Consider the following 72,089-nt stretch of genomic DNA (forward strand, 5'->3'; position numbering starts at 1 on the left):
TTATAAGTAAATTCCATATAACTGCTTTGCCACAGAATGAAGTTAGAAGCCCTTGGCACAGCAGCTTTGCCTGAGGGAGCCTGACAGTGTGGGGGGAGCTGAGAGCCGTGGCCAAAACAGCAGCTCGAGGTCACTCTTGCCTTTAAAACAGATGCAGTTCATTGTGGCCCGTGATGTCTGAACAGCACCTCTGTAGTAAAGGTGAAGTGGAACACTGCCTCATTGCCATTTGCCTCCAGATTTAAGTAACGCAAAGCCTCTTCCCCAGGCTTTTGGTTCAAATATGCAGGAGATGCAGCACCAAACCTGGCATCTCCGTTCCGTGGGCTTGCAGTCAGGTCTAAACTGAAACACAGCCATGTGGGCGGGGCAGGAGCGTTCTCGTCGCTCAACTTTGCAAATCGTGTGCACTTTTAATACTGACAGAAGTTAAGCAATGGTTTTATTGTTTATTTGCTCAGTATTCTGAGTACTGTAAATACAGTCTTTGTATAATGCAGTGTGTGTACAGTACAGAAATGCTTTGCATGCACGTGGTGCTGGGCTCTGCTCATCCACCAGGACCAAGGAGAACAAACAGGATTGATGCCCAGACTAAATAATGGATAAAATCAGCCACACAGACTTAAGCAGCCAGAAGTCCCCAACCCTAGTGTTGTGGGCCAGCTCTGACAGCTTTGTTTAAAATTCTATCCCAGTGATCTAGATTAGGTTTATGCTCTTCCCTGGGAAGGAGCAATTGCTTCTGTGTCTTTTCCAAGCCCATTGCTCTGAGCCTGCTAGTTCCTTCTGCAGCTGCACTGTTCCAGGCTTAGCACAGTGAGCTGGGAAGCAGTTTTTCAAATCTGCACAGAGCTCTTGTTTTGTTTTGGAATCCATCTGGAGTTTCACTCTCATTCAATTTTAAGACATAAAACACTGTTATGAACTTTTCATAATGCCTTGAAGTTGCCTCTTGTGGGGCTGAAAGACTTTTGTTCTCCTTGGAAGGCCTTGTTCTTCCTCATTGATTCTTGTGACTGACATTTTTGTATGGAAAACGTTGAATGAAACACTGAGCATCTCAATGCTGTTTACATGTGTTTCTGCCATTTGGACACACTGTGTTGTTAAAGCCAATGCCTCTCAGACATGGGCAGATCTTGAAGGACAGTCTGAAATATTATATACGGAAGGTATTTGGAGTTAATTCATCATAACTTTACTACTGCTATTGTATCAAATGCCCCCCAAATTTGTTTGTACATCTATTTTGCTATTGCTAACATTTTTGTTTTCATCTTGCAGTTTCTTAGACAAATTCTAAAGCTCTTTGTCCCTAAAACCTGTGGTAGATTTTCCAATAAAGAAGACTTGGCTTTCTCAGATCAGTTTGCATTAGAGTGGCTTGTCTCCCCAAGCAAGAATTAAAGTAACTCAGATGTCCCACCCTTGGTCTAGAGTTCATTTACTCATTAACTGAGGATCTCTGTTCAAGTATAACCAAAGCTAATTCTATAAAGTTTAAAATATCAGAATAGGTAATGTGACTTTCTAGTAAGAACTGCTGGCAAAATCAGCATTTTTTAACCCACAGAAATGTACAATAAAGATATTTGTACTTGAAACCCATATTTCAAAGAAAGATAGTAGTTGGCTGTCACTGGGGCTTAAAGAAATGGTAATAGGGAATAAAGTAAGTCCCATTGATTTTTGCTTGCTAAGAATTCAAATTCTTGGTAGTCTTACTACCCTTCTCATTTTTCAGAGTCTGAGCTTCTTAGTGTCTTCTATAAATTTACATTCTCTTAGCAAAGATTGCTTTAGGATTTCAATAAACAACATGATAGCTATTACAGAAATCTGTTTAAAGCTGAAGTGACTTTTCAAGTTTCTTCTTTGACCATTTTCATGCAAAACATTTATCCCATATGAAAGGAGTGAATTTCTCTTTTCCCATTCCCCTCCCTATTCCTAATTTCAAGACACAATTGGTTGCAGTCACTTTTGTCCGCAAAGAAAACAGTTGATCATTTTGAAGCTGACTGCCATCTTGTTTAAATCCATTGTTCAAAAGAAACAGGATCATTAATTAATGTTAAATGATAATTAATATTTTTTGTTGTGAAAAGTGTGAGTTCTTGAGAACCTTTTCGACATGCTGTTTTCATTCAAATTCAATTTAAATGTCATTTTTAATCTGATCCATATTTTGACAAAGATGATGTGTGAGAGCTGTTTTTAGCAGTTGGATTGTTACTTTGTAAAGTATTAAAGCACTAAACTAATTTTTGCAATAGGTAGAAAAACTTGCTTTTGTTTTGAAAAACTTCCAGTATAACTGTCGCACTTTTTATAGCAGAACTGTATTTAATTTCTTTCTTTTATGAAAGATTACTCAAAGTAACTGATAGCTCTGTAATCTGTGTGAATTGGCTTCTCCATTATTTGAAACTGAGAGAAGCTATGATGCCTATTCAATAAAGTTAACTTATTTCTAAAGTACCCGTTTGCTGGAATTCTTGTCCGTGCTGCCTGGGTGCTCTCCTCACTGTGATGCTGCAGCCAAGGCTGAGGGGCATCCTGCAAACCTGGGGCTCTGCTGGCTCATCACCAGCTTGTGCTCTGCTGCCAGAGTTCACTGTTAGATTTCAAATTGAGTTACATAAATTAGATAACTGAGAATCTGAGGCAGAAGGCAGAAATCAGGCACTGTCTGCTCAGCTTCTGTTTTCAGAGTATTCCCAGTTCCTGGGCTCCAAAGGGACAGGACCCTGTGCAGGAGGGGCAGTGCTGCCAGGCCACTGTGGAGGGGCAGGACAGACTGGGCTGTGACTGCTCGTGTCACCCTCCTCAGGAAATCTCTGCCTGTGCCATCAGGGGAAAGACAGGATATTTGTCACACAACCACCTTTAGAGAACTCCCACGTGCTGAATAATAACCATAATAACATGGCAACTTGTTCCAATGTTAATTAGCCATTTTTAAAACAAACTTCTGAGTTGAATTTGTCTGACTCCAGTTTTAGCTTTAGGATCTCCTTTCACTCCTGTCTGATTGAGGAGTTGTCTGTTGCCCTCGAAGTCCCTGTACCCTCTGAAAGGGTCATCCCTCACCCTCCTGTGTCCGGCTGAGCAGATCCTGCCTTCCAAGGCTGTTGCAAAGGTATACTTCCAGTCCCTGAAATATAATATTTCTCATGCCTGTGCTTAAAGTCTCCTTGAGCCTTTTAACATCTCCCTCGATCTGTAAAGACTCGAGTTAGACTGAAAGCTTTTTCTGAAATACACTTCAGCTCTGGTAAGAATCGCTCCAGGCAGGCTCTGCTGCAGGTGGATCAGACAGCCCCTCTGCTGAAACAGTCTCTAATTCTGTTTAGAATTGATAGTGCCTGCATTTCAGTACAAGCTTATTTCTGAACTGAAATTATTGTATAGTTTATCACTAAGATGTCTTTAGTTTTTTTATGATTAGTTTTCCATCCATAAGTTGTAGAAGGAACAGCTGTTCTTTGAGCTCATATTTTTTGGAGTCTGCGATTCCTGAGCCAGAGTCCTCCATGTGGTGATGGAGGTGAATATGTACATCTGGTGAGTAAAGCCAAGTCATTTATTTTCTAAATGTCTGAGTCAATTTTGATTTTATCCAACACACTTGGGTTGTTTGTACCCAGTTTTCTGAGCAATCCAGATTACCCTGTGTTAGCATCCAATCATTTAATCTCCTAATGGCATTAATAATTCTTTGAAACACTTTCCCCTGGTGATTGACAAAATTATTAGTTAGTTTAGGTCTGGCCCTCTCTTGAGACAGTGGACTGGTGATTATTTATCAGTTAAACTAATATTTTCAAGTGATCTAAAAAGATTTGAAAGGGCCTGTTTTTATAACATAATCCTGGATTTTTTAATTTTGTCCTTTCATTCTTGATTCAAGTTCCATATGAACCAATTTATTGTTGTGCCTTTTCACGGAACACGTTTCCCTTCAATCATTGCTGTTTGACATCATCTTGAATTTGAATTGGGGATAAATCAGATAGTAGAATAGTGTGGGGAGGAGAGATATAAAAATCTTTGAACGTTTACCTGTTCTGCAGATCTCAAAGGTTTCAATATACTAATAAGCCAAACTGCTATTAAGATTCTCCTTTTTCCTGGTGCAAACATACTATATCTGCAGACAGAGGAGAAGCTAAGGGTCAGCAGAGGTTGTGGACTTGCTGAACTCTGTGCATTTGCTGGGGTTTTCTGACATGACTAGTTTCTAGCAGTCTGGTCCTTAAATGTAAGCACAGTAAGCTTACCTGCCTGGCTGATTGATATTGGAGTTATTTTACATTTATGGAAGTATTAGTCCTTTTGTATTGATTTAAAAACCACAATCATGCAATTTATTCAACATGATCAGATTCCTGAATCCTTCTAGAGCTCTAACAAATCCAAGAGGGTTTCAGGGAAACACAGAGCAGACTTGCTTGCAGAATTTACCTTCAAGAGACACTTCAAGACTTCCCCTGGGGAAAGGACATTAAAGCAACATAAGACATTGCTTGTTGAAATCTGGCTTTGGTTGGCCTCCCTGATTGGCTTCCTGGCCAAAAATTTGGTTCCCTCAGCTTGTTTTGGAGGTTTGTTCTCTTTTCACTGTGCACTCCGAACTGCCATGGGTGAGTTTTCAGTCCATACAGAAGTCTGGAAAAGAGCATTTCAGTTGATGCTGCCTGTGGCTCATCTCCTCATCTCTGAACAGATTTGCAAGAGGACAGCAGTGTTAGTAAAGGATGACTTCCCAGATGACTCTGGGAGCATCTCCTTCTCTGATGCCCTGTTCGCTGCCCCAACCTGCCCCAACCTGCCCTGCACAACTGGGACCAGTTGCCCCCTCCTGCTCTGGGGCTGCCAGGGTTGGTGTCACAGAGCACTGCACAGAAAACTGCTGTCAGGAGCTCATTTGTAATAGCATACAGTGAAAATCTGATTTAGTAATGGAAAGAAAGGAAATACAGCCCACATTTGCAGAGTGCTCATAAAAAAGAATTCTCCTCCAGCCTGTCAGCTTTGTAGTAAGTGATTCCAGTTTTCTTCTGTGGCATAGTAACTAGAACTGTTGAAAAATGTATCATATATGGATTATCTGACTGGATTTTAGCTTGAAAACAAAATGAACCATGTTTAAGTACAAATATGGTTTTACTTTATAAAGTTGTGCTCTACTCGCCACGGTCTCCTTAAATAAATCTTTGTATCTCTCTGAGTCGTCACCACATTTGAAAGACTCACTGCTTACAACACAAGTGCAATGCTTTTCTTTGTGTAACCGTATTTCCAAGAAAAAAAAAGCATTTTAAAGAACAAATTGAGTACCTTTCCCAAAACTCCACCCAACTTGGATACCTTGCTGAAATCAAGCTGTTAATATTGTTAACTCAGAGGAAGCAAAATGAAAGTAGTTCAAGCCACCTAACATTGCTATAAGACCCCAACTGAGAGCAAGTAAGAGTGGGAAAAATTTCATTTCTCTTCCCTGTTGTAGGGGCTGACTGTCCCTTGTCCAACTTCAGAAATGTGATGATGGAATTGCACCACTGAAAAGCATCTGTATCATAGTCACCCAGACCAGGGACATACAGTAAGTGGGGAGGGACGATGAAGACTTTAAGGAGAAAACAGAGTGAGGGGGCTACACTGGGACCTGATAATAATGGTTTACAGGACTGCTAAACAGCTAACCTGAACTCACACAGTGCTGTGATCTAAGACAAAAATGAACAAAACTACTCTTTTTATTCCTGTAACCATAGCATTTGCTCAAATGTTTAGCTATGTGCATCATAAGAACTAAGAGAAATCTGAGCGATGAAGCAAAGGCTAAGGCACCAGAGCTCCTTGGGCTGGGGAGATTCCTAAAGGATTCCTGCCCTCCCTCTATTGTGCCCCCGTTTTATGGGCACAAAACACTGTCTTTCTGCACAGAAAAACATTAAGTCACTGTGCTCATTCAAGAAGGCCACAAAACCATCCAAATAGAAAAGCTGGATGTCTCAGTGCTGTGCAGAATGATGCTGAATTTACTTTTTTCCATCTACAGCAAATCATCTTCAGGATGCCTGCAAAAGCTGAACACCCTTGGAGTGATTGGAATGAAGAGATGGCAGACTCAAGGACCCACACCTCTTGCACAAGATTAAACAGCATGGTATGGTCAGGTTTCTTTGAAATGTAGTGTACCTCGCATTGGACTTCCTCTGCCAATTATAATAAAGACTTTGATCGTTTGAGTAGGAAGGAGGGGGAGCAAATGGCAGTGGCTAGTGTAGGAGCCAGCAATAATACATTCTAATTAGTAAGTGTGGGAGTAAATTTACCACTGTTGGCCAGAAAAAGTTGCCTATCCTACATAAGATGGGTGGCAACAGCAAGGTGGCTCTTTGGCTCAGTTACAGAGAGCAGGCATCCAGTCCAGCCCCATCAAATCTGTTGTTAAACTGCCACAAATCAGTGCCCGTGCCCTTTGAGAATGCCTCAGATCAGACCTGCTCCTCAGGCAGGTGCTGCTCTCACAGTGTATGCACTGTGGGCTCTGCCCCAGCTTGCTCGGGGGGTGAGCTCTCCCAGAAGGTCCCCTGGTGCTCCTGCCCCTGGGAATGCTGACAGCACAAGCACACAGACCTTCACTGCTCCCGCTTCATGTGCACTTTCTGTTGCTTGGATGAGTCCCCAGCAGAGCAGTTTTGACACTGATAAATGGAATACAAGAGTCATAACGTAATATGAGGTTTAAAGCCCAAATGTCCTGCCTAGACAATCAAGAGCAGTTTCAATTTCTCTCCTCTAGAACTGAACTTGATTTGAGGTACAAAACATTGGAACTAGTGAGTTATGGGCAATGCATCTTTCTCCTTTTGCAGTGCTTACGGGTAATGTTCTCCATAATGTTCACATAATTTGTGTGAACAGAGAAGAGTCATGAATTTAATTGGGTATCATAGTCTGTTGTAAAATCTGTTACTGACTTCTTGCTTCTGCACAGTACTCCAGAATACCACAAAACTGGCAAATGTACAATCTAGGTGCTTTTAAATGCTGGCAGAAAGGTTATGTAAAAAATATTGCTTTTCTTCTTTAAAGAAAGGTTTTTAACTTTACAAAGCAAAATGGAAGTTGTTTCCAGGCATGAACTCAAATTATGGATGTGTGACTACATAAAACAATCAACTACTTTGTGATTGTTCAAACAACAAAGTTTGGACAGCTCCATGACCCTTTCTTTTCGAAAAGCTGACATATTACTGGTGCTGATAATTTTCCAGAATTTCTGGGTTCTAGCTGGGTTTGAATATAGCAATGAACGCTTTCCAGAAGGCAGGCTGATGTGTTACCAATCATGTTATAAATTTGCCATCAGAACTAAAGCATTTGTAAGGCTGAGAGAGTGGGACACATCCATGAAGGAAGGCAGCTCTAAGGCACAAATGTGCTTACAGGCAGTGCTAATCCTGCTCCAGCAGCCAGATTTTTACCTGGAGCAGAATGTGGCTGGGGAGGGAAGCCCCCTGTTCGTGTCAGCTCCGTGTCCCTGTGCAGGACCCACAGCCCTCGATGGCACCGGCTGCTCTTTGGTCACTGTCCCCTGAGAGCTGGATGGACTCACCGGGCTCCTCTCCTATGTGGCAGCTGAATCTCTTGCTGTCTGACGGCCTGTGAGGCATCTGCTGTGCCTGTGCTTAGGTTTGGACAGTCCAGACAGCCTGTGCATCTTTACAACTGATAAAACCTGTACTGCAGCCAGTCTGCTTTGCCTTTGGCTTCTGTTCTTCAAACCATGACTCCTGTTTTTTGAGGAAATTATCAGACAAGCAAGGAGCTCAGCTGTAGCATAAATATCTCATGCATCTGGGTTTCTAAGATTTGTGGACAATACTGCTGTCTTATTGTCAAAAATAACTGAAAGCAAATACAAAATATAAATGCTTCAGCATCACTTTTACTATGTAGGGCTTCATATTATTAAAATGTGGCTAGCACCAAGTAGCTGAAATGCTCATTACCCTGTCACATGTGAAAACCTTTTCAAAATTAGAAATACTGTTCATTAGAAAAGACACTCTGTAGCATGTCCTCATTTTCCAACTGTTATAGCTGTTCATGGGAGATGACATCTACCTCCCTGAACTTAAAAATAAACAGATCTTCATCCAGCACGTTTGCAAAGGTTTTGTGCAGAGACATGGGGCAAGTATTTCTCAGGCAGTAAAGGTATAATTAGGAATTAAACTGAATAATTCCTAGTGATTTTTCCTAGCCCTTCCCAGACCACAGTCATGCTTACAGAAAACAGTAGTTCTAAGTTAAAAAGATAATTTTTGTGTGATACTCCCCAAATGTTCCCCGTGCCAGGGATTTCCAGGCTGGGCTCAGTGTAGGCTGAGGGGACCCTGCAGTGCAGAGCCTGGGGTGTGCAGTGGTGAGTGCAGACTGCAGGGGAAAGGAGGGAGCAGGCGTTTGTCCTTGCAGGACAGCAAAGCTGCCATTCGTGCCTGTGTTGAGTGCAAGGTGCTGCGTGTAAGATGCTGGGCAAGGAGGCCCTGCTCTGAAGCACTCACTGTTTGGAATGAGGTGGGATCTGAACACACGAACGGAAAATGACCAAGGAAAGGATTTTTTCTTCTAGGGGCAATGGTAACAAGAATACTGATTGAAGACTTTGTCATGAGGCTGAGGGATGTGAATCTAAACCACTGCTATCAGAAAAAAAACCAGAATTTTGAAAGCATTGCACACGTTGTCCATCATATTTCAGCTCCTATATCCAAGAGGCCGGGTTTATTTCTAAGAAACTTCCATCTTAGTTCATAAAACCCATGTTCTATCCTTGTAATAGCCCTGTACTTGAGGCAGATTATTTTAAGGACCTGTTGAGGGTGCTACATAACTTGGCTGTGATTTTTCTCTTGCTGAGTAACTTCATGCACAGGCCTGGGCATGTTCTCGAGCTCCCAGCCAGCCCCTCCCAAAGCCAGATCACACCACCACCCAGAGAAGCTGGGAGCCTGAGCACAAAAACACAGCCCGTGTACAGCTGGGGTTTAAAGCTGACCACTCAGCTGTGCCCCTACTCCTATTTAACAGCAGTTAAGTGGTGAAGCCCTGTCTTCTTGAAATGCTTCCCCTCTCTCAGCAAACACTATGTAATATGCAATTTTTACAGTGAATTGAAGCATATTTTTACTTCTGAAATACAACCCTTCTGTTTTAGTCCTCCTTAATCATAGTGATTTTGTGGAGAATAACAAATTTTCTACTCATGGACTTAAAACTTGATTTTTTTCCTTATTTCCTTCAGCATTAATTATCCCTCCTAAAAATAGACAGGTGGAGTCCAAAAATATCCAGTGAAGCCTTACTGGAAGGTTTCTTGCAGGGATGCCAAGAGCCAGACCTGATTTATTGACCCAGCCTCGTTGTTTGTGCAGACCCACCCTGCTCCAGGTTCCTGTTTCCAGGCTTGCCTCTTGTTTGCTCAGTTAATCAGCACAGCTGCCTGCGAGGGCTCGTTCAGGGGAAACTCTCCCTTCCCCAGTCCTCAGGGAAGGTTGCAAAAGCTGGGGAGTGTGTGGCTGGTTGCACACCCTCAGCTCCTGAGGCTGACGGCTCTGCTGCAGGGAGGGAGATGGATGTATGTAGGTCATGTCTTGGAGGGCTCTGCCAACCTGCCGTGCCCGGCAGCGCAGGCGTCTCCCTGGGCTGGCCCTGGCACAGGGGAGACTGGCACTCCTGAGCAAAACTTTCTTTCTTCTTTCTCCACCATGTTGTCCTGTTTCTCCCGGCAGGCTGCAAAAGCAGTCTGTATGACAGCCCCAGAGTGGGAAAGATTGGGATTTGTTTTATGACTTCCAAAGTTAACAAAAAGCTTGGATGTTAAACCAAACCTTGCAAGTCCTCGCAACTTCATGGAGCTGTCTGTCTGTAATTTCAAAGGGTTTGAGATGGTTCTCAACCAAAGCTCTGATCACTGGTGACTCTGCATTTTGGTGTAGAAGTCTTGATACAGCCCGGGTTTGGGGCCAGCCACTGTGGGTGTGCCCTGCTCGTTACTCCCCTCTGGGCAGATCCGAGCTGTGATTTTGATCTTTAGATGTATGTGAGCTTCCAAGTGTGGCATTTTGAGAGTCCCAAACTGACATCTTTTCTGCAGAGGGTGGGGCATGAGGCTTGAGAAAAAAAGCTGTAGGGTCTTTGAAGTGCAAAGCTTTGAAGTTTAAAAAAAGCTAACAAATTCCTCTTGCAGTTAGCTGTCTGTGGAAACTCTGGAAGGTAAGACTTTTAACTAAAGAGACTGGATAACATTTAAAAGTGACAGACTGGGGAAGTGTGGCTTTCACGTTTTAACTGTTTGTGCAGTGGTGGAGAAGGTGAGCTTGATTCAAAGAGCGTGCACCAAACAACACTGTCAGTCTCCACCTTCCTTCTGCATTCAGATCACGGGCATAAAACGTGTCGTTGAAGGAGGAGGGAGGAATTTCTCTCTTCCCGTTGCTATTGTGTTTTGTTATGTTTTGTGTCTGTTCAGTTTGTCTCCAGGATCAGAGAAATGACTCAGAAAGTTATTTCCACAATAGGAGGGCATGGGAAAACACAAACATTGGTCTCTTAAAGACACACAGCCCTGTTTGTTACACATTGACATGCCTTACCTTCTAGTCTGTTGGAATTGCTACCACATGAGCTACCTTACTCCGTCCTCTAGAACCCTGACTGGATTTTGCACGTTAGGCTTTGTTTTCATCTCTAGAAAATGACACAAAATTACCTTACCCTATACTTCTTTCTTATTTTTCTATACTTAAACAGGGAAGGCCCTGTTTACCTTCCCTTCCCCATTTATTGCACCTCTCCTCTACTCCTCACATTTTTTCACCTTATTCCTCTTTCTGTGCTGCCATAAACCCGAAACTCTCTCTGTGACAGCAGCACCATCTCTCCTGTCCTTCAGATGGGCTTTTTTTCTCACTGGCGTTCTCCCATCCACCAACCTGGCACTCTGCACCTTCCCTCTGGGACATGTCCCAGCCATACCTGGCAGCTTTGGGAAGAGCACTGGGGCTGGCTCTGAACAAGCCAGTCTGGAAGCCTTTGTGATGCAGTCGTGGTGCCGCAGGCCCAGCCCTGCTGGGCAGTGCCCAGGCAGGATAAGGACCCAGTAATGCAGAGAAGAAACTTCAGCTCAGCAGAAACCAGTGGCACCAGCGTCCTGGAGCCTCCCTCAGCCCAGCCCCTGGTGCCAACCCCTCTTTTTCCACTGAACATTTGCTGCAGCCAGTAGGAGCCAAAGATTAAATCTATTTCCTGCCTGTGCCAACCAGGTAGGACAGGTTGAGGCTTTCTTTACAATTATGATGAGGCAGCAATTACACTCTAAAGCTGTATTCTCTTGGTGAGGTAGAGCTATTACTAAGCTCAGTGTTTTGGTTTTGTTAGCAGACTTTTGGGCCTGTTCTTGCCTAAAACCCCCCTCAGGTTTTCTCAGGTCTCTTTTCTTCACTCTTGTTTTTTTCGATGACTTGTTCAATGTAATCTTCTTCTTCGAGTTGCCTAAAGCACAAATCTGGCTCCCAAAGCCAGTGTTCAGTCCTGCTTCCCTCTTCCCTTCTTGCTGTTCAGATATCTGAGCATCCAGACTCCCTCCCTTTCCTGGTGCATGGATTGAGAAATATTAAAATAATCTCTCCCCTTATCCTCTTAGTTGTGCCAGCAGCACATTGTAGCTGCCTAAACATATGTCTTGCCTGCTTGAGTGACTGTTTGACTTAGCTCCCCTCTGCTGCTCTTGGAAAAGATGCTGCAGCCTCTGGTCATCTTTGGAGGTGCTGCCTAACTTGCTCTGAAATTCTTTAGGACAGCCCACATGTATTCTGGTGCCGTGTAAGCCTTCCTAGTCAGGTGCTAGAAACACTTGTCTCACTGTCCTCACCTCATTTTTATTTCAGTCTCCATTTCTCTCCCTTTTCTCTGTTTCTATTGACTGTATTTATATTTGTGTCACTTTACTGTCTTGCAGCTAACTAGCAAAGCGTGCCATGGGTGTGGTTCCTTGAAAAGCCATTGAATGAACTTTAAGGTGGATTACTTCGATAAACAGGTAAGGGAAAATAGGAAAATTGTAGCACTGTTGTCACTCCTTTTCTGAATTGGTGGACTGCTGCCAAGTAAACGAACACTGCTGAGTCACAGGCAAGACAGAAACCCGTGCATGTGTTCAGGAACTGGAGGGAAGGTTTTGTGCAGGTGAGAATGTGCAAACACACGTTTCAGAGTGTGGGTGTCTGGGTGGGGAAGCACATAACAGTACAGTATCAAGGCAGCACAGCGTCAGCTGAAACCCCAATCCTTTGGGAAGGAATTGGTTCTCTTTTCATTCTCCCAGCAAGTTTAGAAAACAGTCTTTGACTGCTCTTCTGTTATCAAACCCAAGGCAGGTCTGTCATGTAGGAAGGACGACTTCTGAAGTGCTACTCTTTGGGGCCTATTTTTACAAACAGTGCCTGGAAGTGTCACATAACCTGTATATCTAAGAAACTTCAGACTCATTCCTTCACATCTGCAAATGCCTCATGTTTTTGAGGAAGTCACTCATATCTGTGTTTCAATTCCCTCATCTTTAAAATCAGGAAAGAACATTTCAAGATACTTGTGAGATTATATTGCTGCTGTTTGGTCAGGACATTGCCACTTGTGGAGATGATATCACAAATGTGCAAAAACTGGGCTTTGAAAAAAAAGGATGGCTGACTCTCTGACCTTCAAATCGTGCATATTAATCCCATAACCATCTTGTAAAGAAAAATACGGTATATACCAGCTTTGAGAAAGGAATTAAAAAATACCAGTTAAAGCAGAGAAGAGTACACAACATACACAACAAACACCACAGAAGCTTTCTCTCAATGGTTAAAAAAAATCCCATTTTAAACAATAACACTGGATGAAATTTAAACAGAGATATCAAACAAGATATCAAGCATCAAATGAACAGAAGAAACATTAACAACTGATGGCTTTTAGCTGATTCGTAGAGAAGGAAATTAAGAGAAAACCAATATTTCATAGTTATAGTTTATTTTGGAAAATGTAAACGTCACTAACCATGCATACAAGTTAAGACAATATTTTACAGTTCTTAAGTTTCTTCCTTTTTCCTTTGTTTTCTTTTCCTGTTGTTGCATAGGACATTATCACAATATATAATCTATGCAGTACAAAATACATAAAAAGTTACAGCAGAGCGAGAATAGATGAACATATAACTGTATGTAATACTTCAATGTAGTGACTTAGAGTTGCAAAGTGAGCCATGGAAGCATTCATGTACTGCTGGTGAAGCTGTACAAGTCAGGATGACAGCAGCAGCTTTGCAGTTCACCAGAGCTGGAAGAATCGATGTGAACACGTGCACACTCCTGGCACACGTTCTCTGTCACCCATCCAGGCATGTGCTTGTGGAAAAGCACATGTGCTCCCACACACATCCCCTAGAATGCACAACAGACACAAGCACTGCAGCTGTAACCAGAGATGAAACTCAACCACAAACCTCCAACAGGTTCAACCTTTCCAGATGCAATGGTATTTGGATCCAGAGATTTGGTTCAGACCCATCACTACCTATAATGAACTGGATCCCTGGTTTTGCTCTGTTGATATCCCTTCATTATTCAGTGTGTAATATAGACACACTGCTGTGTATTTATGTATACATACATACTATACAATATACACACATATATGCATTTATATATATGTGCATATGCTTATATAAATCCATATATATATAAATATATATATATATATAAACACCTATACCAGTGAATGGGCTTTTGCATTCTATATTCTGGTTTACGGGATAAACAAGTATAATTTGGTTATTTTCTTCTGCCTAAGGCTTTAGCTTTATCCCCAAAGGAGTTACAAATACACATGTTCATCAACCATTCACTGACATAGACTGTGTTAGCACCCAATGCACAAACACATGGTGTGATGGAGCAAAAGAGCACCTGCATGTTAGTTTCTAGGCATTACCTGATGAAATTAGTAAATCAAATGGCAATGAAAAAGCAAGATTTAAGCATGCAGAGTTGATTTTCCTTATTCTTCACAAACCATGTTCTCCAAAACAACAATGCACTTCACAAAGTACAAATTCTGTAGCTCATGACAAAGACCTGGAGAAAGGCAGTTGTGAATGGGAATAGCTACAAACAGGTGAGCTCCTCACATGGCCTTTAATGCCCAGATGCATGAAACAGGGAAAGCACTGAACGTCTGCAGAGAGGGGACTGAGGTTTTCAAGGCTCTCACAGCTACCATTATTGCAAGGGTTAATGCAATAGAGAAGAGGATACAGAGGCTTCTGATGACTTGTCATAAATATATACCTTTGTGGTTATGTAAACAGATAGTATGCAAGTATTATAAAAGCAAGGAACAACTAATTTGCAGACATAAAAAATTCTTTCAGAATCTAGCTGCCAGGAGTATCCCAGGACTGCCTTCTAAGAAGCAGGATGAAAATTGAATTCATGTTGCCATTGGGCCTTTGCAGAGGATGAGGTTAATGGAAGGGGCGACTGAGTTTCTGTCTCCAGGTGAGTGGTGGTAGTGAAATGATGATTTTTTACCTTGCACCCATTTCCTGCAGCAAGGCAGTTCAGCTCAACTCTTCCAGCCGAAGCCAGAATTGTGGCTGGAGAAAAACAGACAAACTTTCAGGGCTTCCTTAATAATAACAAACCTGTTGTTGCAGTCTGAAATTAAAATTAAAAAAACCCACAATGGCAGTGTTGTCGCTTGTGAGGACTCACCTCAGCAGGTTGCTGGGGCAACAGAGGAGGCAGGAGAGATGCACACCCCTCCAGACACAGGACTGTGAGGAAACCTGCCCCTTGCCAGGGCAGGACTGCCTGAGTGTGACTGTTTGTTGCTATGCCAGGACTGGTTTAGATTACACCACTGGGGCAAACAACAAGGGCAAAAACCTGAGGTTAGTTTGGATAAGCACCCAGATTTCAAAACACAGTTTGAGCTGCTTTGACTTCTTCTATCTGCAAAACTCAGGAGGAACCATCATGAGAATGGAGTCTAATGACCTTGCTGGTCATTAGCCATTTCTAGCAGATGCTGGAAAACAACAAACACTCTTTTTTCATATGAAAATATTATGAGAAGTTCTGTTCACATTCAGTTTTGGAAACTACTAGTGGTTTAGAATTCATAATTTTTCCTAAAACTATGATGTATTAAACATTTAATGGAGTTCTTTCAAACTCTAGCTGGGATTTTAAAACACGGTAACTTGACTGCCACCCTAACACAGGCTGAGGAATTTACAACAAAGATGTAGAAAAAAAAGTTTTAACGACCAATTTCAGAGAATGTCCTGAAGGTGTAGCTGTGTTGGCTATATACAGTCCCATACTCTTCTCATTAAATGAAAAGACTGAACTGGAAATTTGACTTTGAACCAATTTATTTTTTCCTGCTAAAACTTGGAGAATTAGTAGTAATATCTATGATGAATATATGTAAAATGTTAGTTTACTGTTAAAGATTGCATAGTTCTATGTCCCTCAGAACAGGTTGTTCCATAATCTCTATATTCTACAATCTCAGCACTAATAAAGCCTGGTGCAAATATTCCTTCTTCAGGCAATTATTAAAACAACTTGTTTGGAATGCATCTGCTGAATTATTGAGCCCTAAATAAATGGACTGGAGCGGTTCCTCCTTTCCTGAAGATCAAATGATGCTCTTGTTGGAAAAGATGATGATATAACAAACTGAATTTGGAACACGAAGCCTGTCATTTTTGCTGATACTTCGTGCTCCTTCTGTTTTTGGTTGTTCCTCCTGCCCTCCATATCCCTGTATTAAGGTATTATGATAATGAGAAATGTGTTTATGACTTGTTTTGAAGTATGTGCACAAGACACAGCTGACCTGTAGAATTCCTTGAGCTAGATATCTTAAATGCCTCTTTACTAACTACAGCAGAAGAGCTCTTTCAGCAGTCACAGAAATGATTGGAATGTGAATTCCTGTTACCTGAATTGTATCAAGTTGTTAAAATTGTGTATCTCAGTAGATTTTAAAAAAACCATAAAATAAGAACAGAGGAAATCTGTAGAGGCAAACAGACCTGGCTTTCCCCAAACTCACAGACGTTCGGCAACCCATCATATAAACTCAACAATACTTGTCATCTTGCAAAAAACCCTAGCAATCCTCTTTTTCTGTGAAATGAAGCAGTAGAATTATACCTCACACGACTTCCAGTCCAAAAGGGGAAACTGTGATTTTCCAAGAGGTGAAATCTGGAGAAAATGAATGTGAAAAAATACTGAAATATCTGCACTTTGTCTATCTATACAACTAATAGAATGTGTAGTATCAGGAATAATGTAAATATTATGGAAGTACCTATGAAACTACTTGGAAACCTACATTAACCTCTCACAGTTAACACACAGTACAAAAAACCTTGCAAAATTGATCAATGCAAAGCAGCAAGTAAGATACAGGTTCATTTGGAATCTGGGAGCATTCACTTAACATCAAATTACAGGTTTGGCATCGAGAGCTTCTTCTCACCATGCTACACTTAACTGCATTTATACCCTACAGTAAAAACAGGATCCCCCAAAATTCCAGAATCAAAAGGACCTGAAGTTATAATATGCACTGTCAGACCAGACAAACACGGAAAGTGTATTTGCTGCCAGTGAGGTCTTCAGTACATCACAATGCTCCTGGCGCTTTTGCTATGTTTTCTACCATACAAAACATAAAAATCCACCTTCTTCTGCTCTATCTAGTGTCAAATATTTGAAAGTTATTGAAAAGTAGCCAATATTCCCTTTCTGTTATCAAGCAGCTATTCAGAAATAAGAGCACCTTGCTTTATGCTGGTATGTGTATTTTTGAGAAACCTGTAGTAGTGCTGAGCTATAGTCACTTTTATTTAAAACTAAATGCATATTTTACTTTTCCAGTCAGAAGATACCTTATGATTTTCACTTCCTTTCATCAGCAACCACAATTTTGATGCAACAGAATACAGAAACTATGTCTTAGCCAATTTGTTTTTCTAAGACACAGCTGTACAGCAGGTAGGTACCTTGATAACAGTTTTGGTGGGCATTGGTTCAGTAATGCTATTTCCACAATTCATTTAAAAAAAAAAAAAAAAGAGAGAAAGAAATAAAGGAAATTGTTCAAGTCAGTGTGGTTTGATTTGAATATTCTGTTGGTCCCATACTGAGCAGGCAGTGCAGATAGCTTAACAACTTGGAGAGTGTGACGACAGAAAGCCTTCGAGACTCCAGACCACCTTGCAAGAAAATGTTACCCAGTGTAAATATGTTTCTTCGTGATTTAGGTTACTTACTTTTAAGGCATCTTGTTTAAATGTTTTTCTCAGAATTTTATCTAGCATGAAACAAACCAACAAACAAGTTTATCAACCTCCCAGAGATTTTTGCAATAGAAAGTTGGGTTTGGAGCATCTTCAGCATGAAGTGAAAAGACAGCTTGCCAACAAAAGCAGAGGGCAGCTTGAAGAAAGACAGGACTTCTGTTTAGACACTCCCCAACATAGGTATATAATGAGGAAAACAAACAATGGAAGAGTCTGGTACTACATTCCAGTATTGGTTTGGTTTCCGTATTGTTTGTTTGTTTTCCCAGTGTGTGAAAGAACCTAACAAAATCTTCTGAGTGCAATTACATTTACAGAGTAAGGCCGTGGTTAGGGTGTGTCTTCATTGTAATTATTGTGTAACATAAATATCCATCCCTGAGAAAGGAGAAGGGGGACACAAATCCAACACAGTTCATTTGTAAGTGTATGTATGCTCATGTTGTGCAATCCCGTCTTATAAAGTACTTTGACACCTGAGGTGAATTAAGTGGGGCTTTTTGCCTTTTTTTTTTTATTTTTTCTCATTTTCTTATAAAGAATAATGAAGAGGATCCATAAATGGTTGCAAAATATATGAAATATTGAGACAGCAGGAGTCACTAAGTGTAACATGTAAGTTTGTCCATCCATGAGGTTAGAATAGCCACTCGTGTGGTCGGGTAAAGCAACTTTGACTAGAAATTGCAGTGGGAGGAAGCTATTTACTGATTTTTTTTAAGAAGGGGGCGTAGGGGAGGGAAACAACAGTTTTCCAAAGGTGTGCAACACAAGCCGAAGTCCCCTGGGCGTCGGAGGCGCGGTGCCGCGGGCAGCGGGGCGGGCTACGGGGAGCTGGCGGGGCTCAGCGTGGGGCTGGAGGCGTCCGAGCGGCTGTGGTCACTGAGGGAGCCGGCCCTGGAGCCGCTGCCCGCCCGGCCCCGCAGCATTCCCGGCTGGAAGTTGGCGTGGCGCCGCGCGTGCTTCGTCAGGTGGTCGCTGCGCATGAAGCGCTTCTCGCACAGGGGGCAGCGGAACCGCTTCTCGCCCGTGTGGGTGCGGTGGTGCCGCGCCAGCTCGTCCGAGCGGGCGAACTTCTTCGTGCAGCCCGGCCAGCTGCACTCGAAGGGCCGCTCACCTGCGGGAGGCACACACGGCACGTTAGAGCACAGCACGGACCCCGCCGGGCTTTGTACGCGCGGGGTAGAACAGAAAGGCTGGGAGCAAGGCAGAGCCGCTACCTGGATGGGGAAGGTGATACCCTCTGCTGCTCTGGTATTCCAGTCCATCAAAAAGTACTGCCAATCCAGCTAGTGATATACCTTATTTGATAACTGCATCTTCAGGGACGCTGGGCTCCTGATCCTTTCATGGATATCACATTTCAAATCTCTTGTGCTCTGTTGGACTTAATTTACTTGATAATACCTGTACTGAGCTTTATAGTATATTCACTTATTCTCCCAAGCTGTCCCTATGTGTCTGACTCAATGCTGAAGTTCAGAAAGTGTGATGAAGTCTCCCTCTTCAGCTCTTTACAAGCAATTTTGGTAAAAATGAACACTGGCAATGTTGAGGCACTGATTTGAGGCTCCCACCTTGTATTCTCCACAGCTATGCCTGTGTTTTCTGCATCTGCTACAAAGCACTGTGGTTTCTCGTGTTCCCTGCCTTATGCCTCCAGAAGGGAGCCAGGGAGCACTGTATTCCAACCAGGCAAATGTGTCACATTGAAGGGATCAGCTTCTGCCAACAGCTCACCTGAACCCCCTGACCTGTGACACTGTCAGACCCATGACCAGTGAGCCCAAAGGAGCAGTGACCTGGTGACCTGATGCGGTTGTGAGCCCTCAGCCATGGAATCACCTCTCACAGGACAGATGCTGTGCAGGAGCTCTGCACGTGGGCACTGCGGGAGATGTGCGGCCTGAGAAGCTCTGCACATTGTTGTTGGGCAGATGGATATCTGGAATGTATTCCCAGCTTCACCACTGATGTGTTGCATAGCCTTGGGCACCTCACATTATCTGTTTCCATTCTTAGCTTCTCCATTTGATAAAAAATGAAAACATTGACTCATGAAATGTGCTACTACTTCTGCATATTGTTTTGGTTCTTACTGTCACTGAGTCTGAACATCTCATATTCCTTATTTGTTACTCATCAAGAACATGTTATTCTTTTGTGAATACACAGAGAATTTTTCATAGTTATAATTTTAATAACTTCCTACTTGCACTAATCCTAATGTTTCTAATTCTGAATAGCCAGTTCAAGAGGCCTAGAGAGCTATATAAATTCTGTGGCAAAATAAGAAAGAAAAGTTCTCCCCACACTACACTAAATGGAAAATAAAGAAAGAAATTAGCCTTCTGGAGAAATTCAATACACCTTAATCAAAACAGAGAGCAAAACTGACCCCAGCAAACCTTCAATCTAAGCAGCCAATACTCTGCTTTAAATTCACACATTTGGCTGTAACGTTTCTCTCCAGGATCTACTTAGGAGTCTCCTGCTCAGAAAAATAGTTTTATAAGTTCCTCTCCTCTCTGTTCATGATGCCTGCAAGATAACTTCAGCCAAATCTCAAAGAGTGTCTCAATGAACAGATAGGCAAGTCTTTTTTTAAATAGGATTTTGTTCAAGAATCTGGAGAAAGCAAGTGTTCCTGATGTTTCATTGATTATTTAGGAGAAAGATCAAGTCTCATTAGACCAGCTGTTCTTAAACACCTTTGGTGGATTTCATTCCCCCTCCAATTACACTGCATAATGCAATGGTGTATCTGTGCAGGACCCAACGAGATCTGCAGATGGAGAACCATGAGCACCACCTCTCTGTAATGTATGGCCAGTCATCGCGCACGAAGATTTGGGAAAGGTCGTTACCCTTCGAGCCTCCACAGTGGATTTTTTAGGTGAGACACAGTGTGCGCTGAGCTGAGCCCACCCTTTAATCCTAAGGTTCATCTGCCGGGGCCGAGGCACCACCTCTAGTGCTCTGCAAAAGGCAGCGAAGACAAACAGAACTGCTTTCAGTTGGCTTCCCCTGAACTAAAGCCTAAGAAACGTAGGGCTCCACAAATGATTTTAAGAATACAACCACAACCAACTGGTTTTGAAGGATATAGTCTTGTTGCTTAAAATAACCTGTGCAAACCCATTCAATGTCCTCCTTAGCCTTCTCCTGCCTGCCAGCTGTTAGGGAGTGGCCTCCCCCTCTGCTGATAGAAATGGAAACAAATATATTTTGGCTGTTTTTCATATATCTTTTCTTAGATATGCTCCTGCCTGTGGTGGGACATGCCAGTCATCCCTGTTGTGAAACCAGATTCACCAGTCTTCTCCCTGTGTTTTGGTCTTACAATAGAGAAAATTCTATGAGGACTTTGGAACCTCTGGGAAGGGCAGTGAGACATGGTCTGAGAGGTGGAGGTGGATCTGGCCTGCAAAACCGGAGTTTCTCATCCCTCAGCTATGCCATCATTTTTTGGTAAGGCACTGGCTTTTGGATGTTTCTATTGCCTGAGTCCATTTTCTCTCTGTTTATTGGTGTTACAAATGGTGTCAGCAAATGGTCTTCCCTTGAAGAACTGTCCCATGAAATGACTGCTTGCAGACAAGAAAGGCAAAAGTTTTCATGCAGTGTTTTGCTTCTGCTGTTGAGAACACCATGAAGCACAAACAAAATGGTACCTTTTTTTTTTAGTAGTTTGCATGGCATCAGCTGCTCTTGTCTATAATTCTATCATTGGGGAGCCAGCAGTAGGGACAACATTCCAGTTCCTCATGAGAGAGAGGTTCTGAAGCAGGATTGTGTAAGACCTGTGTTATCCAGCACTAACAGACAGGTAATGAAGGTATTGCACAACTTCTCTCCACTGCACATCAGATCTGGATGAGAACATTCAGGTTCCTACTCACCCTCTGATTTGATATTAATGATGGTGGTGAGGATTTGGGTGCTGAGCCAAAAAATGTTGTCTGTCTTCCACTACATTTCTACTGTCCTCTGTCCTCCCCCTTCCTAGGGACTGTTTTTCCCCTCAGTCTTCTCTAGTCTTGATTTGACATCTTCTTGGTAGTTGTCTTTAAGTTTCTTGGTCAAGTGGTTTTCTACTAACAGCTGGCATCACTCTAGTAGTGGTGATAGCTCTCTAGAGTGTTTCCCAGCTTTGTTGAGGTTTAGCAATTCCTCTTCAAAGAAAAACTGTATTGTGAGGAAATGCTGGATGCCTTGTGACAAGATATGAGAGTCATTATTGTTCAGAAAAAAATAATATACTGTCTGGAACAAAGTTGCTGTAGGGTATTAATTAAGACAAGACCAAGTTGCTGCTCCAAAACCACACGTGGAAATTCACAGCCTGTCATCGTTCTCATCTCTCAAACAGAAGGGATGTGGTTTTCTGTGCAGGTAAGTTATATAAATGTCCTTTTACCAGCAGTAAAGCAATCAACAGAATGAGAGATTATATGACTTGATTGCCTAATCTCATTAAGGAACAGGCAGCCACAGTAAAACGTTCTTGCATAAGCAGCAGCCCATGGACATGTTGTGCTCAACAAAGAGCTCTCACCATTAAAATGGCTACACAGAACACAATAAGGATTCATTCAGCTCCACTTAGGCAATGCCCAAGTCAGAGTTTTACCTTTGTACCCCGAGTGCAGAATGTGATCTTACAGATTAATGCACAAATGTTATCAAATATCTTAGATGTGGCAGGAAACAATCATGTGAATGTGAATGTTGAGAGTGTTAATGCTGTGACTTGGCAGCAGCAGTATCTTTGTGCATTATGAGCCTTACTAGCAAGTCTCAAAGAGTGGTAAGTCTCCAAAAGATAAAAAAATGAACCAAAAAGCAACTCAGGCTTCTTTACTCTTTGGAGAGGCAAGTGAGAGATGCCTTTAAGGCATTGGAATATTGTAAGGAAGGAATATTGTAAATTATTCTTTCACAATTTTAAATAGGTTTGGATTTCCATGTTCCAAATCCCACTAAACAGTAACCACCTTTCTAGCTCCTCTGCCAGAGCACATGGCACCACATAACTTGTGTTTAGAGCTACACAAGCTGATGGGAAGACATCACATTTGAGAATTGAATTCAGCTGATCTTAACTGAAAATTACACAAGCAAGAACATTTTTGGCTTTTTCCTGAACTCCACCCAGTCCAAAAAAAAAGAAGTGTGTAAAGCTGCATTAAGAAACTTGCAGTGCTCAGTGAGTGAGAGTACGTGAGCTGTGCAGGTGCACTGAGTTCTGAATTCATTCCAGAGGCACAGATCTGGCTGCTCGTGCTGCTCATATTGTCTGGCAGAGCTGACTGCCAAGGGAAACATGGAATTGCCTGAGCTATAGAAACAGAATTTAAAAAAGGCACTTCTCTCCTCTCTTGCTGGAAGGGATTCAGAAGTATCTAGAGCCAGCCTGTCCTTTATAAAGGCCCTTTGTATTATTCTATATTTGTCAATCATTATATATATTGAGGCAACCCTATGTAGATATGGGAAACAAAAACTACAGAGACTGTGGAACCAGATCTGATGTCTACTGAGCTTGACTGGTACTGTACTTTTAGTGCACATGTAGTTTTAAGGACTCCTTTCCTATGTAGTGACACTGCTGTACAAACCTGGAGTGATCTCCTTCTTGCTTCACCAGTTCATCTCTATGATATCCAGCATTTGAGTGTCATTTAAAAACAGATACCAAGTACTGTGTAGGCCTGAGCATACTTTAAAAATAACCTGCTACTGACTGAAATGCCCAAGCAGTTTAAGACAACTGTGACACCAACAATTTTCTGAACTACAATGCAAGGATTAGGCAGTTGTGTCTGAACAGTCTGAAGTGTGATATCTGCTGCCCTACAGATCAGTGTACTAGCAAGTCAAACCACGTACTGGGGGCTACTTTTTCAATTTAACTCATGTAATAACCCTGCACATTATGTTAAGCTCTTCCATCATATGCCAAGGACATGCAATAACAAAGAAATTTGTATACTGGGAATTCCACAAGTGCCTGCAAAACCAGAAACAGTAAGCCAGAAACAATTTTCTGTGATCTTTAATCTGTTCTGCTGCTTCACAGAACAGCATTGTATGTTGTTATAAAAACAGACTAGAAACCTGAACATGCCACTGTGTGCTATTCTTATATTTCTACATTTTCATATATGTAATTAAGAGTATATTTGGAAACACAGATCAGCAGGCTGGGTGGGGAGGATGAGGGCCAGACAGTTAAACAGAGATGTGACAGAAGCAGCCTTCCTTCAGGAGAGGAAATGCTATCCTGGGAAAGAACATTCAGCCAAGCAGACTATGCTTCTTGAGAGTGGATGTTATTGAAAAAAAAAACAAAGAGAAAAGGTCGTCATTCAATAGCACTGATACATATTTATGAATATTTTAGTTTCTGTTATTCTCTTTGTTTATAAAGAAACCCGTTTGCATGGCCAAAAACCAAATCCTTAACCTTCTCGGTGCAAGAAAGAGTAATGTATAGCTTTGATGTTGCTTTGATGTTAGACAAATTGTGGTTTCTTTAGTATGTATTTAAAAAAGGATCAAAAAATTCCAAAGCCTCACAATTCCTAATTCCTATCAAATGAAACTAATTAGTTTTAAATTAATGATTTTGGGAGTGATATAACCAAGTAAGGCAAATGCAGTAGTATTTTACATCTGCTGTTGTGTCTGTACAACAGCTTTTGGGTATCTCGTTCACACCCATCTAGCAGAGGTAGCAAAGTCAGCAACATTAAGCTTCACTAGTCCCGGGGAAATTAGGATGTTTTAGTAATGCTCTCAGTGAAAAGTTAGAGGGTGAATTTGACTGTCACTGGACACCCCACATGGGAGCGTGGTAAGAATGTCCCAATCCAATAAAAGCTCCAGTTGGAGTTCCCATGTTACCAGACCCTAGGACACAAAAGGACCTGAGTTGCATTAGGACCTGCTGACAGAAGCAGGCAAGTTCTGCTAATTCCATTATCTGTCAGTGACCTTTTTTTAGGAACTGGAGTTCTCAGAATTCCAGCAGGGACAGAGCCAGGCATATACAACCTCACTTCAAAGTGTGCACATCTTTATTTTGATCTTAACAAATCCAGTCATTAAACTAATAAATTATTGGATCATTGTTTTCTATGTGCATAGGAAACTACTCCCAAGCAGGAGCTGCAACAGCTACCACAGTATCCACTATTTAAATGCTTGGTTTATTTTCTGTACCTTAACATTTTCATTGACTTATTTAGACATGTATGAATATTTCTTGAAAGAGGCATTTCCATATGTGGCAAGTTTACGTTTTAAGTGTTTACATCTGTGTTACTGTTTGCTCTGGAAGTCCTGTATTGCTCCATGTGGGAGCACAGCTCACAGCACGTGACTGATCTGTTAAACCACAGCTGACTAGAACACCTCAAACAGCAAATGCCGAGCACACATGTTCAGGTACTATAATGATAATGTCTGCAAAGCAGAGAAATGTCAGTAGTGAAAAATTCCTCCCCAGTCAGATCTGCCCCCAAACCAAAATAGCTCCTCTCCTCTGTTCCATGCAGATATCTGGTCCTCTTACAAATGCTAGCACTCACTCTCACCAGAATGGAAACAATCTTTTTTTCTTTTTCTTTTTTTTTTAAACAGATTACATTCTATCAGTTATATTCTAGGCTTTTATTTCAAACTTGTTCCATAATGGCTGAAAATTCAGTTTACACTAATTTTAACTACTTAACTGCATTTTTATCAGCCACATTTGCTTCTCTTTTGTCAAAGCAGAATCATTCTAACATAATCCATTGTCTAAAATACACATTCCATGGCTTTACTGAATATCTTTTTAAACAGGGATCCCAGGCTGAACTGCTCTGTGTGAGGTTCTATAGCTTGGCATTTTTTAAATATCCATGTTTTTTATTCTGCATCTTTGCACAGTGAATTAAGAATCATCTGAAATTTGAACCCGTTAGCTTTACCAAGTCATTTTCTGCCTACCATGTTAGCTCCTGATTGACTCCTGCTTAGTTCTTGCTTTCTCTCTGCTGCAGGGCACCACTGTGTGTTCAGTAAATTAAGCCCTGTATTCCACTCCCAACCCAAACCTAGTTCTGGACCACTTCACACACCCAGTAAGTAGCTGGAAGTTATGTTCCAGGATCTGGAAAATAAATCTTACAGCAAATTGGCTTTAAAATGAAATGGGCATAAATTTAATAAAAAGAAATATTGCTACATCCTTTGCTAAGGTTTTGAATGAAAGAGTGAAATAAAGGCTAAAACGATGTGGATGACTTTTTTCATGCTCAGTTGAAAAATTAAAAAAACTTTGAACTGCAGAAGAATTCAGCAAACAAAGAAACCCACAGTAATTTTATTTTTAGTTGACCAAAATGTTTTACTTCTTTTGGTATGTTTTTTTATAACACTATTTTAATTCCTTTAGCTTTGGGGACAGTTTTCAAGACAATGATGACGTTAATCTGAACTGAAGTAATGAAACACACTAGCACAATTTTTCTGAAATCAAAAAAGTCAGTCTAAACTGTTTTCTGACTACTTGTCAGGGAACAACTGTTCATCAGAAAGTGTAGTTTCTATAGTTCCTGCTAGTAAAGAAATGCAAAGTTTTTAATATTCTTCATTAACATTTCTTGGCAGCTTTCCCTCCATGAAGATTAAATGCCTCACATTTTTACTGAGTGACTAACTGAAGATCTGATCTTTTAAGGGAACAATTTCATTTGTATTTTCAACTTCCACTGAACTCCCTGTGTTTATAAGCACAAGGGAATTCCAAAGACAGCTAACAAGGGGCTAAACAGCCAGGGGTAAGGACCAGGAAAGTCTGTCCTCTACTTCACAGAGAAATCTTGGAATAGATTTTAGATCTATGCTGAAAATGTGACCATGCCTTCCGGCATTGCAGTAGGACCCAGGGAGTCTGAGGTGATTCCCTACAACATGTTAAGGACAAGAAACATTTTGCAGTGTTATGCTAAGCTGCTTTCATTTCCTTGTACTTTTGTCCTCCTGAGTAATTTTGCAAATTGTTGGCGAGTGATGCAGCCCTTCAAAACACTGTCTGTTTTCAGTTCTCCCAACAGTACTAAGATGCACTAATGTGCCATGCACTGCCATGGCAAAGAAGCAACCAACCCAAAGTCCATGCCAGCAAGACCAAGCATATTTTCAAAACATGTATTTTTCTGATCTTCTCTGCACTGGTATCAAGTGTTAAGAGTTCCACGGATACACAGTGCATTCTGTTTGGTTTTCTTCTTTCTAGCTGTGTTTACACCACAGTCTTTCTCTGCTAGAGAGAACTTCAAAACACAGGTAATCCTGCTGGGCAATTGAGAAATTAAATTCTTTCTCATCAACTGAAGATCATAAAAAAGTCACTAAAATCCCACTAGGATTTCCAGTTTGAAATTCACATCTGTATCCGTAGACCTGAGCACTGAGAGTCTGATGCTCCTTTGTTTTACTGCACTCTTGTACTCAGAGACATAATGTTTGACCTCGCTAATACTGGGATTTCCCTGTGCAGTTTGTCCCTTCCTGCTTTTACAAGTTTATGGTTTAGCTCTTCTCCCTTCCTTACACAACCCCCCGCCATCTTGTGTGTTCCTTTCTCTTTGAAACTATAGAAAATCAGCTACTCTAGGCTGGGGGTTTGTGAAGCTCTGAAGTCACAAACTACATCAAAACAGAGCTGGGTGGGTAGCTGGGTGGGTAGCTGGGTGGGTGGGTGGGTAAGTGGGTGTGTTAAATATGTTCAAGAGTTTTTGTCTTGAAGCTCAAGCAGATTAAAAATCATGAAGGTGAGTTTAGCCTTCAGGATTCCTTCCTTTTATGATGGGGCCTGGATATATGGACACAAATCTTTGAAATACATCCTCTCTCTAGAAGTAACAGGAGTATTTAAAGCTACTTTAGCAAAGAAGCTGATTGAATTGATCCAAAGGCACTTTTATAACTTTCTGCATAATTAATTAACCTAGTCATGTGCTCACCACTTCGGCATGTATGTGTGCATCTCATGGCTTGAGACATCAGTAGAATCCAGTGCAGTAGAAAAGCTAGCAGAAAGACAACTGTGAAGCTAAAGGCTGAGAAAGGGAGAGCAAGCATACAGAGATCTGTGTAATGTCTAAAACACTCCTATGGCTTAGGGATTCCTCGTCATTCTTCTAACCAAGGGTCACAGGCTGCCTGGAGCTGCCAGCAAAATGATGGGACTTCACTTAGTGAAGGGAGGTGAGGGCATCCTTGGTTTTGCTGCCCTCCCCAGCCTCCCATCACAACACTGCTGGGAGCCATGATGAGATGTTGAAGAAGCAATATTCTTGTTAGTATCTAAAGCACTGAAATTTAGCAAAACAGCTCCAAATTCTTAGCAAAGTGTTCCTGGGGGAGTTACTGATCATATCCAAATGCAGTAATAGCAGGTCCTTTTGGATGTCAGTTCTCATTGGTACTGGGGGTGTTCAGGTTAGCCATGTAAGGTAAGGAAGAGATGCACACATATGTTTTCTTCTCACAGAAGTATTTCATTACCCACATCTCCCAGGGCAGGTAAAGTTTTCTTTGCATGACTAGAAAAAGCAATGCACAACTTTGTGACAGCAACTGCATTACTGCTGTTACTGCATTACAGCTTCCAGATGGCCTTGTCAAAGTCAACATAAATAATATTTCTCTTGACCCTTTTCCGTCATATTTGCTGTAGTTTTGCTATGTGACTGCACTAATAGCAAGTACACTTCAAAAGCACTACAGCAATACCTCTTAGTCTGTAAAGCTGTGAGTAAACAAAACTTCAGTTTTCTCTTACAAAGGTAAATGGTAATTTGCACAATTGTATGAGATGGTGTTTACAATGTATCCAATTTCAAAGATAAGGTAGAAGTCTCCTTATAGTTCTATATGGATTTATCATTGTTATCTAATGCTGCTCTTTGGAGATTTTGTCTTAAGTCTGAAGCCTAAAGTTCACTATTTCACTCTCTTTCCCAAAAGTTCTGACATGGGACCAAAATGGAGACCCTCCATACAAGAGAGATATGTGAGCCATTGCATACCCATGAGGCTGGAAACCTCTCCTGCCTGGCAGAGACAACTTCTACATCTAGGGGAGTGTGCAGACTGGAATGGGCCCTGTCTGCCCCACAGGGATAACTCCTATCGATCCTGCTTCCATTAAGTGCAGTGCCTTTGTTTACATGGATTTTTGCCACATCCTGTTATAAAAGCAGCCTTTTTTCACTCTCTTGCTGGAACCTATGGGTAAATAATGCTCTTTTACTGAATACCAATGACAGGCCTAACTTAAAAATGAAAGGCAACAGCCTCAGTGTCAAAGAGCTTATGCGCTAAAACAATACAAACTAAATGTTGGTTTTTCTGTCAGACTTAAGCACCTGCAGTTGCTGTATTTAATTTCTGCTCAGTAAGCCTAAAACTCTTCCTGGGTCTCATTATCTCAGAGGCATTAAATCCTAGACCAGTTCTCAGTAAAACAGCTCAAATTCACTAATTTAAAAGAGCAGCAACTTTCACTTGATTTTGTCTCTCCTGTGGCTTGTTCCAAGAACGGAGATCAATAGCTGACCCTTTGCCTTTGCACTTAAATTCCAGATAATTAAATTGTGTTCTGCTGAAATGATGAAGTGATGAATTCTGGGGAAAGGAAGATGCGTCTTGGCTTTGTGTCATTTGCAAACCACACTGAAGTATCACACTTTGCAAAGAGGGGAACTCTGAGGCTTAGTACAGTAGCCCTTTATTTACTGTATTTCTCTAGTTTGCTCTACTCACATCTATGAATGTAATAAAGAAGGATGATTATTAAAACATCTATTGTGAGTAGAAAATAAACACTGTAAATAGAACCTCTGAACACAGCTGGGTATTACCGAATGACAAAACTAAAAGATGGGGGAATTTTTTCCTTTTCCATTGGTCAATTATACTTTTAAACAAATATACTTGAAAAGAACACTGGAGTTGAAACACCGAAAAATCTATGTGCTAATCAGAAAATCCGACCCATTGCATCATCCCAGCAAAGGAATTTCTGCCTAGAATTCTTGCCTTGAGCCAAAACCTTGTTGTTTAAGAGGCTCTTTTCATTCCTTACATACGAAGATTGTCTTCAGCATAGGCCAGAGAAGTCTGGCCTCTTAAAACATAACGGAGACTAACATCCATGAAGGTATGTGGGATTTTTTCTTTTTCTGTCATGTTGGAGAGCCAATTCAAACCTTTTAAAGTGGCAAAGGACTAGAGGAGGGTTCTCCAAATGTATATAATAATAAGCACAGTGCTTTTATCAAATGAGACCAGTTAAAACTTTCAAGTAATAATGTGGACCTTGATGAATATACTTGCTGGCCTGAGGTCTGTTTAGCCATCTGCAGTCTCATGTCCCTCCTGTTGCAACATGGCAACATGCTGATTTGTTGTCTGCTACAAGCTGATGATTTCGGCTGCAGCACTCACCCTCTGTTAGAGCAAATAAGGTGATTAATGACAATGTTATGCAGACAGCAACTGAAGCCAAGAAAACAAACTCCTCAGACTTGATTCTTCCTCCTCCAGGAGAAAAAACATCTTACTTATAGCTGAAACAATGGACCCAAAGGCATCTACAGGGAACGTGTAGTTAAGGTACCAACAGAAACACGAGGTTTCCATTACAAACTGCTGTCTGGATCTTTCCTGTGCTACCTCAGAATTGCTCTGCAAACTCAGAACAGCTCCAGATCTGACATCTGAGTGTCAGCAGCTCCATGGGAGCTCTAGAGCAGTATCCTCCTTGGCAACCTGGCCTTCTTCAGCTCACTCCTTACAGTGGAAAAAAAGGTTACAGTCTCAGGGTAGGAGAGTTCCCCCTCTTCTCCCAGTCTGTGCTACCTCTTTGTGAAACCCGGGGTTATGTCCCAGCAGAGCTCACGGGCTGCCAAACTGTCAGTCCCATGGTGTGCTCATCACACAGAGAAATTAGACATGTAGCACAATTAACCAGTAGGTCAAATGGCAGAAAAAAAAAATGCCACGTGGTGATTTCTTAAAGTTGTAACTTTTTTTGGCGATTCTCTTGTGAACAATCCCCACAGACAACTGTGCTCCTTTCTTCATCAGTTTGATGACCTTTCTTCCCTCAGCTTTCAGTGTGGGACACAGGTTACTCCTTGCTGGTCTAAAAATGCACAGGTCTTCTCTCTCTGAAAATACTGTTACCTAGTCCTTGCTGGAAAATTTAGTTAGCTTACTTGGATGGTCTGAAATTTTAATCTGAGACAGGAACTTAAAAATTAGATCAAACCTAAAAACTTGAATCTGAACATGCTTGTATTGCAACAATGTTTGAAATCAAATTGAAACATCATAAACCATCCCTGTCTGTACCATGACCACAGAAACGACTTCTGTAGATGTTTAGGCTGCTTTCAATGGAAGTCGACCTCACAAATTCTTTTTTGTGGTGGCTTTCAGAAACTTTGCATGGTAATACTCCCAATCTCTGGTTCAATTGTAATGTTTTAAGTGGGAGAGCAATTAAATAGGTAATGACAAATTATGTTAATCTGGTGTGAACTATGGATGAATTCATGCTGAAATCATGCCACTTTGGCTCTTGTGAGTTCTGCCCCAGCACTTGTGTGAATAACTGCAAAGGAGGAATCATGACCCCATGAATCAGTTTTTTCTGTTGACATATCAATGATTCTTTTATTATTCTATTCTACTAAAAAGAGAACAGTGCTTGTAAAAGCAAAGCCTATCAAAGGTTGTCCCACTATGCAAAATAACAGACTAAAGGATTATTCATCTAAACAGAGACCTGTACTTTATTTATCCGAATTCTGGAAAATGTTGAATGTCATCTGCCTCCAACTGAAGTGCACAGACCTTGAGGGTAAGTTACGACATTTTATGTGCACAGCATCTCCCAGGATCTGGGGACAGGATGAGATTTCACTTTGCTAGAAGCCAAGCAAACAGAAGTTAGTAAAGTTGTCTTTGGCTCTAACTGTGAAATGTCTCTTTGTGAACTTTTGAACTGTTTAATCAACAACCTCACAGTAACACAGCGTGCATGAAACATGGAACTTCAGCATTTATAAGTACAGTTAAAGCAGTAAAGCTGAGTGAAAAATCTGATACTGAGAGTTTATTGCAACTGTATGGAAGAGAGAGGGAGTGGGGATTTCCTGTTATTTTATTCCCATTCTTGGATGGATTGTTTGCCAGAGAGCAAGGTGGTGTTGAAGTAGTTTATGAGCAGCATCTGCCAATGACCATGTTAAGCATCCAGCTTGAGGGAACAGGCAGCTCTGGAAAGTAGTTTTATGGGCTGATAATCAAACAGTAAATCCGTTGATTGACACCAGGCAGCTACCCTTCAAGGTATGCATAACCCCACTGCATACACCTCAAATTCGTCTGCCCAGATTGTAAAGCCACACTTCCTGTTTAAACTGGGCTTCAGGTTTTGGTTTTAATAAAGGAATCAGATTCTGTGACAACAGTTGTGCTTATATTCTAATGTGCTCACTTTTAAGAGAGGTCAATTTTTTTTAGAAAAGACAACAGTTGCAGTTCAACATTCAATCTTTTGCAAGTCTCATATTCTGACAATACCTTCCCTGTTTATTTTGCATCTCCTGATCTATCAGTCTCCTTCAACCACAGCTGTGTGAAAAGGAAAAAAGAACACCAGTTACCTGCTCCTTTCTAGTTTCATCTTTTTTCAGCCTTTCTCATGTGTTAATTCTTTAAAACTACAAATGTTTGTAAGTACATACACATCTAGGCCTCATTCTCATATAGAAGCAGAAAATAAATAAGAGAAGGTTTTCAACACTTATCACTGATTGTCTCTTAATTTTGACTTCCTTAATGCTTTAATCACCAGAGTGAACTCATAGGGCTGTACACTCAAGCTTTTGAAAAATCAGGCTCCTATCCAAATGTCTCAAGCTGTTTCTGAAAGCATGTGTTACCACCTTGGCCGTATTTTATTCAAAATAGAAATAAATTGTCAGTAATAAGTTGTTGCAGTGCGATTCCCTTAGCATTCCTTCTGAGATAGACCTGCCACTTCTCTCTAAGCCTGCAAGGCTTCAGGAATGTCCAGGTCCCTTCCCAGGTCCCAGGTCCCATCCTGTGACAGAAGACAGGCTGTTTTATTAGCCTGCAGTGGAAGAGCATTGCTGCTACAGCCCCATTTCTCTGAGCACGAACGCCCCGGTGTACCACCCCCTCAGCTCAGCTCCAGGGAGCTCCACGTGCTCTGCCTGTGCTCCCCAGCTGGGTGTGACACGGCACAGGCCATGGCCAGGGCTGGGAAGGGACGAAGGAAGCCGGTGGTGGTGGTGGAGGATACGAGTCATGAGCCTGTTATCTGAGTGTGACTCTGGATGTGGAACAGGACCAAAAAGATCTTACAGAGAACACACATATTTCAAAGACAGCTTTGTCAAGGGCATCTTGGTACATATAATGTATACAACTCAAAAACAGAGAGGTGTTCTCAAGCAACTATCTCACCATGTACTCGCATACAGAAATCAACTGGATTCCTTTCTTCAAAAGAAAATAATACTTTCACTACTTTCCTTTTCAAAGTAGTATTGAAAGGAACACCTTTACTACGTTGAAATTTCCTAAAAGGTGCATATATACATCATGGCCTCTTTAGCAACTCTGTCTTCCCTTACATGCTGCAGCCATGTCTTCACTGTTTGCCTTTACAGAGCAGTCTAGCATTAAACCCAGTTATGCCTCACTGCAGAATGTGGCTTGTACATAGGAATCGTGCTAGAAGGGCTTCCCAGCAGCCACCATTTTCTCTCTACATACTTTAAAAGTCTGTTGACATGTAAACCATTCCACTGTGTGATTCTTTAGCCGAGATTCTGAATTCTACAGGTCATACATGTCAGGTAAAAATGCAAATGTAATAAAAATGTAAATAAAAATGCAATACTGCAAAGGCAGATATGTTGTAATAGCAAGATGCCTATTACTTCCCAAAACATAAATTACTAGTGCCTCAGGACATTTCTTCCTGCTCTGCTACAATTCTTCATTTAAGAACATTTAACACCAGGCAAGGAGAAGAAACCTGCTGGCTTTTTGAGGTGGAGCACCTGTTCCCTATGTTTGCAGGATATTGGTTGACCATACTTGGCTTGCCTGAAGCAGAGGGGCTAATGAAATACTCTGTAAAATACAGGATTTTACTGCGGCCAAAGATTTTTCAGGAGAAGCTTTCTGTTATGGAAAAGTTCTGTGAAATATAGTAAGAAATGCACTATTAGTGTGAAATTCTAGAAGATACCACTGCCATGTAAGTCTGCAGGCTAGCTCCAAAACCCGATATACAGGGTATAATTTTTACTTTGAGAAAGATCACACAAGTTCCCTGCTGTTCTTCCATTTGGACTCTTGGTCAATCTAGTCCTAAATCTGAGAACCATAAAATGATTTGAACCTGACTTCCTCAGCTCCTGCTGAGCCCAGCTCTGGAAGCCATGAGGGGTCTTGGGCTGGGATTCAGTAACTGCAGAAGGAAGAACTGCAAGGTTCATAACCTTGAGTAATCAGGAGGTTCTGTTACAACAGACTGACTGTAAATAAACCCAGAGAAAACAGGAATTGCAACTTCATAAGTTGTGTTGTATCCTGACAGCGTTGGGCGATTGAGATGATGCAGCTACTGCTGTTTCAGCTTAACAGTGCCAAATGGGACAGCTTATTATTCCTACCAAAAGACGTGAGGCACAAAGTATTTTGTACTTGATTTTCAGCCAACACTCGGAACTTGTTTCTACTTTTTTTTGAAAATAAGTTTTTACAGCTCAATTTTAGGGTTTGTGAATAATGGACAAGTAGGAGAAAAGCTGAATCTTAGGAATAATGCTACATCATTACACTGCACACAAACAGGTATACATTTAGCATTTTTTGCAGAAGATACATAAGCTAAGCACTGTAAAGCTGTATACCCCATGCTGTCCCCATGCTCATTGATGCACATTGAAAATCACCTTTTCAGTATAACCCCTTCATTCTACAACTCAAGGCTGTAAATGCTGTTAGGAGAATAAATTTACCACTCTGCGTGAGGCAGCTAGGGCATAATCCCATGGTTTAACACAGGAGAAGGAACTGGATACAAGGAATGCTCACACAAAAAGTAACACAGAAGCCGAAGTGTTAGAGTTGATTATTCACTGACTACTGTTGTGTCACTGGAGTTGTGTACAGATGGGAAGGAGCTTTGTTTCATAATCAGAAGAGTCGGACACAAGCTTGGCCTAGGAACTCAGGACTGTTTGTGTATTTTTTTAAAATGAGATATTAAAATACCCAAAAATAGTTTGATTTTCAAGTGAAATACGGTTGTGCAGTGAAAGTTACTGTTGTTCCTACTGTGTTTGTCCTTGGAACAGCAAGGAATGAACTCAAATGGAAAGTGTGTCAGAACATACGGGGAATACACGGACCTTGCAGTGCACCCACGAGGACGGTACAGCCTCTTTACTGTTGAGAAGACAGTTATGTGATCACTTGCAGAATGAGAGTGGAGCTCAGTTCCTCCCCTGCATTCAAAGAACAAAAACTATCAAGTATATCAATCACATCACTTCCTTGCCTTTCTGTAAGAAAGTCATCAAAACATCCAAGAAAGCAATTTGGGTGCCAACACCAGAGAAATGTGGCTTCTGCCAAGTGAGTTTGAGACTCCTGCAAACAACAGTGCTCATATCCAGTTTGCAGTGTATATGTATGCAATAGAGAAATGGAACTTGGATGTCTCCAAGGACACACTGTACACAACAGAGCTGGCTTTTGGAAAGAAGCTTTAAGCAAACATTTGCACAGAAGTTCAGCACAGGTGTCATATGCTGTTCCAAACAAATTAGTCTGTAACCCACCCACAAATGCTAACCTTAGCAGCACAAATTCGGGTATCGATGATAAAACCTCAGAAAGCATAGCTGCTTTTTTAGGAATTCATTACAAAAGCAAAGGACCAACCAGATAGAAATCTCTCAGACCTTTCCTGTAATTTATTATGTTCTTAGTTACAAAATATAAATTTTAGTAATTTTTGCCTTAGTGACAAAAATTAATCTAGCTATTTGTACGTTCAAGAGGAAGCAGTCTATTGCATATAAAAATGGAATTATTTTCCTGTAAACAGTCTGTAAGAACACCAGTCAAGATGAGGACATGAAAAGTGAAGGGTTCTTTCACTGAGGCTTGGTGTTAGACTGAGAGGAGAGAAAGTACTCAAATCCTTATTAACCTATCAAACATAGTGAAAGAGCAGAACTATGATTTTTTTGTGTTACAGAGCCCTAAAACCATGGAATTAACAGCAGCCTATTAAATAATCTCATTTTAAATGACAGGGAAGAGAAGAGGAAGTATCGAGTGAAAAATGCAGGTTTAAAATAGTGTATCATTACAGAGATGACTTTGTCTAGATAAGGTCAGTGATACTGTTTTTCTCCAGAGGCCACACTGCTCAAAAAAATCACATTGCAGAAGTGCAGAGAAAACAGGCGAGTTCTATATGAGTTTTCACCTGTCAGCAATGTTAGCAAAAAGTCTCTAAAAATGTAGCCCTTCACCACCTAGGACCTTGTGGTGTGAGTCAGGTGAGAGTGTAGGGTTGGAGAGAAGAGCTGTGTTTGCCTAGTCCACACTGCTTACTTGAACTATCAGTGCGTTCCAAGTACTGATCTGGGGTAAGAACGGAATGACAAGATGTTCTGTTCTTTTTGGGTGTTTTTTAAAAAGAACATCCCTTTGGGGACTGCCTGAGACTTTGCACAGAAGATGCTGGTGCTGAACAGCTATACTTTGACAAGCAGTCTTTAAAAGCTGTTTCTCATTAGAGCTTTGTCTCTGCATTATGGAGTAAGAGCTCTGCAGATTCTCAGTGTAGTGTGAGGTGTCTGACAGTCATGTTCCTGAATGCATTCCAGCTGTACACTGCCCAGCTAGAGAAGTCTGGGGCAAGGTTCGTGGCAGCCTTTTGAAAACTTACCTTGTCACCAATGTCAGGTATTCTGCAGAGCAGGTAACAGTGGAGATAGTGGGTAAAGGGACAATTCTCCCTCCAGGCAACACATCCCACTACCTGGGCAATGCTGAGATACAGAGCTGCAAGAGCCCTGTTCCCCCTTCAAAGCCTCACCAGCACAAGTAGGAGGGGCAGAATCAGAGTTAGGGTTCATTAAAAGTTATCTTTAACTGTGTACAAAAACACTTTTATGTGTCTTATGAATGCAATGTTTACTATATTTGCAGGTGGTAGGGAGAGGAGGAGATTTCTTTCCAAATGAAACACAAAATTCTGTGCTTAAAAAAAATATGTTTCCTTATAAGGACACTGACAGAGGTTTTTTTAGACAAGGGGTAGGTAATTAGCTAGAGATAGTCTTACCTCATATCATATCATATAGGTGGAAGTAAAACTGATTCTATAGTTCTAGATAGCATCTATAGTTCACCATAGCATCTATTAAAATTAGTAATCAATAATTAGAATTACCATGACCAAATTTTCTATCTTCTCTGTCGCTTCTGAAAACTCAAGCTTTTAAATCCATTTCTAATAAGTCTTTTTATGCTAATACTGCTATGCAGGGCCATCTATAAATTCCAAAGCATTTGCTTTTCTGGTTGCTCATAATTTTGCTCCTACATTTCTATTTATGCTAGAATTTGATTCCAAATGTTGACGGTCTGAGAAAGACTATTTCTAAAATGTTAGTGAGAAGAATTCATATGTTTTTAATGATGAAATTTGGGGCAAATGGAAGGTGTAAATATGGTACATCTTTGCACAAAGGCGAAAAATGTATTAATGAGAATCCTGGCAGAAAGTAATCCTTTGGGATATCTAAGAAATTCGGTTTTGTTTTGGCCATGTTCTGAGAATTTAAAAGATATAATTATGAATACAGCCTGGATTTATTATCCAGTGAGTCCAACCATTCTATGGGCACTGCTTGTAGACATACATGCACCAAATGAAGTCTCCATTGACTTACAAGGCTCTCTGTGCTCTAGTCAGAGTTTCACATGCATATGAAAGCTGCACACAATTCACATAAGGTTTGGAAAATACATCAATTGCCAGAACAATCAAGAACTACCAATGCCCTCCTGTATTAAAGCTCATCTGCAGTCCTTCTGCTGGCATTTAAAAGAGACTGCAAATTCAATGAGCCCTTACAAGAATCAGTCTGTGGTTTTGTGAGATTTTAGGAGCATCCCTGTTCATATTTGTTACAGCAGGATAAGGCCTAAACTACCAGACTAAGAATACAGGAGAGCCTTGCATGCAACTGTGAGGTTTTGCAAGAATCTGTAAAGTCCCAGTCTAGTATATAAATTTGTACCAATGTAATTTCATTTATTTACCTCCAAAGGGCAAAATAAATGTTTCTCTGATCTATTAATGAACCGTTTCACCACTTCACAAAATTTTGCAGGAAAGATGTGAAGATGGACTAGGCTGTCATGTTCTAATCCTTTTCAGCTGGCTCCATTCTAAGTTCCTCTACTGGGAATACTTACAGCTGTTTAGTTTAAAAAGCTCAATACATCCCTCTGGAAGAGGTGGCATTTCTGCCTCTCTCCTTTACCAGTTTTAGAAGCAGCTGTTGTGGACAGTAAGGACATAACCAGCATGTCCATCCTGTTTGGGTGTTTGCTGTCCAGGTACACCTGAGCTGGCTGCAGCACCAAGGCTGATGGAAAGATGCCACACATGCAGCAGCGACACAATGCTCTCTCGTGGGAGTTTTCCAGGTGCCTCGATTCCAAAACTTATATAACTTATAACTGAATAATAAGAGAGCTGTCTGGTAGAAATAGAGTGTGCAGTAAATCTAAGGATGGATCTATTGGTCCATTGGCTGCAATGCAGCAGATACCCAGTACAAATATTTTGCCTGTAATTCCTGAGAGCACTACAAAAGTGCTGTAACTGATTACAGAAAATCTTTCCCTTGCACTAGAGGTCATTTCAGGATATGCTTACTTTAATACCATTTGACTTGTGCCAAGTTCCTGGTTAGTAAATGCTTTTTATGTTAGGGCTGCAAAAAAGCTTCTGAGGTCGTTTTTCTACGAGTAACCACAACGGTGGCACTTTGAACTTTTAAAAACCTCTCTTTTATATTAAGTGGAGGCTCTGTAAGATCTGCTGAATCTGCAAGACCTGAAAAGTACAGGATATGTGTGTCTGACTTCAGTGCCTGCACTTAAATAACCCACATTGTCTAGCTATTGTTAAACTGAACACAGCAAGATAATGATCTCACTGCCCATACAAATCTACCTAATAAAAGCCAAGTGGGTAACAAAGGGAAAAAAGTATACCTATAGAAATTCTACAGAAAGGACCCTTCAAAAGTTGTCCAGCATCTGAACAGCAGAGTATTTTTTTGGCTCTGTCAGCACCGACTTCCAGACAGCTGATCCAAGACTGGAAGGGGGCAGGGGAGAAGTTGGAACATGCTTAACTTATAAAACAGAACTAGAAACTACATGTCCAATATAAACAAGTTCCAGGTTTCTGCTCTTGGACGTGCCATAATCATGTTCAGCCAGACAAAAACACAATGGAACAGTTGTATTTTAAATGGTTAAAGGTGCCTTCTTTTCAGATGGAATCAAACTGTGAGTTTGTTTCATAAAGAACTCCAGTTTAGCAAAAGATTTGTTTATGCACAATTTACGTCACATACACTTGCCAGTGTCCTGAAGAGAAAGATGTGCTACTGCAGAAAAATCTTCTACAGATCATTCTGAACACTTTTCTTTCCACAGGGCTGGAAATTGCAATCATCCATTCACTCAAAAGCTTGTTTGCTGGTTTACCTCAAACTATCTGTAAGATTTAGGTCTTGCTACTGAGAAGGAAAGTGCTACTACCAGTGTCTAGGATGAGGAAGACAACGGGAAGGTCACCCACCCTCACTGCTTCCAGGATTAATAAGGTTCATCACACTGGACACCAGTCCCACCTCCACGCCAGAAGAAAAATGGTTTGAATGGTTTGTGGAGAGAGAATTCTGTACTGTTTCTGAGTTTCCATGAGGTACAGTTATTACAATAATAAGTACTGCTTTACTTTAAATGCTTTTGAGCTACAATACCCAAATTCTGTACACTGTGATCAGAAACTTTATTTCGGTGACTTCTGCATGATTAAAATTTCCATAAAGACTGAGGAGAAAAAGGAGGGAACTGAAAAAAAAAAGGGAAGCCTTTCACGGAAAAACCTGTATAACAATACAGTTGTCAGCCTATTGGATTCACCATTTAACCCTAACTTTTTGCACTGAATTAACTGAATCCTGTTATTCAGTCTTAAAGCAGTCATGTAAAAGGAGCGAGTAGGAGTAGTTCAGCTTTTCTTCCTGACTTGAGTTCCTTTTGAAACATGTAAGTTTTAAAATTTACCTACTCTTTTAAAAAATTTATGCCCTGTCCTTATTTCAAATACTTTAACATTAAGAAACTTATAGCTTATATGATATTTGTTATCTTCCATGAACATAAACTGTTTGATCCAGGCTTAGAACCTCAGTCTTGGGAACTGCATGTTAGGGTGGGGACTCGGGCAGGGCTCTAAAGCAAGCTGTTCTATGTTTTCTACTGCCTTTTTAATGTGTTGAAATTTTCTTAGAGGAAGTAAGAAGTTGCAAAGCTCTCTCGGAGGAAACACCAACAATGCTTTACAAATCTGTATTGCCTCTAAAAATATAGGCTTATTAAAGGACACTTAAGATTATCAGTTTTCAGGAAAAAAGTAGGAGCAGGCTGCTGAACTTCTTAACGCTCAGAAAAAGTGCTTATGGCTCAGGCTGGAAAGAACTGTTTCATGAGGCCAGCATTTGAATCCGTCCAGAAGCCACCATTTGGGCCCATCTCAGAGTCAAACTTTAGAGAAAAGATTTTGATGCAGTCAGCAAAGTGAGGAAGTGGAGGGCAGTTAGGGAGCACACCAGCCCAGAGGCACGCTGCAGCTTTTGGCTGAGCTGGGCATACTGCAGTGAGTGAGATGAGCATGCAGAGCCTGAGAGCCCTTTCTAACTTGTAACACAACAACTTCAAAACCAGGAGGCCCAACATGCAGAGGGACGAATTCATTTAGTCTGGCCTTTGGCCTGTGGAAGATCAGCAGTGGAGAAAGGCCTTTCCAATTTCCACCGGCATCCTGTTCAGAGGGAGTGCAGCTCCCCAGAAGTCCTGGCATGCAGAGCAGCCCAAATGGCAGCTCAGCAGAGGATGGATTAAAGCCCTAGTACCCACTCATTTCATCCTGCTGTACAAGAGCTATCTGCAGGCACTGAAGGCATTAGATTAGGTTTCTCCTCTGGTAATCTTTTCCTGCAAAGCCTTGGGTCTCCACAAGCACTGCGTCCTTGCTGCAACGTGAGCCCTTCGGGAGTCAGTGTGTGCCTAAGGCAAGCTAAAGGAAACCTCATGGGTTTTGGCTAACTAGCCATGTTTCTGGTAAATGCCAGGTGCTAAAACGGAATATGAACTTTATTTCACTGATACAAGAACTTGCTTGGTTAATTGGTTTTTTCACACACACAGATTGCATCTTCATTCAGAACTTAGAGGAAGCTGTGCTTTACTCTTTGTGTTAACGTAATACTAGAACTGAAAGTGAAATCCAAGCCCCTGTTCAAAACACATTATCTGTACTTTATATAAAGGCCTCTTTACCAACTTGAGCACAGGCTGTATTCTACTCCAGTTTGTCCAGCCCAATTGTTATGCTGTTGTCATACTTGTCACAATGAGGTTTGATAGCTTCATTTCTCAGATTGCTTTCAAATACCAAATACGTTATTAAATTCTCCATTTTCACATATCTCAGCTACAAAATAATGAGAAAAATGTTGCCTAGGGAAACAAGATAAAATAATTGATGCAATAAAAGAGCACGTAAGCTAAAAAATAACTTTTTTCATCCGGGTTCATTAGTGTTGTCCTCAAAAATGTGCTTATAGAGATTTAATGTAAAGAATGAAAACTTCTTTACAAGGGAATGGAAATGAATCAGTCTTTTCTACCTATTTTAATTCAACCAATATTTCAGGAATAAGGGTTAGACTAAAAACAACAGATGCCAAATAACAAAACCTCCCTAACTGTAAGGCTAAGCAGAGAATACAGAGCTGCCCAAGCTCACTCTGCAAGATAGAGACTGACACAGGTCTTGACCACTTTCTCTTGGGTGAGTCCTAACCTGACATCTATGAGCAAGGGTCATATAATTAGGCCTTCTCTTCTTCCTGTGCCCCAACAGCCACGTAGAGCCAGTTTAGCAGTAGTACAGAGGAGCCACTGTTAAGCCACAAGGCCCACAAGTTGTTTTGCTGCAAAACTCTCCCATACTAAGACTCCAGACTGAGACTGGTGCCCACATCTCCAGAAGTTTATGCTAATTTGTGCAAACTCATTTAGTTCTGATGACTTCCTGAAAAGCTGTTCCTATTATGATGTGCTGCTTAGTGAGTGGGATGACTGACTTTAGAAGGATGGAATTAAACAAAGGTTTATTTTGTTTAATCTCTGCATTCACGATGCCATGCTAATGAAGATGGCTAAAAGCTTGAGAGGTCACAGTGAGCGGAGAGGAGCTGCAATACAGGATTCTTGTGATCCCTGGCCCAAATCCAGTCTGTTTTTCTACATATAAATGCATGGTATAATGCAGTAAGTTGGGGCTCTCTACAACTTCTTCAGAACGTAGTAGTCCTGGAAAATGCTTTATAAGATTGTAGCCTGTGGATTGCTATCAGGCTCTGCACTGTCTCCCTCTGCCCACTGGTGCATCAAGAGACAAAGTGGTTTCCAATGACTCGGAAAATTTCCAAACCTTTGTGATGAAAACCTGCTTAGAGGAAGGACAACTTAGTCTGATTTATCTGATTTTCTGAAAGTCCTTTGTGTTTATGAATTTTCTCAGGAGTGGAGAGAATTTTTAAAACCAGTATGGAAATTAAACTCTCTGTATCAGTGGGGTCAGTATAGCTTGGACAAACAGGGCACTGTATCTGTGCACCACAACACACCTTCTGAGACTCACAGGAACCTTACTGGACAAGAATTTGGACTTGCCATCTACCTCCGACACCGCATATAACCTCCTGGTTCAAGGGCTGTGTGGCTGATGATTATGTTGAACTCCGGGACATCCAGTGAGAAAGTAGGGTGGAAAACATAAATGTGAAAAGACACGTAGGGGAAGGGGAACTTTGAAAGCTGGTGGAGAGAACAGTAAAGATTTTGGTGACAAATGTTTTCTGCCTGGTGCAAGGCTTTGCAATTTAATAAAGACGAAGTATTCATAAGGCTGAGACATCTTAGCCACTGGAGTACCAAAGAAGTGCACCAGAAACCAGCCCACCACAGTTTGTGCTAATCAAGTACTTAATTCTAAAACTTTGTTGTACTCTGAGTAGAGGATAAAAGGCAGATGCTACTTCCTTTGCTTTAAATAAGATAATTAGCATCCTCTGCACTATGGTTTTTGCTTTAGATAACTGAGCACTGAAATCTAGCTATAACTATCAGAAGGATTTCACACAGGGCACCAAACAGCTGGAAAACGCTACCAGCTCTCAGCCCCTATCAGCGTGGGCTGGATTTGACCCAGGAGTATTTGGAAAGCTCTGTATCTCTTTGCCATACCACAAGGTCAAGGATCTATCCTTCCTCCAAGCATGAAGAGCAAAGTCCTTAGTTTCTGAGCACAGCAGCAGACAAGGACAAGGAAGATTCTAAAGCAGGTCATAAACTGCTCTGTTCAAGTACCTCTTGCATGATCATCATCTCTAGCCTGCAGTACTGTTCTCAGCCTTCAGCTCACCCCTGAATACCAGCTCACCTGGTCATACAGCAATGGAAGAAGCTCCACTCCACAGCAGAGGTTTTTGACTGTTTCTTAGTAAACAGGTTTGGCAGCTCTTTGGGTTGGTGTTTAAAGCAGCTTCCCTGTGTCCCCGGTGTCCTTTCACAGGTGAGGTGGACACCCATCCCCTTACCCATCTGACACACGGGTACACTGATGCCTTACTCAGCTAGTTCAGGATCACTGGAAAGCACAGGAGACCCAAACCCCTCGTTCTACATCAGTAAAACCCATTATGTGTTTCGTAAAAGCAAACATTTGCTAGTCCTGGAAGTCATCACTTGTTCTATTAGCTTTTAAGTCTTAGTGTCTTACAAACTTTTTTCAAGCCTGTCACAATTTCTTTTAAAGACAGAAAAAAAATCCCAACACCTTAGAAAACATTCTGGAAGGGGAGTAAGAGGCATTTAAGCCTGTTTAAAACTCAATCCAAACAGAGACAGACCTGTTGCCAATGAGGAGGGAAACTTGGCAGCTTTGCTTAAAGCTTCCCACACAGACACTGGAGACGAAAGAAAACAAAGAAGCTGTAGTCCCCGAGGGTCTCGCCACTCCCTGGGCAAAAACAGTCCCTTCCCTGCTTTTCCTTTAGCTCTCAGACACACGCACATGCTCTCTTCTCTGTGCCATTAGCTACAGCAATAGCCAATCGAGCCCTACAGACATGGAAAATATACAGGAAATTAAGAGTTAAAAAAAAAAAAAAGGGAAAAAGAAAAAATCAGAGAACTTGGAGGCGAGCCAGCGTCCCCGAATGACTCCGCCGTGCCGGCACTCCCCGCCGGCTCTGCCCTCCCTCCTCTCCCCATGCCCAGCCCTCCGCTTTATCAGGGACACGAGTTCCCTTCTTGGGCTCCGCTTGCTTTGGGAGCCCAGGAACATCGCTAAATTTATCTTTCGCTTTCAGGACAATGGCAAATGCCAGCAATAAGAATGCAAAAGAACTGAAAATTAACGGAGACAATTCCCTGCAAGCCAAGTGGAAGCACCTTTTCTGTGTAGCTCCCAAGGCGGCAAAAAGCAGTTACACAGTGCAAAGCAGGACACGCTGCCTGGGGTGCCAGGAACATGCTGTTCCTTTGGCTGTGTGCCACGGGGAATTGTCCATCCATACGCTCAGACTTGATGGGGCTTTCTTCTCTCCCCCAGAGAGCAAAACATGCCCTCAAATTAGAATGGCTCTTGCTTTATCTCAGGAAGGCAACAGGAAAATCCGAAGGGACACTGAAGGTCTGGCCAGGTGGGTGAGGTTGACACCTCTGAGCTAAAACCGTTCAGGAGTTGCTAAGTCATGTTTAGTTCTGGGGATCTCTTTCTTACTGCTCCTTCCAAGAGAACTGACTGTACATCCCAGTGAACTAATGTGCTGTCTGGAATCAGGCAGTGGAACCTGGCACAAGCTGCTCTGGTCGCTGTGGTGCCTCAGCAGATGTGCTGTGGTTGTGCCTTCAGCAGAGACCACTCTCCTCAATTTTTGGTGTCCCCGTCTGACTGAAGCCATCCTGTTCCCCAGCACCAGGCATGAGGTGTGGCCAGTCCTGGGGCCTCTTTCAAGATGGCTCTCCTAATACTTTCAGGACAACTTTCACAGCGCTTGCAAGACTTCCACTTTTTCTATGGGTGTGTCTCATAAATTACGATAGCAACAAAAAAGTGGTCAGATAAGTCTTCAGCAAGAAGTAAACACTAAGCACTGATGAGTACAAGTTAATGGTTGAATTCCAATGTTTTTTGGTTTTAAACTGGTTTTACCCAGCTGTCAAAAGCCTCTCAGAGACTGCCCCTATCCCCCTCTCTCCTCATTTATGGTGTTCAGCCTCTCCATCTGCCTTTCTGCTTTCTCTAGCTTTCACAAAGTGTCTGCTAAAGAAAGAAACAGACACACAGCCATTTAGGTGCCTCTAGAACATTTAATTTTAAAATATCAAGAATAATAAAGCTTGCATGGGAAGTGATAAGCATGGTATAATGATGGGAGCATGGGGTAGGAAAAACAGGAAGGTAAGAAGTATTGGAAAGGGAAGTACAAGACACACAGAACAGGAAGGCTAGCAGCTAAAAATTACAGCTTGGTACAATCCACACAGATGACCCACATGCCATTCCCTGTGACATTAATAAAACAGGGCAACATTAGCTTTGAATCTACGCCCAGTAAGGGTTTATTCCCAGAGGTTTGTTTTTTTGGGGTTTTTTTGCCGTTTGGCTTTCCCGAGCTTGAGTTCCGAGAGGTGAAACCATAACAGTGGCCAAATACAAGTTTGTTTGGTTTTGGTTTTAATTACCAAGCTGTAACAAATAAATCTCTGGCTGGATCGTAACTAACCTGTGTGGGTCCTTAGATGAGCTTTAAGATGGGAAGATTTGCCATAAACTTTTTCACACCCCACATAGTGGCATTTGTGCTTTTTCTGGGGTGATCCAGGGTCAGTCCAGCTTCTTATGCGTTTGTTCTTTTGTCTGGGGCTTGGCTCAGTGACTGCAGCCAGGCTGGTAGGTGTGGCTGCTCGCTCTCCTCCATGCTTACCAGCCGAAGACACACTTTCTTCCCCAAACTCCTTAGGAGCAATGGAAATGTGTATTTGTTCTGTTCTATCAAGGGTCTCCGTGTTTTCCATCCTCAGCGCAGGTGAGTTTGGGACATGCTGGTTCAGGTCTGCTAAAATGCTGGCTACCACCAGTAACGAGGGTCCATTGTCCTTCCCGGCTTCTCTGACTTCCCGCTTATCTTCTCCATTGGATGGAGGAAATATTGCTTCACCAGGTTGGGGATCAGGCTCCCCTCTGGGACTGTGGATAACAGCACGACTTGACATGGAAACAAGGCACTCTGCCGCAAAATGGTCCACATATGCTGCTGTTGCCATTTTTCATAAGTTTAGAAAGAAATCCAAACAGACGAGGACCAAAAAAAAAAAAAAACCCCAAACCAACAACACCACAACACCGCTGTCTCCCTTTTTTTTAGAATATCACGCACGCAGACTTTCCCCTGTGCCGTTCCGCGGTGTCCCCGCAGGAGCAGCGCTGTGTGAGGGCGGCCCGGCCGCGTCCCCTCGCGCGGTGACAGCGGCGCCTCACGGCCCGTTACGGGGGGGCGGGGCCTGGGCGCCACCGCCCGTGACGTCACCGCACCTCGGCCCTGCCCCCAACCGCAGGTGGGCGGTGCGCGCGGGAACCCGAGGAGGCGCCCGATTGGCCGGCGGGGGCGCGCGCCCGGCACCCTCCGCCCCGGCCGCAGCGCGCAGCGCCCCGCGCGGGCGCTTCCGCCGGCCCGTCTGCTGAAAAATACCTGCCTCTTGCTGTTATGAGGAGCCTCAAAAATATCCCAGAGGCAGAGGCGCTAACTAAACTTTTATTCGAATAAAAGGCAGAGTTCAGTGTCCAGTCCCCAGGGAGGTCTCTCAATTTAATGAAGGTCACAGCCTCTTTTATCCCCTTGTCCGATACGTCCGTCCCTGTTTCCTCGCTGGCTGAGGTGTTATGGGCCTTCTCGACGCCTACCATGTGTCCCCCATTCCATGATCCCCTCGTTTCTGGGCAAACTGCACCTTTCTAGAACTCAAAACTGAACAACCAGTAACCTGTCACTTCCCGCCACCAAATGCAGCCACGCTGCAGACTTTGCAAGAACATCTGTTTGTTCCTAATAACACCCACATCAGAGCTGCGCTGCCAGGGACAGTTGACAGGCACTGACCTGCCCAAAGATCCAAAGAGTGATCCAAGTGAGCAGCGGGGCCGTGGGGATGGAGCCCCTGTGCGGATCCGATGGGCTGTGACGGGTTTAAGTGACGGCCAGGGAACACACCTGGAATCGCCCACCTTCCTGGCAAAACCCCAGTGCTCTGCGGCCTCTGGATTATTCAAAACTACAAATGGAAATAATTTGGGTTTCATTATTATTCTCAGCTTGCTGAACATACAGCTCAGCCGGTTTTATAGAGATTAATGCCTGAGTCAACAAGGGAGTCGTGTGTGTGATTAACTTGCCAAGAAAGGTAAAGAAACCCATCCAAAGGGAGGTCTGAAGGCGCTCTGTAGTGCCTGTTATCTTTACTGAAACATATTTCTTTGGACTATTTCTTTGGAAACTCATGTCTTTAGCACAGATGGGCCTTTTCTCTGAGACGGAGGCGTTCACAAAGAGGAGGGCTGCTTTGGAAGCCTTTCTTTCTGGAGGGAAAGCTTTGGAGTTTGAGCAGCTGTGAGATGAAGTGAACATCTGTTGCAGACACTCAAATAGTTCTGGTGTTAGGTTGAGCAAAAAGTTGGTTTTGTACACATGAAAACACCATATTCAGGAGCAACGTCTGCTTCTGCTGCGCTTTGTGAAAACCCAGGGTTTCTGTTCCCGTCAGCACCACACCTCAGCACTCCCGAGTGTCCCCTGCCTGCCACAGCCCCAGGCATGCCCTCTGAACGGGGCAGTGCTGCCATGTGGGACCTGAGGCTGCAGCCAAGGGAGGCACAACCTGTGCAGGAGGATGTGGTTTGATGCTGAATCGAGCCCTTTTGATGCAGACATACCATACCATACCATTTGTTCTGCTGAGCATATCTACAGGAAGTGTTTACATGTATCCAAATAAAAAGGTTGAGTTTGGGACCTACCTATTTGCTCCTAGATGAAAAGGGAATCCTGGGGAAAACGTAGAAGAAATTTTAGTTGAGTTCAAGCTCAACCTCTTCCTTGAGGGAGAAGAATTGCTTAAGTAGACCTTCCTGGTGGTTCTTTAGGAATAGATTCAGAGAACAAACCCTGCAGCTGTCTCAATCTAAGGAGAAACACGGGCTGTTTTCAGAGAAGTGAGGAAAGGGCAACGTTTAGGCACAGGTTCACAAGTTATTACTCCAGCATCAAGGACAACTATCAGAAAATGTGCAGGAGAGACCTGGAATGTCATGGTTGCTCTGAGCCCCCAGCCTCAGGGGACGAGGTTCAGTTTGATGAGAACTTGCTCCTTTTTTGCTTTTATGAACGCTATGAGCATGACTTCTTTGTTTGGGAAAGAGCAGTGTTGTGAAGGTTACTTGTAACAAAGCTTTTTGATGCGAAAGAAAAGTTAGTCATATTCGGCAGGTGTGTGTGTAGTCCAGTTTGAGTTCATGTGTTACTCTCTTTTACATCATAACTATGAAGGAAAATATACCTCTGACTTTTTAATAGCTGACTAGAAGTAAAAAATTATCTAGTCTTGCACACTAATTGTGTGAAAGAGACACTATCTCTTGGCATGTACAAGTGCATTTGCCATGGGCATAATTCCAGCTGCCCAGAGGAACCAGCTTTGGCTTTAGTTCAGGATTGCAAATCTTAACTGTAGTTAAGTGAACTAACAGTAGCAAAGTAGCAGGGGTAATGAGTCTCCTTTGTAAGGAATTTCAGTCATTACATTTGATCAGTAGTACAAAAAAGTTTATGGAAAATCACTAGACAAAATAGTGTGCCCGTTTATCAACTCTTTCTTGTACTCATATATATATTTACCAACCTATTTGTTCATTGCTGTTTATGGCATGTTTATTTTCTCTGAGCAAGTAGAAAAGTGGATTTCTCTAAGTACATAGTAAATCTCAAATTTGCCTTTGCTGAATATCACACACCTGTTGACTTGTTCTCACCAAATGAGCTGAATTTTGAAACTGAGATTACAAAAAACTAATAAAAATAGATCCTATCTATTTAATTTTCTTTATTTGGTTACACTGTTGGTGTGTTCTCACCTGTAGACCTTTGTCCCACAGGTTGAGGTGAGACTTTTTTCCTCTGTTATGGCACTATTTTTGCATCCACTCAAGTAATACTGCCTGGGTTTTGGCAGAGGTTCTTAATATTTATTGTTTTCTTATTACATAACTTAGAATTTTTTTAGCTACAAATGCATAACAGCAGAATAATTTTAAATGGAATTCACCCTGTTCTGCTTCTCCCAAAATAGCTCATTGTTTTAAATTATAGGAATAAGAAACTCTAAAATGCTTTGTGAAATGAAAATAGTTTTATGGACTCTGTTAAGAGGAACTTTAAACAGAATAGAACAAAGTCCTTACACAAATGCCCGACTGGTGTTTTATTTTGCATGGCCAAAATAAGTAAAGAAAAAAATTGATGTATAGCAACATTTTTTATAACTGATGTAAAAATTGTTATTCTGGGTAAAAGGATGCTGTAAACCAAATAATAGTGGAAGACTGCAATATGCAAAATTGAGCAATTTGAGGTAAGAGTTTTGTGAGTGGGCGATATGAGGATTTTTTTTTTTTCTGAGAGAAATTGGTTTACTATTCCCAAGAACATGGTAAGATCTAAACATGCAGTTTTATAGTAGCAGGTATTTGAACAGCACTTTTCCTGCATAAGTTTGCTCAGTAATTTCTTCTCTTTTCATACACTTCTGCTTTAGATCCAGCGAGTGAGACGCACAAAAAGCATAAACCACAGGAGATCTATGGACTTCAGTGAAGTTACATGATTCTATATCACCTCAGGAATCTCTTTATGAAACAGAAAAAGTAAAAGTCCATGTAGTCCCTCTACCTGTTTCAGTTCCTACATAGTGCCTATAAGATGAAAAGATGTAGGTTCATTTTATTTTGTCTGTGTAAATAGTTCCTTTTCCAATAAAACTGAAGAAACAAGGAAAAAAGGAAACAAAGAAAATAACAGATATCTCTACCTGCATTCTTGTGGTACCTGTATCCCCAATCCTATACTTTGACAGAACATATCAGTCTTGACTGATACTTTCCTGTGGTTCCTCCTTAGTGGTTCCATGGTTTGAGGGGGACTCTGGAAAGAAAAGGGAATAAAAGGGAACAGAATGATAAAGCCTCTGGCCTGTACCTCTCACAGAGATTAGCATGCCTAATGAGGTCTCTTTTGTTGATACCAGGTTAATAATGACGCCAAATTAGCAGAAGATAGGAAGAGGGAGGACATGAACAAGTTTCTGCCAGAGATGAGCCACGCTCTCCACTGAATGTTTTCGCAAGTCCCAGTGTTTTAATAAAAGAGCGAGTATCAGATGTTCACCCTCATCTTCAGAATCCCATTAGCTCATTTTAATTTGGACCAATTTTGTTGTGTCATAGCAAGTAATTGCTTGAATTCATATCAATATCACCAGTAGGTCTCCAATTGTTAAAGACTTGGACTGTAAAATAAACTCCCTCCTCCAAAAAAAAACCCCTCTATAGTGGCTTACAGTTGGCAATACATTTGCAAAAAGTGAAGGTAAGGCTCGAATATTTGAAAAGCCAGGAAGCCATTGATTCATGAAGGTCAGCAGTTTTGACATTTCAGAAACAGTGTAAGAAGATGTAAACATGTTCTCACATTAAACAGCGACTGAAAGGTTTATTTTGTTTTCAGCTGTTCATTTCTACAGTAGGAGACTGAAGTGACAGTGTTGCAATGTAAGGGGTACGGAAATGGAGGGTCCTAACTGGGCTCCCTCCCACTGGTCTGACTGACTTGTTAGTTACTGTGTAATGTGGTATCTTTGTGGAAAATGCTAAAAGCTGAGAAACAAAAGGAAGCACAGTTGTTATTCAATGCTTAGTCTTTTTCTTTAACATTAAATAGTTTAGATGTTAGAAATGAGCATCAGTGATACTGTATGCAAACTGTATCCATTTTAATGGATTTCTTGGGAGGACTCATTAGGAATATCCACATAATCCTCGAAGCCACTGTGTGTTAAAGTAATATCTGTGAATTTCTAAGCAGCAGGACTAGTTGGGGACTGTGGGGTGGGGGGAAGGTCTTGATTTATTTTACTTATTTATATATTTTTACCTCCCCTTGAGAGGAGAAAGATAGGGGGGAAGGCTCAGTGGAACCACTGCCGCTTGTACAGGGAAGTGTTTTATTCCAATGCTTTTATTTTGGAATCCGGTTCCAGTTCTTCTTCTCCTCAATAATTTTATCAATTGTGACTTCTTGGATACCACTTATCACAGTATTTAGGAAACAGACAGGTATGTTTTGAAAGGTGAGATTTACTTTTTCATATACTCCTTCTTTTTGCTTTTTGCCTTTAATAGCCTTTCCTGCTGCTCTGTATAAGACTGGTTCCATGGCAAACCTGGATGTGCCTCTTGGTTGCACAGGACTTGTGAGGTTCTGTGGCTTCTGGGCACTGCCCTTTCCAGGCTGGAAATCCCAGAGGCAGAAGTAAAGCACTCCTTTGGGAGCAGCAACCTGAATCATGAAATGCAGTTTGTGCTTCAGCTGTCAGACAGATGCTGGGTGCTCAGCAGATCCCAGGAGACACCTGCAGTTGTGTGCTCATTGCAATATTTTTTACGGACAATCTCTGAGAAAACTGTGCTCAGAGTTTTCTCTCTATAACTTGTGAGGCTCTAGAGGCCAGTTTCTCTGGTTTCTCTCAGCCATGAACCAGGCCTTCTTTAAGATGGTAGTGCTGTTTCTTGCAAAAATGATCAGCAGGTCCTCCTAAAAGGCTTCCCAGTGCTCAGCATCACTGAATATCCCCAGCAGGCTTGTTCTAGAGTGTGCCTGACCTCTGCAGCTGAGGCACCAGAGTGTCTTGGTTCATCTGCAGGCACAGACATGCCTTTCTGCTGTGGTCAGACCTCTGAACTGCTGACTTACAAATAAACATCCAGGGTTTTTGCTTGTAATTTCCTTTTTCATCTTCCTTTTACCTTTCTGTCTCATAATTTTTATAAGGTTGCTGTTCATCGTATATTACAGGAGAGCAATTCAGTGAGAGCCAAGCTGTAGGTCAGTGGTCTGTAGCACACTGAAAAAACTTCCAAGGGAAGGAGTAATGTCTGGTGGCCAGTGGTTCTGAGACATCCAATCATAACAAGTCAGCAGCTGCACCAGTAAAGGGCTTTTTAACTGTTGATGTAAAAAGTTAAGAGTATTGGGAAATGTAACATTCCTGCCATAAGAACATCATAGAACTTCAATGATGAAATCCAGTTCTCTACCTGGTATGTATTTGTGAGGAATCAGGTCAGAAAAAAGAAGAAAATAACTTCTTTTTAATGCAACATCAAGTTGAATAATGCTTACCAAACAAAAGGAAGGTGTTCAGGTTAAGGTACAGCAAATATAGGAAGGTAAAACATAAAATAACAACTTCATCACTTTCTGCTTCACAGCTGGCAAAACCTGACTGCTGTTACAGAGTGAAAACAGAGGAAGTTAGAGGCCATGTATTGAGAAGAACCACTTCCACTGGATTTCATCCATCCACAGAATCATCACTTTGAGCTCAGTTTAACTTGTTTCAGTGCTGGTTTTGGTCTTTTATGATTTATCCGTTTATTATTTCTGTTTCTTAACTTACCTGTGCTTTTTGCAATGTGTGATGTTGCGTGTTGTCAGTTTTGCTAAGCTTCATTCAAAACCACAGAAAATACCAGCCCAATACCAGGAAGTGCTCAGATGAGTGAATTGATCTAGTAGCTTATTCAGTAAAAGTTGCGTAACGTTTATTCATGTTCACACTTGCAAGTCAGCAGTGAATCACAGGTGAAAATACCACTGTGAAATAATCAGCTGAATATTTTTGCAATATGCTATCTGAAGCAGATATTACAATGTCAGATGGGTAAGATGTTAGGCCTGCTGAAATGGTCAATGCTCAAAAATTGGCATGTTATATTTGCAGAATTATTCTGACAAGATCTGATGTTTAAGTACAGCTGATGAATAATGCTTGCTGTTGGGCAGTTGGTATTTATGTTTGTGTGAGACTGCAAACTGAATTTGGAGTAGAGGGTTCTATCAGTTTTTCTCCTGCCTCTGAACTGAGCCACTGCAAAGAAGAAAAGAACTTCTTTCAGACAGCATAATGTAGTGGTAAAGTATTGGTAGCTGTGCATCCCAGTGGAGCCTGCATGGGTAAGAAAATGGCTGCTTTCCATGGCAAAGCATTTTTTGTAGTGTGAACCTGGATATAAAGGTGAGGGTGTAATGGAGATTCAGGAGAGGTGATTACATGATGAGGCTGATGAGAGAACTGCTTAGCAAAGTAACTGCAAATTATAATACAGACAAGCATCTCTGAATAACCTTTCTCTTTCCTTTTATGGGGAGTATGAGGAAACTACTGGTAGAGGAAATATAGCACATAGGGGAAAGAAAGAAATCTGTTCTGTTGCTGCTTGATTCAAAGGTCAACTAAAGAGAGAGATTGAGAGAGACTGAACCACACTGAACTAGATTGCTCAGAAATCTCTGATGTTGGAGAGCTGAAAAAGTGACCCAGTGGGTGGGAGTGGTTATTGTGTCTATAACTTGTGATATGTAAAGTAAAACTATTTGGTATTCAGCAGTCTCATGTGACCTGTATCTTTATTTGCTTTCCATAAAGATTGCCACTGAAGAAATAAACTGTTAACCCACAGCGTCCATTTAGCTGGAAAACTTTGACCCTTTTCAAGAGTCTGAAGGTAAATGGGTCTGTGAGATCCCACCTCTGCAAAATTTGTTCCCAAGGTAGGAGAGCCCTGGCCACCTGTGTGGCAGAATCCAAATCCAGCAGAATTTGCAGTGTCCAGCTGAGGGAGTGCTACCCAGGTCTGTGGCAGAAACACAGTGTTTAAGTGGGTGCCCTGTGTTAAAAAATTTATCAGCACTGGCCTTTGCTTTACTGGCCTTTGTGCAGTAAATTTTCCTTTCACTCCTGTCTTTAGGAATACAGATGCTTTTCCTGCATTGAGGTCACTAGACCAGGTGCATGGTCTGTCCGTCTATCCACACAGCCTTCAGTGCAAACTGTGCAAGTCAGCTCCCTGAGTTTTGTGCATAATAAGTGAATCTGTGTCTTACTGATTCATTAAAGCAGAGTGAAGCACCCAAGCCTGAATTCCACTCCCCTGGAAACCATTCCTCAAGTGCAGCTGGGGGCTGACGGGTCTCTGGAGTGGTGGCTGTTGGCAGGGTTCAGTCAGCTTTAACTGTCTGCAAGTGGGGCCCTGTACTGGCTCTGCCTGAGATGGGGTTCCTTGACTTCCAGGGAGCTGTACAGTGCTGTGCTTTGGATTGGGGAACAGAACTGTTCTGATAGCATCCAGGTGTTTCAGCTGCTGCTGAGCAGTGCTTACACAGCCCCCAGGCTGTGTCCAGTCCTCGCTCTGCCCCTGCAGTGAGAAGGCTGGGAGGGGACACAGCCAGGACAGCTGACCCCAGCTGACCAGAGGGATATTCCAGACTGTACCACACCATGCTCTGCAGTGAGGCTGGGGTGAGTTTTCCAGGGGTTGCCATTGCATGGGAACTGGGTATCTGGTGGTGGTTGATTTGGATCACTTGTGTTTCTTTGGTTTGTTTTGCTTCTACCCCTCCCGATTAAAGTGTCTTAATCTCAACATGAAACCTTTCTCACTTTTGCCCTTCCAGTTCTCTTCCCCATCCCACTGCAGGGGGACTGAGGGAACACTCGTTGTGGGACTTGGTTTTCTCCTGCTGTGGCCTCTCTATGAAAAGCAGTCCCTTTTCCTGATCCTGTCTCCCCTGGGCAGTGTCCCAGTGCTGTTTTGGCTGGTCCAGTCCAGGGCTTTCGGTGACTCCTGCTCTGCTGTGGATTTCTTGGCAGCAATGGGAGATCTGCCTGACTTTGTGAAACTTGATTTTTTTTTTTCTTTGGAACTACTGTCAGTTGTTCTGCAGCCAAGAAGTTTTATTTCCATTTCTGCAAGGGAGACTTAGCCAGCAGACTTATCCTGCTCCCTGAAACAGGGCCTGAGAAGCTAAGCCAGCCTTTCTTTCTCATCTGTGAACATATGCTGTTTCACTGCCTTTTGATACTGTAAACTCTGGGATTAACATTGTTAAATACATATGTACTTTCTTATATGCAGAGTTTGTATGATTCCCTATGAACAGAAATGGTTTATGAAGCAGTGATCTGTTCTTCTTTCCTCCTCTTCTTGTTTATTGCCCATAATAAATATCCAGACTATCAGTATAAAATCTGCATCTGGTCCATGTCTTGTGCTCCCCAGCCACTGTGCTGGCATCTTGCACTTCCGTGACAGTGTTATGACTTCTCTTCATCTCTACAATAACCTGACAGCTACATACTGAAGTCTGAGTACCATACAGTTGCCTAAAATCCAGATCGAGATGGGACGAGCTATCCCATAGCAATTCACAGATTCCCAAACTTAATCCACGTGGGAAGGTAATATAAACTAGAAAAAGGCACTCTGATGCGCACTCAAGCAACTTTATTGTTATAGGATGAGAACTGGGATACATTGTGTCCTGGCTTTTCAGAAATGCCCAGCCACAGGGCCCTGGGCACATGTTTTGCTGACACCTTAAAAGCAAATACATTTTACTGGCATAGTTTATGCCAATAAATGGATTAAGTGCTAGGCACACAATTTAGATGTTATGTGTCACATGCAGGCAGACTTCAGAGAGTTCTCTAGGTTATTTTTTTCAGGAACACTAGGTGACAATGACATCATTTAACATGACAGTGTGTTCCTCCTGAGTCAGTTCCTGATGCAGAAGATAGATCATATCTCTATAGCAGAGAAAGACAGTTGCAGAACTGTGTCATCAAACTACTAAAAAAGGCTTAGTTTGTAGTGTGTAGTACAGAAATGATCCTCATCTGAATAAGCACTGTGCAGAAACTTATTGATATTTGCAGGAAGCCCAAGCAGTGGGGGAAAGACTCCTGGGCCACAGAAGTGTGAGCGGTACCAGCTGGCACTGGGGGAGGTCCCCATTCTCCAGCATGTCCCTGCAAGGCCATATAAATGCTGGCATTTCTGAGAGCATTGGGCACACAGACATTTTGAAAACTGGGCTCCTTTAGTGTAGTTTTGGAGAACTTGGACATCCATTTTGTAAATTCCTGGCTGTGATTTCTTCCTTTTAAACTAACAGTAGTTTAGCTCACTACCTGTAAACTTGTTCTGAAGCAGGCACATGTGCTACATTGAGCTATATGAGAGAAATTCCCTTTGGGAGCACTTTCCCTTGAATGAGGCTGCACCTCAAGTACTGTATCCAGTTGTGGGGCCCTTGCTACAGGAGGGACACTGAGGTGATGGAGCCAGTCCAGAGAAGGGCAGTGGAGCTGGGGAAGGGTCTGGAGCACAGGTCTGATGAGGAGCAGCTGAGGGAGCTGGAGTGTTTAGCCTGGGGAAAAGGAGGCTCAAGGGAGACCTTATCTTTGTCTACAACTCCCTGAAAGGAGGTTGTGCTCCTAACTAACAAGTGACAGGATGAGAGGAAATGGCCTCAAGTTGTATCAGGGATTGGATATTAGGAAAAATTTCTTCACTGAAAGGGTTATCAGATATTGCAACAGGCTGCCCAGGGAACTGGTTAAGTCACCATCTCTAGAGGAATTTAAAAGATGTGTAGATGTGGCATTTAGAGACATGGTTTAATGGTGGGATTGACAATGCTGGGTTAAAGGTTGAATTGGATGATCTTAGAGGTCTTTTCCAGCTAAATGATTCTGTGATTCTATTCTAACTTGCACACTGATCCATATACTGCAAACATCTGAAATCACCTAATATCCTTCAGGAAAGGCTTACCATATCAGCGATTATCTCACTAGCTCAGATATAAATAGGCTTTTACAGGATCAGGAATGATTTTTCCCAGTGCTGGTTTTCCCTAGGAGTTATCCTAAGTTTCTAGCATTTGTCATTCAAGGTGATCATCCCACCTGTGAGGAAGAGTATGTGCTATCTTTCTGCCAAATAGATTTACCATAAATAGCTTCTTGGTGCAAATGGAAATGTACAGCAGAGGTGAACCCTAAAACTTCTTCCTCTCTTCCCTTAAGTGATCGGTGACATTGTTGCTATGGTAAATCTTTAGTGTCCTTAGGGTACAATTCTGTTTCTTATACAATTGAAATCAGAGGCACCTGGCCTGTAAGACTTCAGACTTTGCATCAACCACATGTTTTTGAATAAAAGAAGGAAAATCTGGATCTCATTAGATGACAGAGGAACCAGTGCAGTCACCACACAAATTTGCTCAAGGAAAAATATATAAAAATGCAGAGCTAAATTCCTAGAGTCTCCTTTGCATGGTCCTCCTTTCTCCTAGATGGTTGTTGTTGTGGAAGCCAGGCTTACCCAATTCTGGGTCTGTTTCCTACTTATTACCTTTTCAGCTTGTTCTGTGAGTTCAAGTGATAAAACCAAGGAATTCCATAGATGTCCTTTGAAAACAGGTAAGTGGCTGGAGAACAGGTCCCTGGCCACGTAGATGGGAAGCCGCAGCAGCATTTTACCCTTTGGGGGCATAAATTACCCCATGCTGATTACCCTAGGAAATAGTTTTTCTTTAATTCAGCTGCCTGTGAAACTTTGCTTATTGTTGAGCTGCCTGTGGATATATGACAAAACATAGTTTGCTGTTTAACATTATTCACACATTGTACCAGGGAATTCTTGGTCTGCAGGTGTTTTGCAGACAGGTGACTGAAAATCTGCCATTTGTTTTATTGGTTAGTTCCCAATTCATGCAGTAGTTCCAGTTCCTGAATATAACTGCTATAAGGAGAGCACTGGCAGCATGTATTTCCAGTGCACAGCTTGCATTGTTGCAGAGTAATTGTGTAATGCAGAATTTACTTTGAGTAAATGTTAAAAAAATAAACGTGGACCTAAAGTTAGCTCTTCAGAGGATTTGTCATTCATCAGAATCAAAAGCCTTCACTCAAATTCAAGGAAAACAAACATGAAAGGCTCAAATAGCACTAACTGGAATGAATGTGTTTAGAATACAGATACTGATAGTTTTCCAAGTGCATTGGTTGGTCTACTCTTAGCCCAGATTATTTACTTGGGTAATGAAACTGACTTTTGTTTTATGCTTTCATCTGTTTGCAAAATAAAAATGTAGTGGAAAATGTGGTCTGGCTAGATCTGCTAGGCCATGGGCTTGTGCTCTCTGCAGTTAGGCAGTTGAATACATTCTACAGTGGGAATGTTCATTGCTTGCCTAAGAAGCTTGATTTCCTTTTTGGTGGTTTGTGTATTAAAAAAAGGAAAGTAAGAAGATGGGTTCAGTGACATTCAGTAGAGTATATAACATGCTGGTAGGCATTTGGGTTTAGGACAAAGCCTTACCTGTAAACTTCAAGTGGACAGTGAACTTAGGATCTCTGCTGGAGCTGGAAGGAGTGAAAGGTTTAGTGGTCTGTATAACCACCTTATCTTTTGGGTGCCGTCTGTGAGTAGCTCTCCTCAAACCCTTCCCTGCAGCAGCCCCAGCACCTCCGCTGTCAGCTCTGCCTGCACTCAGCAGCACTGGAGTTTCCCTTGGGAACAGGACATTTAATTCCTGGGCTGTGCTTCCCTGGTGATACCCCGGCAGTGCAGCAGTTGCTGGTGTGATCTATGGTGCTCCCAGCAGAGTGGTTATTGCGTCTCCAGCAGCCTCCCAATTTGTCAGAGGAAAGCTTTGCTGTTAGGAATGAGAGTTGGGAGTGCCCTGCATGGCAGGTGCTGGCTGATTGCATGTGTTGGTGTCACAGCTGCCAGTGTTCTCTGGCCAGCTGAGCACGTCAGGGTTCATGTGAACCATGACCGTGGTCAACAACAGCCCAGAACAAGGGGCTGTTTGTGCCCCCGTGGTGACAGCCAAACGCCCCAGAGCACGGCTCACTGTTTAACAGCTTCTGGTGATTTTGCATAGCACAAGTGCTGAACAAAGCACAGTGAGTGAGGGACATGATGTAATGCATTTTCCAAGAAACCTAGATAGAAAAAAATCATAATAAATCTCTTCAGTGAGTGGGATGCTTCTTGGGGAACTAAGTGGGCTGTACTCTGCAGTGTCCAGCAGCAAGGGTGCTGCCTTTCTGATAACAGTGTACTTACTCCATAGTGCAGAACTGCCCTGCTGTGTCTCGGACAGAGAAATAACATGATCACATTCAGTCACTTAAGATGCATTTGTGTCCTCCCATAACTGCCTAGTTTTTCAGTTGTACTGTAAGGCTGATGCTTGTACCGGAAATCTTGTACAGGCAAAATAAGGATGCAGGCTTAATTACCTGTTGCACTAATTAGTGCAGTGCCCTGACAGCAGTTGTTGGTAAATTAAAAACCTTTATCTAATAACTAAGTTAGATTTTATTTTCATTCTGTGTGTTGGAATGTTGTAACTCGCAGGACCTTTCAGAAGTAATCCCATGCAGGCAGTTCAGATTGGAATGGGGTGATACTTACTAACATATGGAAATGCTTTAGTGATTATATGATGAAAATATTAAATATTACATAATACACTGGATGGCATTGTTTGGGTGAAAAGTGTTACTTTGTGCACTATGCTACTGTGAGTCAGAGCACACACCCTCTAGCAGGAGCTCACAGAACCCTCAGAAGGGGAGAAGGTTCCTGTGTATTTGAAAGTAGCTGCATAAAGGTAGGGTTACCTCCCCAGCTCAGCTCTGAACAACAGGTTTTCTGTGGGCTAGGGAATTTCCCAGGGGAGAAACCCTGCAGATGAGGAAGCCACAATGTGATGAGGCAGTTCTCAGAAGCTGGCCCTTAGGGAAAGGGCAGGTGAGCTGTGGTTTTCTCTGTGCAGGAAGGAGTCAAGGTTTAGCATCTGACAGCTTACTGAACAACAGATTGTGAATGCCTTCAGAGTAAGGAAAGAGCCAGGCTGCATCCCTGATTTCCCTTTCAGTGGGAAACTAATTTTGCCACTTGGCTGAGATAGCCTGCATTTGTTTTTAACAAGGAAGTGAGGGGGGGAAAACCCTGGATTTCTCCTCTTGTATCCTTTTCCACTAGATACTTGTCTTAATGGGGGCCCTGATTTCCAACTCATCTGCCTGCCACCACTGATGCTTTCTTACTCCCCAGGTCTGACTTTGTTCCTTGAAGCTGTGCTCCTAGCAGTGTCCCTAGTGTGGAAAGACAGCTGTATTCAGCAAGGGCTCCCTAACTGTGTCCTTGAGGCCACCAAAATCAACAATGTGTTTCTGAAGTAGGACCGTAGAGTTTCTCACACAAGCAGGGAGTACAGCTCGGATAGCATCCCATGTGCACAGAGAGCATCCAGAGAACAAAAATATTTCATAAGAAAAACTGAGGCAAATAAATTAAAATAGGGAGAAAATGCAAGGAAACAAAGGGGGAGGAGAAGGCTAGGTATTAAAAACAAACAAACAAACAAAAACCAACAAAAAACAAACAAACAAAAAAAGAGCAGCAGCAAAGAGTCACTTTGAGATACTCGGTTCAAGCACTATCCTGAGTTTGGAAAACCCTCTTCTATCCCAGATTTTTGAATTTTAAAGCTGTCTTGAGGAGATATATCATATATGTTACAGACTTTGCACCATCTTTTATGAAGATTACTAGAAGGACTTTATGGAAGTAGTGAATGACACAAAACCACAAAAAGCATTCTTAATGTGAGTGACCCATGGGGCAAGGACACAGAGTTCCTGGGGGGCCTTTTCCCAGCCCTGGAGCTCACTGATTGTCACCCCAGGGCTTGGCTCCAGTGGACACAGTGCCCATTGTGTTCTGCACATGCACTGTTCCTGTGTGTCCCAAGAGATGCAATGGCTGGAGGAAGTCACGGGCACAATCACAGACAAAGCTATGGAGTATCTGAGAGAGAATCTAAGCAATAAAACATCACCCTGTTAATTAGCACGTTTCATGTGTGTAACAGTTCATTTGGATACATGTCCAGAATAAAGACAAGTGCCAGAAATATTCAAACACGCAAAATATCTTTTATTACAGTGAGAATAATAATAATAATAAACTTAGCAAAGAGAATCAAAAACTAAAAAAGGATACAAAATAACTACCTTATTGCGTGGCCTTAAAAACAAATACTACGAGCAGCATTTATAATACGATATTAACTAGTAAAAAGGGACTTTAAAGGGATACCAAAAAGGGATCTTAACACAACACTAAAAGGATATTAAAAAGTTTGTTCTCTCAGTTGCTTCCTATCAATAAACTGTGCTTACCCACCCAGCCAGGCCAGGGCTGTCAGGATCTGCAGCAGCTGGGCGGTGCCCGTGCTCAGCGGGCGTCCCCGCGGAGCAACACAGTCTCGGTGGCAGGATGAGGATCGCTCGACTCAGCAGTCCAGACACCCCATTTTATCAGTTCCACATTACACTACGTAGGGCCAGTACGCAGTATAAGGTGATGCCTGAATGGCAGCCAAACACCGCCTGATGATTGCCCGATGGCAACAGTCTGCACATGCCCTACTTGTAGGGCAAGGGGCGAGCAACCCCTGCCCACATCATCTTCCTCCCATCATCATCTTTCTCACCCCTCTGTATGACCTCTACCATTGTGTTTCAAGGGTAGATGTATCCATCTTGCAATATGTAGCAAAACCAAGGAAGAACTCAGCTCTGATAAGAGGGGATATCAGGCTGACTTGCTAAAAAGCACAATGGACCTTACAATTAGCCTGTGCCATGAAGTTACATTGTACCATACTCTAGTTGGTTTCACATCCTAATATGATTCCTTTCTCACGCCTCTATGCTCCATTGATCATCCAGTTCAAAAGTACCCCCCTTACAATGTGCTAAATAAAAATGCTTTGACAATCAAGAGAGGGAAGGCTCTCAAAGCTTGACTGTAAATTTTGCTTAAGCAAATACTGCAGTTTACCTTGAAGGAATATCTCCTGTGCATAGTTTATCCAGTATTGGGAATAGGGAAGTCCTACAGTTTTGCATTCAGTGGGAAAACTGTTAGAAGAATCTCCTCTCTGTCATTTTCTGCCATCTGGAATAGGCTCACCATAGGCTTTCCTTAATTCTCCAATTTATTTTTAACACCCCTCTTACCCTTCTGCCATAACTCTAATTTAGGTCTGATAAGTATTTGCAGAAGTGGACCTTTCCAGCAAGCTGGGGCAAAACCCAGGGCTATGGGTCAGAGACAGGAGAGGAACACTTGGCACAGTAGGGTTTAGCATTCTGTTGTATCTGTTATATGGGTTATCCAACTAAGACTGCCTGTTTAATCCTCTGATAGAGATGTTGAGAAAACATTTCAATAATGTCCATCAAGAACCCATTTAACAATCCTGAATCTCTTTTGCTCTGCTGTGACATGATTTGGTGTCTCTAGGTCTTTGCAAATATCATGAGTTAACCCTTGCTCTGCACTGAGGTCTCTGTGAGCTCATTCAGGTTTTACTGCTGTACAGTATCTTTCAAAAGATCCATTCATTTCTCTCTTGCTGCATTTAGTTAACGTATTTGTGCATAGTGGAAGTAACTAATTCATTACTATCTCTTTACAGTGTTCTATTTCATAAGATTCTGGGCTTTTTTTGGCAGATTTCAGGCTTTCTGCAGAAGAGTTCCACAAGGCAATTGTCCCCCAGGAAACCTGGGACTTCTGGGGTTGGGAGCTGTGCAGTGCTGGTCACCTTTGTGGGCTGAGGGAAAGTCCCAGCTGCTACAGATCTTGCTACTAAAACCATCAGGAGAGCCAGGTTTTCCCAGTTCAGCAGGTGCTGAGGCAGTGGCTGAGAGAGGCAGGAGAGAAGGCACTGAAAACATTTGTCTCCTGAAGAGCTGGATATGGAGGAGGAGGAGGAAGAGGTTTAGTTTTCCATTGAGGCAAGAGAATAAGGTTGGTTGTGTGAGTGCTGGGGTGGAAGAAGGCTTGTTGCCTCCAGAGCAGGGCTCTTGGCTAAGAGAGGAGCCAGAGTGTCTGGTGCTTGGCTTATCAGCAGTGAGAGGTGAGGGTGAGTCAGGGGCTAGGAAAGGCTGGACAAATGTCTTTGATTTTTATCAACCTTCTGGAAGTTGCCCATTACCTAATTTAGCTGGTAGTTGTGTCAGTGAGGGGAAAATGACCATTTCTCAGGGCAGCAGGAGGGGAAATCATCTGTTGTGCTTGTTACCATGACACCTCTCCCCAAAGTATTTTAGGAACCAAACATTAAAATGTTGAAATTAATAAAGAAGTGAGTGATGGGGGGCAAAACTTGCCATCTTTAGGTAGAAGCTTGCTTCATTCCTCTACTAAATCATGTGGATTGCTGTGTAGTCTTGAGCTGGTTTTGAATATGTTTGCTAGAAATTAAAATTCAACAGTGACAGCCAGTTTAGCCCTTGCTCCTGCAATAAGATATGTTTTAATGCAGAGCCTTAGAGTCTGGGGTCCTGGTTGATCTTTTGCAATCTGTTGAATGTGTAAAAGTACCTGTGGCAGTAAATACAGACTAAAACAAATGACACAAGTAGTAGAGGTAAGACCGCTACACTTCTTCATCTGAATGTAGTTCTGAATGCTTTTAATTTCTTCACAGGGTGAAGAAATGTACTTTTAAGAGATCGCTGTCATTGTGTAAAATATGTTTATAGTAAAATAGCTTTGAGACTTCCACTGAGATTGAACCCTCAAGTTGTCAATTATTTTCAGAAATAGATTCTATTCTAGGCTAATAGACAGGGGATGATTTTAATTCTTACACATTCTTTCTAGGATTCATAGACTTAAAAGAAACAATAAAACCAAGAACTGTGATCTCTGATCAACTTCCTCCCTACAGGCTGTGATGCATTTTGTTTCTCATGCTACAAGGGAGAATAAGAAATCCTTATCAGTATCTGACAAGCAGCATATGCAGTGAGAAGAGAAAGGAGGATGAGACACTGCAAGAGGGGCTGTCAGTCACCAATACAGCAGCTTTGGCAATGCACTGCAGGCCAGTTGATCATGAAAGAGTGTTGCTTTTGTCATCTGAGACAGGCTTCCCTGGGAGAAGGGGCAACCATGGTGGTCAGGGTGGGTGCCAGTTTGCCAGGTTACTGTTCAGTGAAGGGCCCTCGGGCTGAAGGAGCTTAAAGGAGTGAAATAAAAGGGAAATGAAGAACTGAGGCCACATGTTAGAGAGCAAAGGTGAGAGATAAGGAGCAGGAAATAGCACACAAAGTGAGGAATTCTGGAGATTATTATTTGAATATTGCAGTATTTGCAAAGTATATTGTCCATCCTTTTTCCTTCTGTCCCCTGAGTGGATAGCGGTAGGTGGCAAATGTCACTAGAGGTAAATACCTAATGACAGGTGTCAAATAAGCAAGATATGTTTCAGATTCTTGGTTTCAAGTTTGTAATTGAATCAGATGTTCAGATGCATGGCTCTGACTTTGTGTCACACAAAATTAATTCTATCAAGTATTAGCATTTTCTCCCCTGTCTCCTATTTCCACCCAAAGAACAAATCTAGGAAATTTTGAAATGTTATGTGAAATACTCTTGTATAATGCTGCTCAGCAAGACTATAGCAACAGCATCTCAAGGAAACTCTGGGTTATACATGACTATTTGTATCTGGGTTTAAGGACACTCATCCATGGAAAGAAATAGTAGGATGACTTCAGTAACTAGCAGGTAGATTAAATGGTGCAGTGGACATCCATTATTGCCAGTTGTCTGCTGGTTCTTCCAAGGAGTGCTGATGTTAGAGGTAGATGTTTTCGCATTACTGGAGAATAAATATAACCTACAGGTGCTGCAAACCCCAGCTTTAAGGAGTGTTATCTTTCATGGCATCTGCATGCTTGGGGGTGTGATAGCTGAAGCTGAGGGTTTGTTTAAGGAACAACTGAAAACTTTGGCCCAAGTCCTGGCATTTTGATGAACCAAAATGCTCTCTGGCAGTGCTGTGACAGGCAGGGCAGCAAGTGGCCTGGTAGTGTGCTGTTCCGAGCCCTGTGATGGCTGCTGGAGGCATAGGAGGGGCATTGCTGGAAAGCACAAGCTGCTTAAAAAGCCCCATGGGTACCTGGAGGGAGGCCAGTGTCTACAGAAACAGGGGAATAAAGTAGCCAGTCACAGCTGCAGCCGAGCCTGGCTGTACTTGCCAAGGCCTTAAAGTAAGGAAATATCCTTTGGCCACCCCCAGCCCTGCCCCAAAGCCCATCAAAGAGCTTTGTAATGTGTTTGCCCTGAGTTTACTTCTCCATGCAGTTTAGTCTAATGCTGGCATTGGAGAACTGTAGCAGGCATTCCAGGCTGTTTGAGGTAAGTGGTATCCACGGCTTGAGAAGGGGTGCTTTTCAATCTCTGCCAGGTCTCTTTGTTTCTCATGGATCAGCAGTGATGGTGCTACAGTTCATCCTCATCCCAGCAGCGCTTCTCCATCAGTACTAGTCTGTACATCCCCCCAACTTCTGACTCAGTGCAATGAAATTGTACACCAAACCCATTGTCTACTTCTGGGTTCTAAAGCTAAGACACTGAATAGAGGCATTTCTTTCAGCTCTGGCTTCATGCCTCATAGCAAACATAGAATTCCTGCCATTTGCTTCAGTTTTACTCTGGGCTGAAATGTGAACGTAGAGTACAGGGGGTTTTTCACATTTCTCTTTGTCCCACAAGCCAGTCTCGTTCTGTAGGATCATGCTCCCCCTGGACAATGGCTGTTGTGCTGAACTGTGGGGGTGTGCTGTTGGTTGCCCTCATGGTGCTCCCATCTCATGTTTGCATGAGCTCTATGCAGTGGAAATCTCTTGGTAAAGGCTGGATGGTCGGTGTGGGGCTGCTGCTGGTTTCAGGAGTGGAGAGTACAGAACGCTATACTTGACAAACTTTATTTCCCACTATAGACACTTGTTTCTTCTGTTCCAGATGCTACAATACAACGGTGATTTTAGTGAATCTGACCCCTGAAGACTTCGGAGGGATGCCATGTTCATGGACTCTTTCTTGCCTGGAAGGTGCACGGGATTTAAACTGTAGTAGTATTTGGGGGGTGATTCTTCTCCATAATCTGCAATATAGAGGCACAAATGAAAGAAGAACTGCTCAACCCATGACATGTTTTCACTTCCTTTTTCTCTGAGAAAACATTTTGAAATTCCATGATCTTCATCAGAGTTTTCCAAAGAGATTCCAGCTGCTGTCCATTTTGGGCCAGGTGTTTGTGTCTACCAGGCTCATGAATCCAAATATTAGAGTAAGCAGTTGTTTCTGCTTGGCTCTGAAGAGATCATACCCATATTTTGAGACTTACTGGGTTAGCCTAACTTTCTAGTGCAGGCGACTCAATATCAGAGTGTAAAATGGACAGCGATCCCTTCGTGGCTGTAAGTGCAGAGCACAAGAAGCTCTTTAGTGAGTGTGGAGGTAGGAGTTTGTGTCTGTCACTGTAATGGAGAGTAGGCTGAACTAACTGCTTCTTGAAAGAGTAAAGTAGCTCACAAGGTTGGATGCAGCTCCGCTCAAGAAGGGGGCTGGGCAGCAGCGGCGTCTAATTCAGCCTCTTGCATGTGTATGTCGTAAGTACTTGACACAGATGGGGTCATGTGGACCAAAACTATCTCTTTCAATAGATTTCCTCCCCTCCTTCCTTGCCCAAATTGTCCAAAAGTTACTCCTTCGCTTGGGGATAAGTGACATTGTCCCTAACGTCCCCATCAGCCAAGATCGTGGCTAAGCTTGCGGAGCCAAACTTGTAAATACACCTGGTAGAAAGTTTTTGGGTGACAGCATATTTTGTTTTGCTAGTAGCCAGGCTTTCTAGAGGGGTGGAAGTGGTTACTAGACTTTTGAGCTGCGAACCTTATATAGCTCTAAGAAAGTTATTCAAACACCAACTGGATCCTCAGGTGACTTTCAACCTTTTTATTTAAGTGGTCAGAGAGCAGTGCAGTGGGAGGGTGACAGTAGCTGCAGTAAGACTTGTTTTTCTGTTCCTGTGGTTACTCTTCAGGCTTAGGCAATGTTCATTTCCCAGCACAGCTGCTCGACAGCCTTCCTTTCAGAACTGTCAACACACGCAAATACGTGTTTGAGGAACTGCTGCTGCAGTACCTACTGCTTACACTTGTTTTTTTAAGTTCAGTTAAAGAACCTGAAGAATTTCACTGCCAAATGTATACAAACTCAACTGTGTAGTTACTCTTGTTGTTCTTTGTGTCTAAACATGAATTGCACTGCCTTAAACAGTCACTGTTGGATTGAGCCTAAAGATTTGTAAATGAATAACTTTCATAGCTCTAAACCCAGTGAGGCTTCTTCCAGCCTTGCTTTTCCTTCAAAGCACAAGGCTGGGAGGAGGGCAGTGTGTCATATCCCCGCAGAACAAAAGCAGATCTCGTTGTATTACTTCCATGTCACAGCTATCAGACTTGCTTGCGTAAAGGCAGACTGGAAGCCAAGCTCTGTCTTTCAAGGGCCACCACACTCTGCACTCCACATAAACAGTGAAATGTTTGTATCTGTCACTGTCTCACACTACACTGGCTTTTCATTCACTTGATGATCAAATCCAAGTTTTCTCTCTCTGCATGAAGTGCTGCCTCAGTAAAACAGCAATGGCAAAATCCACATTGACTTAAACAAGGCAAAGGATTTCAAGTTTTGGGTTTTTTCAATGCCCCTCATAGGCTTGTTGCAGCCTGTCTCAAAGACCTCTTCCTGTATCTTTGCCTCCTGGATTCCTCATCTATTTTTAAGGCTTATGTTCTTTCCTGCATCTATTTTAACTCTGTTACTGTACCATTTAACCCCTGTGGGATGCTGAGTTTGTGGGAAAGAAACAGCGTATCACAAAAAAATATGTTGTTAATCTCCACACTCCTGCAAGGGTTCCGTTGCACAGGACATGCAGAAACATTACTTAAGCATTATGCATTTGTTTGTCAGCAGCTGTAATATGAACTGATGAAGAAGTATTTAGTAAGGATGTCATACTGTGTCTGTCTGAGCTCTGCCTGCACTAATTCCTCAGCAAAACACGGAACTTGGGTTAATGCCTATGATTCAGGGTTTGCCTACAGCTCTGAAGTGTTTTCCTCATAGGACATGTACAGGTTTTGACTTGTTTTGGGAATTATTTTCCCTTCACAGTATCAGTCTGTGCAATGTCCCTATGCATGCAAAAGTAAACAATTTTCAGGCCTTGGATCTCTTAAATATGTTTTGTGCTACAGACCCCCCAGGGATTCCTATGAACTAAACTGCTTGAACTCATGTTGCCTTCTATTTCTCCTTGATTCACTTTGTCCCAAGTCCCAAACAAGGCTGGAGAGGTATTTAGTAAGACTTAAGTCAGACTTACAAGGTAAGGAAACAAAAAGGTACAAGGCTGGAAACAAAAAGTTGCATGCAAAACAATCCAATTCTGTTTTAAATTTAACAACTCGATAGCTCTCTAGTGGCTAAACCTCTGCTATGCAGAATCCTAATGACATATCTCATCTTTGGGAGCTGGAATTTAGCGTTCATTGCAAAAATGTCTTCCTAGTGTTTACAATAACTCCAAGTGATGTTTTACTTTTCTTTGAGATTTTAGTTTTGGAGGCACAATTGTGAATTATGTTGGCGTGTTGCAAACAGTGATTCCTCCCTAGCCCATGCCTGTTTAGCCAGGCAGTGTTAATCCAGCAAGAGATGTGTTTGAGAGTTATTCTGGCCAGCTACTTCCATCAGGGTAAGTGTTCCCATTCCGAGTGGTATTTGCTGGAGTCTTTGTTGTGCCCACCCTCGCTGCAGGCTCTGCAGTACCCCTTGCTGCTTTGGGGTAGTTCAGGGAAGAGCAGCCACCCCTCCTGCATGGGGTGACAGCTGCGACAGTGCTGTCAGAACAGCAGTGAAGCTGCAATTCTGGCCTTAGACGTTCAATTTCCACTTTAAATTACCTTGAAATTGGAAGACTAGCAGAAGTTAACTGCAGAAGTTAAAAGCTTCTAAACTCTTGCATTCAGCAGCGTGCCTCATGGATAATGTTTTCAGAATGGTCAAAATTATTTCCTTAAGAAAAATTTGAAAAAGCCTGTAATTTTGCTTATAGACATATCTTGTCCATGATGTTACTTCAGTCTAGGAAATGTGCCACTGAGATGAGTGAAGTCCCACTGCAATAACAGCTGCCATGTCTGCTTTTCTGAGGAAGGTGGCAGTAAAGCCAGTGGGTGCCAGACCTCCTGTGTGGCCTTTGGCAAGCCATTCATCTCAACTATTTCAAAACTTTTCAGTCTTTTTGCACTTTTTATTTTGGATGCCGAGTTGGAGGCATCCATCAAGTACAAAGCTTTCACGGCTTCCAGCTGGACCTGAGATGGTCTGTCAAGCCAGTGCTTAGCTGACCCAAAACTGCACAGTCTAAACTAAAGGACATTATGCAAATGTTAGGTTTTCCATCCCGACCTCTGCAGCCTCACCTACAACAACTCAGTAACACTAGCACTTCTGCCCATGCTGCCACATAATCCTGTGCCAAAATAAGGACTGATCCTTGTTAGGCACAGAGACATTTGAATGTGGTGTTACTGCAGTACAGACTGGTATTTATAGAGATCAAAAAGCTGGAGAGCAAAGAATATTGTGCACATTCCTTTATTCTATAAGGAATTTTAAATTCTCTTGCTAGATTTTAGTTCAATGTCAGCCGTTTCCTATTGATTTTGCAGACTCCAAACAGCTCATGTAGCTCATTTATTTATGTATATATACACACAGAGACACATATATCTTGTCTTTTTTCTCACTAAATTATCTCATCTTTTTCAGGTTGTTTTTTTTCTGTTGACCTCCCATTCAAAGTTTTCTTCCACTGTTCCTATTAACTTTATTATTGCCTCTTTGTTCAAAAATGTTCTTATTGTTGCAGAATTGCTGAATGCCTCTTGCCAATCATAACACCCCCTCTCCTATCTTGTAATTTGGAGTTCATCTTGAAGAATACTGTCATTCTCTTAGTTAAATTTTTGCCCTGTTACCTCCTTCTTACAGGCATGAAACTTGATGTATTCACCCTGCTTTGTCTTTGAGGATATACTTGTATGTTTTCCTCATAGCTAGTGTAACTTGTGTGCTCCTTTCTGTACTCTCAAATCTGTGGAAGTTGTAAATTGAGGAAGACTCAAAGCCCCACCATAAGTCATGCTGGATAACAGGGGTTTGGGGGTTATTTTTCTTTTGCCTGCTCTTATTCAACCCCTTGCTATTTGCAATTAATGCTTGAGTGTGTTACTGTAAATTGTCGGAATGGCCAGACAAAGACAAATCTGGATTCTCAGTAAACATTGCTTGAACTAAGATTCCTTCTTTAGCACTTAAGCTGTGGTTTTGTGTGTCACATATCAATTTGTGAGATTTGCTTTTGGCACATTCTGAAAAATGTCACACAGTTAAATAGATTGCAACTGTTACCTTGGGCACCTGTTGATGGTGTCAGTCTTGGAGAAGGGCCACCGTGAGCAAGGAAAGCACGATATGTTGACTTTCTCCATATGCAAAGCCATGAATTTAAGAAATGAAAATAACTTTTGCAATAAAGAAGAATAATGCGTGTCTTGTCTTTTTGTGCATCCCAAGGCTCACAAGAACAAAATGGTGTGAGAATTGGTCAGATCCAGAGAGTAGAATCCTACCTTCCTCAAATACATGACATTCACAGAGATTCCTATGGAATCAAAGCATCATCAGGAATACAAGCTATAGTTGAGCTGGAGAAAAGGTGATGGAAGATTCTAAAAGTGCAATGCTTTCTGTCTTGCAAAAGTGTAGGGAGGAAGATTCAATGCTGTGAAGCTCCTGCTCTGTCTCTGCAACATTTGCATTGATGTCAAGGTGACAGGAAGGAAGACTGCTCATTTTTGTTAAGCATATGTTCTGACCTTTGTCTTTTCAATCCCATCATTTTTCGTTGTTTAGCTATGGTGAGTCAGTAGATATTCCTTGAAATAACTTGGCACTACAGCAGATGGACTGCAGGGAGTCCAGGTAATCAGGTGAATAAATGCACAGTTCATGGTTCAATGGTCTGCATGGGCAGTTTCCCAGAGGAGTCTCCAAAACTTCTTGCTGTAACAATCTCGCCAAGAGTGCCATCCGTGTGGGCCAGGGAGGAGGCTGTTCAGGGCTCCCTTACCTGCAGGGTGGTGAGGGCCCAGCTACACCCCTTGCTCTGTATGGGCAACTCCTGCTGTTGACAAGAGGAGCAGCTGTTTCCAGCAGTACGTGGGTTCCACAGAGTAGTCTGGATCCTAAAGCAAACTGTGTCTGTGACCTCCCAGAGTACCCCAGAGCACCCCTAAGGTCTGGCCTGGACCATATCCAGACATACAGGCATTACCTCTGCCTTGCTGAGGCTTGGCTGGAGCCATGAATGTGGAGATGCCAGGCACAACCACCTATTTTGGAATGGGACAACAAGGAGTGTTAACTGTCCTGTGAGGAATGATCCTCCCCACTGCTGACAGAAAGATGACCCACTCCCCTGTACACAGGGCCCAGCTATGGCTGTAATCCAAACAGGTCACATCAGACCCAGCCAGCTGAGAAGTCTGGTGCTGTGTGGTGGCAACTGGTGACCAGCAGCCATGCAAAAACTACCATGGGATCTCCTGTCTCAGTACTGTCCCAGTCCTCCTTTGGTCCCACTCCACCTCCTGATCCACAGAATGTAGTCCTTTTCGCTTTTGTTTTCCTTCTCCTTTAAAGATTTTTCCCCTCTTTTTTTCTGTTACTGTTACTCGTTCATACACACATGACTAAATAAGTTTAGTAATCAAAATGCCATGTTATCCCAAACTAGAGAGGTTAGTTTATCTCTGAATTTGTTTGGGCCAAGTAGGTTGTTTTGGCTTTTACTTGCTTTAGGCTTCCTGTCACAGTAGTCTGTCCATTCCCTGCTGTGTTCACCATGAAGTGTAATTC

The 72,089-nt window shown here is 42.2% G+C and overlaps 1 protein-coding gene across 1 annotated transcript; it reads right to left on the reverse strand.

The window, feature by feature from the left end:
- Positions 1-17,945: 17,945 nt before the first annotated feature.
- Positions 17,946-46,535, reverse strand: KLF13 (Kruppel like factor 13). The gene is made up of 2 exons (XM_027657831.1): positions 45,757-46,535; positions 17,946-18,572 (listed from the first exon to the last, which is right to left on the reverse strand). The coding sequence occupies exons 1-2, from the start codon at positions 46,295-46,297 to the stop codon at positions 18,280-18,282; spliced, it is 834 nt and encodes a 277-aa protein (XP_027513632.1). The 5' UTR covers positions 46,298-46,535; the 3' UTR covers positions 17,946-18,279.
- Between the last annotated feature and the right edge of the window lie 25,554 nt (positions 46,536-72,089).

Source organism: Corapipo altera, unplaced genomic scaffold (assembly GCF_003945725.1).
Source record: "Corapipo altera isolate COAL_440 unplaced genomic scaffold, ASM394572v1 308, whole genome shotgun sequence".
Classification (NCBI taxonomy): Eukaryota; Metazoa; Chordata; class Aves; order Passeriformes; family Pipridae; genus Corapipo; species Corapipo altera.

Excerpts from the sequence above, each read along its gene's own strand:
- KLF13 (XM_027657831.1), bottom strand. The coding sequence starts at position 46,297 with ATGGCAACAGCAGCATATGTGGACCATTTTGCGGCAGAGTGCCTTGTT. Across the intron at positions 18,573-45,756 it reads TCATCTAAGGACCCACACAG|GTGAGCGGCCCTTCGAGTGC; the intron begins GTTAGTTACGAT and ends TGCCTCCCGCAG.